We start from the raw sequence: 72,089 nt of genomic DNA, 5'->3' as shown, positions 1-72,089 counted from the left end.
GATCTGAAGCTAGGACCACCTCTCCTGAGGGGCAAATTCCTAAATAGTCATGACAACCTATCGGTCTGCCCTATCACAGAGGAGATGACTGAGGAAGAAGTGGGCACAGACTGTTGGGCAGACAACCAATAGAATCTGCCACAGCAACTAATTGACCGTGGGGCTGTGTGGTGTTGGGCGGGGGCAGTGGGAGGTGAAGAATGGGCATAAGGTTTCCAATCTGGGGGCCTGGACGGCTTGTTACAACATTCACAGTTGGGTACTTCCTTTGAGAGAGACAGTTATGAGCTCACTTCTAGACATCTTGAGTTTGAGGTACTGGTGTGCATAAGATGATTAGAACTGCCAGCCTGGGAACAGGACATGGAGATGGCTGTGACTGTGTGTCATCTACACACTGATGGTCCTTGAAGTCCCCAGGATGTGACTGCCCAAGAGAACATATCTGAAGAGAGGAAGCACAAGAATTGTACCTTGGGAAAGCTCATATTTAGAGCATGGAGATGGAAGAATCAACAAAGGAGACAAAGCATTAGTGGTTAGAAATTGGTAGAAAGGGGAGGTGTTGCAAGGAGAGGGGAGGAACTAGAACCATTCTGTGTGACAGAAATTAACAAGAACGTTCCAAGATTGAGTAGCCTGCAGAGAAAACCGTCAGGAAGGTGCAAAGAAAGGCCGTGGATTTGGGAGGCTACCGGTCCTTGGTAACCTACAAGGGAGCAGCTTCTGTGGCATGGTGGTCATAGAAAAGCGTGATGGATTAAAGAGACAGTGACAGGTATGAAAGCAGAATCAGGGAATATCTTTCAGAAATTCTTGCATAAAAGGATAGGAAAGATGGAGGACTCACTACAGCGTGGAAGGACTGATAGGTTTTGTGTTTTGTTGGCATAGGAGAGATTATACATTTTTATGAGCTGAAGAAAAAAGAAAGAAGTTGAAGAATCAGTGGATAATCCAAAAATACCAGGCATGATCCCTTCTCGAGTTCTTGCCTGGCTCGTCCCGCTGCCTAGAATTCCTCTTCCAAAGATCCACACATCTTGCCTACTTCAAGCCTTTGTCTAAATGTCCCCAGTTGGTGAAGCCTACCCTGGCCACCCTATTTAATGGGCCACTAATTTGGAAGCCTCCTGCACACCAATCCCCCTTAACCTGCCCTATTTTTCTAAAGCATCTTATCACTTGTTGTTATGCTCCATAATAGATTTACCAATTTATAATATTTATTGTTTCTATCTCCCCCCAGCTGGAATGTAAGCTCCATGAGGATAGGAATCTGTTTTATTTTATTTTATGTACATTTTTTTGAGATGTAGTCTTGCTCTTCTCACCCAGGCTGGAGTGCAATGGCATGATCTCGGCTCACTGCAACCTCTGCCTTCCAGGTTCAAGCGATTCTCCTGCCTCAGCCTCCCAAGTAGCTGGGATTACAGGCATGTGCCACCATGTCCGGCTAATTTTTGTATTTTTAGTAGAGATGGGGTTTCATCATGTTGGCCAGGCTGGTCTCAAACTGCTGACCTCAGGTGATCCACCTGCCTTCGGGTGAGCCACCACCTCCAGCCTAGGAATGTGTTTTATTCACTGGTGTATCTCAAGCACCTTGAACACTCTCTTGCACGTAGCAGAGTCTAAGTAAACGTCTTTTGAATGAATGAATGAACTCTACCATGTTTCACCTGCAACCCGGCACACTTTTTCTCCCTTGCCCTGTACTGTTTTGGCTTTTCTTCATATATGACATACCAATGTATTACATTTATTATGTTTTCTATCTACCACAGTAGCAATCAAGCCCCACAGGAACAATGATTTTGATATGTTCTGTTACTGATATACCCCAAGCACCTAGAATTGTGCATGACACATAGTCAGTGCTTAGGAAACACTTGTGGAATAAATGAATCAGTGAAGATTCAGAGATTGAAGGAAATGAGATTAACAGTCTATGTTTGCCTGGGAGAGGGTAAGAGATGCATGTCCTCTGAGACCGGAGAAGAAAAGTACGCAGATAACATATCATCAAACCACTGAGCAGGCGTACAGAATCAGGAGCCAGGGGGTACACAATCAGGCATTTGTTCAAATCTGTCTCTGCCACTTACTAGCTGTGCGATTTGGGGGCAAGTTACCTCCCTTCTCTGCTTTCACTTCCTTCTTTGTAAGATAGGAATAATAGTATCTGACTCAGAGTTGGTGGTGAGGATTAAACGAATTAATACATTTAAAATATTTTAAAGAAGCTGGATACCATGGCTCATGCCTGTAATCCCAGCACTTTGGGAAGCCAAAGTGGGAGGATCACTTGAGGCCAGGAGTTTGAGACTAGCCTGAACAACATAGTGAGACCTCATCTCTATAAGAAATGAAACATTAGCTGAGCATGGTGGCACAGGCCTGTAATCCCAGCTGCTTGGCAGGCTGAGGTGGGAGGGTCACTTGAGCCCAGGAGTTCAGAGGCTGCTGTGAGCTGTGATGGTGCCATTGGACTCTAGCCTATGTGATAGAGCAAGACCCTGTCTCAAAATTAATAAGTAAATTGGGCTGGGCGCAGTGGCTCATGCCTGTAAGCCAGCACTTTGGGAGGTTGAGGTGGGCGGATCACCTGAGGTCGGGAGTTTGAGACCAGCCTGGCCAACATGGTGAAACCTGGTCTCTACTAAAAATACAAAAATTAGCCAGGCGTGGTGGCGCATGCCTGTAATCCCAGCTACTCAGAGGCTGAGGAACGAAAATCGTTTGAACCCAGGAAGTGGAGGTTGCAGTGAGCCGAGATCATGCCATTGCACTCCAGCCTGGGTGACAGAGCAAGACTCCGTCTCAAAAACAATAATAATAAATAATAAAATATTTTAAACAGTGCCTGGTACATAGTAAGCACTATAAAAATTAGGTGGCGGTGGTGATAGCAAAGTGAAAAAAAAAAAAAAGGAACAGGGGAATTAAATATGCTAATAACCATGGGGCTTAACCTGGAAGGGAAGGCGGGAGGACAATATGGAACCAACTTAGATTTAACGGTGAGTTGGGGTTTGGGGATGAAGTTGGGAGGGAAAGTCGACAACTGATTCTGGTTCTATTTGTGACTGTGGTTACATTTGGTGAGCCTGGCTAGTTAGAGCTGCAGGAACCCTGGGTTTCACTAACCTCCTACTCTGAAGAATAGATTAAAAAATGAAGATCAGAGTTTTAAAATACAGATATTTTTCTCTACAGACAAATTCCAATTCCTGAAAACTTGCATGAATAAAATAATAGAACTGATTTTTTTCCGCTTTGAGATCTTTTTGGTTTTCGTTTTAGTTTTGTAGGTATTTTGTAATTTTTTATGTTTCAATGTTTAGCGAAAGATCTAGGGGATTTGAGGCAGGAAACACAAAAGGCCAGGCTAATCACACAAACAGCGCCCACTACAATGGCTGCAATGGGCCACGCATCTCTGGAAAAGACAGTTCCCCAAAAGAGTGCCTGGGGAAGGCAGATAAAAGACCGAAGTTGGGTCATGTGACAGGTGTCACTTGAGTAACGATACTGGGGCCAGAGATGAAAGCCCACTCCTTCAGGTCACATGACCCAGCTTCATTACGCTCCCAGCAGGGGGTGAGAGAGTCTGGATGCCATTTTTACTTATTTATTTATTTGTGTTTTTTCCCCTTATTCTGTGATAATGAGAAAATGTTTAAACTCCCATCTCTGTGTTTAAACATTTCTTCCTGCTGACAGCAGCGGGATACCCCTTGATCAACTGTCAGATTGGAAAGTGCAATTTTTCTGGAAAGTAAACAGCATGTTAGCTGGTTGGAAATAATTTTCTGTTTATTGGTAGCTGTTACTCTAGGAGTGATGGAGCCCTGTGACAGCACTTGTCAAGTGAAGAATAAGAAACAAGTTTGGAAATACCTTTAAGACATAGTTCTGACAATAGGGCCTTACGAGTTTTTGATAGAAATGAACTCTAAAAAAGTTAAATTAAAATGGGCAAAAAAACTTTTCCAGTATTGCCGACTCTTGGAGATCTTTCTGGCAAAACTGACAGAGAATCAAAGGCAAACTCATGGAATGCTGGATGTGGATGGGTCCTTGGCAGGCACAAAACCCAACCCCTGTGTTTTACCACTGGGGGAACCTTGGACTCTTCACATAAATAAGAGGAAAGCTGCTGGGCACGGTGGCTCACACCTGTAATCCCAGCACTTTGGGAGGCCAAGGCGGGCAGATCACGAGGTCAGGAGATCAAGACCATCCTGGCTAACACGGTGAAACCCCATCTCTACTAAAAATACAAAAAAGTAGCCGGGTGTGGTGTCGGGTGCCTGTAGTCCCAGCTACTCGGGAGGCTGAGGCAGGAGAATGGCGTGAACCCGGGAGGCGGAGCTGGCAGTGAGAGGAGATCACGCCACTGCCCTCCAGCCTGGGTGACAGAATGAGACTCTGTCTAAAAGAAATAAAATAAAATAAAAAATAAAAATAAAATAAAATAAAAAGAGGAAAGCATAACAACTATCAATATAACAAAAGTTTTATTTTCTTTTATGTATGAAGATGAATGCAAAAAGCTGGTGGAAGCAGTTTAAACATTTTGACCTAAGTAGACTTAACAAGGTTTAATGGCACATATAGATATATACAGATGACCTTGAACAACACAGGGATTAGCGGTGCCAAACCCCCCACCCCCTACCCCCGCTCCCCATCCTGTGTGCAGTAGAAAATCCACATGGAACTTTTTATTTTATTTTATTTTTGAGGCAGGATCTAGCTCTGTCACCCAGGCTGGAGTGAAGTGGTACAATCACAGCTCATTGTAGCCTTAACCTCCTGGGCTTAAGCCATCCTCCCACCTCAGCCTCCCAAACAGTTAGGACTACAGGCACTTGCAACTACACCTGGCTAGTTTTTTTTATTTTTTTTTATTTTTATTTTTTTGAGACAGAGTCTCGCTCTGTTGCCCAGGCTGGAGTGCAATGGCCTGATCTTGGCTCACTGCAAGCTCCACCTCCCAGGTTCATGTCATTCTGCTGCCTCAGCCTCCCGAGTAGCTGGGACTACAGGCGCCCACCACCACGCCCGGCTAATTTTTTGTATTTTTAGTAGAGATGGGGTTTCACCATGTTAGCCAGGATGGTCTCGATCTCCTGACCTCATGATCTGCCCGCCTCGGCCTCCCAAAGTGTTGGGATTACAGGTGTGAGCCACTGCACTCGGCCAATTTTTTTAATTTTTTGAAGAGACAGAATCTTGCTATGTTGTCCAGGCTGGTCTTGAAGTGAGCCTGGTCTCAAGTGAGCCTCCCACCTTGGTCTCCCAAAGTGCTGGGATTTCAGGCGTCAGCCACCACACCTGGCCCATATATAACATTTGACTCTTCAAGAAAACTTATCTACTAATCATCTACTGTTGACCAGAAGCCTTACCAATAAGATAAACAACCAATTAACACATATTTTATGTATGTATTTTATACTGTATTCTTACAATAAAGTAAGCTAGAGAAAAGAAAATGTTATTAAGAAAATCATAAAGAAGAGAAAATGTATTTGCTGTTCATTAAATGGAAGTGGATCATGATGAAGCTCTTCAACTTTGTGTCTTCATGTTGAAAGGGCTGAGAAGGAAGAGGAAGGGTTGGTCTTACTGTCTCAGGGTGGAAGGGGCAGAAGAAAATCCACTTTATAAGTGGACCTATGCAGTTCAAACCCATGTTGTTCAAGGGTTAACGGTACACTTATATACAATCTTTTCTTTCCCAGTGGCTAAAAGAACACCATTAGTCTTTTGTTAATTAAACATGTCGTAAGAAAAAGGGGGGGGTGGTTCTCTTTCTCTTTCTTTCTTTTTTTTTTTTTTTTTTTTTTTTTTTTTTTTTTTTGAGATAGGGTCTCCTCTGTCACCCAGGCTGGAGTGGAGAGGCACGATAGTGGCTTACTGCAGTCTCAACCTCCCTAATAGCTGGGACTACAGGCTCACGCCACCACAGTCAGCTAATTTTTTTTTAAGTAGAGATGGGTTTCACCATGTTGCCCAGGCTGGTCTCTAACTCCTGGGCTCAAGCAATCTGGCTATCTCAGCCTCCCAAAGTAGTGGGATTACAGACATGAGCCACCACACACAGCCAAAGGTTTCTAATATAAGTAATATATATTCTCAAGCTACATATAGGTTCATATCTATCTTCAATTAGGGCAACTTTAAGGTCCTAATTTGTCCCAGAATTCACCTCACTTTTTCCTAATAGTTAGAAAAGTAATTCCAGCTGCTTGATGAGGCGCTTTCACCTAGATGTTTCTAACAAATATGTCAAATTCTGCATGTCCAAACTTCTTCCTACATCAAAAACAAAGCAAAAAAGGTCTTCTCCATTCTCGTTTTGGTTAATAGCATCACCATCCTCCCAATTGCCTGATTCCCCTCTCCCTGCCTTCTAAATACCTTTCAGTCCATTTTCTTCTCTCGCCAGTGCCAGGCTATGTGGTTCTCAAAGTGAGGTCCCTGTACCAGCAACATCAGCATCCCCTGGGAAGCGGTTAGAAATGCAAATTCTCGGGGCTCACCTCAGACCTACTGAATCAGGAACTGGGTGGGGTGGAGCCTGGTAAATCTGCATTCACTAAAGTGAGAACACTGTCCTAGCTGTATTCTGCCGTGTAGTCTCCTAACTGGCCTTCCAGCCACCAGTTTTTCCCTGGAGTATTCCTCATGTCAGTAGTTCTCAACCTTGGCTGCACATTGGAATCATCTTGAAAATACTGATGCCTGGGTCCCGCTCCCGGGAATTCCTGTTTCATTGCTCCGGTCTGCAACATAGGCACAGGACTTTTTTAAGCTCCCCATGTTATTCTAATGTGTAGCCAGGGCTGATAATCACTGCTCCACACTGAAGCCAAGGTTCTCTTGTTAAAAAACAAATCAGATGATGTCACTATACCCCCTAAAAAAATCTCTATCAGTCATAGGATAAATTCTGCACCAGCTCTTCAGCATGGCCCCAACTGAGTGCTCCGGCTGTGGCTCCATCAGCCTCCAGGCTCACTCGCTTCCTCTACACTCACCCATGTGGAATTTCTCATTATTCCCTGAATGCGGTATTCTGTTCACATCCCTAGCCTTTTGCACTTTCTGTTCCCTCTGCTTAGAATGCCCTCCTCCATCCTCTCTGCCTGGTGAATTCTTATCCTTCAACGCTCAACTGAAAGGTCCTCCAGCCCCAGGGTGAGTTGCTCTCTTCTCTGGGATCCCAGAGCACTCTGTTGCTATGTATATGATAGTATTGTTCCCATTTCATTGCAATTATTAGTTGACACTTCTTTCTTCTTCTTTTTTATTTTATTTTATTTTTGTTTGTTTGTTTTGTTTTTTTGAGATGGAATTTCACTCTTGTTGCCCAGGCTGGAGTGCAATGGCGTGATCTCAGCTCACTGCAACCTTCGCCTCCCAGGTTCAAGTGATTCTCCTGCCTCAGCCTCCCGAGTAGCTGGGATTACAGGCACCTGCCACCACGCCAGGCTAATTTTGTATTTTTAATAGAGACAGGTTTCTCCATGTTGGTCAGGCTGGTCTCAAACTCCCCACCTCAGGTGATTCGCCCACCTCAGCCTCCCAAAGTGCTGGGATTACAGGCATGAGCCACCATGCCTGGCCTTCTTTATCCTTTTTAAAAACTGACAGTGTTAGGAGATTAGAAGAATGCATAGCTTTTTAAATTTTATTCCCAATGTCTACTGTAAGTTGGATATTGAGAAGATGTTCAATCAATGTTGGTTAAGCGAATGAACTGGAAACACCACCACTTCCTGCCTTCCATTGAGATCAAATCATGGTGCCATTTTGCTTTTCTTTCCGGAATCGGTAAAGATCATATATCTCATATCATACACATATGACTTAGTAATCACACACCATAAACGTGATTGGGAGCCAACCAGATCAAGTCTGTCACTTGCTGGCCTTGAATTTCTAATCTTTAAAATAAGGTCAATAATGCCTATTTTGCAGAGTGAGTGTGAAAATTCATTGTATAACACCCAGCAGCATGCCTGACACAGATTAGGCACTAAATAAATTAAAATATTTATTATAATAATAAGTAAATAAAACTCACTGAAAAGAAAGTTAAACTGAGCAGCACTTCTGTTTATACATCTGTCTCTCTCTTCAGTCTGAGCTGCTGAAAGGCAGAAACTGTCTTATTTATCCGTGTGTTCCCTGGGGCGGGAAACACAGTAGGCATTCGTTAATTAATTCAGTCGCTCATTCACCAAGCATTTATTAAGCTAATGAATGAAATGAATAATATTTGGGTTGGAATGATGGCTTGCTGTTTGGGACACAGAGAGACTCACACATTTGTCTATCTCACAAAACAGAATCACAAGCTTGGCCGCTGGAAGGTGTCTCAGAAATCATTTTTAAAGGTTCTCATTTACAGTTGAGAAAAGGGAGGTAACTAATCAGGAAATCCATTTTAATTTCAATATTAAGGATAATATTTCTGGAGTGCGAATGAATGCTGACCAAGTAGGAAACCAAGTTCACATTTGTAAAAGTTCTTGGGTGGGTGATACTTAACTAGGACAGTGCTTGGTTTTTCATGGGGTGAGAAACTGGGCAGTTGAGAAGAATTTTAGCAAAAATAATTGGAGGCACCTTTGACTATTGTCAGTTCCATATTATATAGTTTCTCTGGTGGAAAATAAAGCACCTTCTACCCAACATGCAATTAAATTTATGTTGTTCTGTCCTTTTAAAGGGCAGGTAGAAGGCACAATTTAGGTCATTTGACAGGTGTCATTCCAAGCAACAACAAAGAACAGACAAAAATGTGTTTAGCAGATGTAGTCGTGTAAATAAGCCTCTTTTTAAAAATGAATCGCCACATGTCCCCAAGATTGGAATCACTCCTGGGAACATGGTGTGCAGTCTCCTCGATGCAGAAGAAAGAGGAACGAATGAATGAATGATCCAGACCAGCCAGAGACTAAACTGCAAACAATGTTAGGTTCCCCTGTGACCATTCAGACTTGATGTGACTCTGTGAGAAAGCACTGTTGCAGGCCGGGGATTGGCAGGCAGCCCCGGCTTCCAGCCCCAGATAACAAGCTGCTCTCCAAGAACACGTGCTAGGAAAAGTGCTTGATCAGAGTGTCAGCTTGTGAACTGAGTAGGAACACTAAGTGGTTTTGTCTGTCACCTCCTCCACCCCAGCTGGAATTTGGCCATAATCTGATGGAAACACTTTGCCCACTTTCAGGAGAATTTTCCACTATCACTAAGGCTGCTTTTTCATACTTCGGCTATCACCAAAGGCTTTCAGAACACTTGTACTACTATTGCCCAGGGGAGCTTATGTGTCTCAAGGGTAGGGGGTAGGGGACCAAAACCATTCTGAGCATGGAACGCTCAGTTGATTGAGGTTTCATGCATGTGAATTTCAGTCCCTGTTTCCTGAGGACTGGACTGTACTAAATGCTATCCTGGAATCATGTCTTCATTAGTCCCCTGGGCCACATGACAGGTGAGTAAGCTGGGCTTCAAACTCAAATCCAACCCTTGAGGTTTCATACCTGAAACCTCTACTCATGATGTCTTCATGTCACTGTGAAGAGGACTGACAGGGCTTCAGAAGCTGCTGTGTGGGAGAGGGTTAAAAGTGTCAGAGTGCCTGGGTTCAGATCCTGACTCCACAGCTTTGTATGAATGCCTTTGCGCAGGTTACTTAACTTCATGAAGCCTCGGCTTCCTCATCTGTAAGAACTGGTCCAGCAACAGTACCTGCCTGTAAGGGGGCTATCATGAGGCTTGAAAGGGTTTGACTCACGACAACTGTATAATAAATGATAGTTACTAGTATTGTCATACATGTCACAAATACAATCAACATTATGGATTTACTCCCATCTAGGTATGAATAGTCATGTGTTTGTATGTACACAATGTGACAGTGAAGAAACACAATAGCCAAAATTTATCGGGCACTTAGTACATGTCAGGTAGTAAAATAGGGGTTCTGCATATATAACCTCATGCTTTTCATATATATGACCTGATTTATTCCTCATAGCCATCTGTGAAGTAGTTATTATTATTATTATTATATATTTTTGAGATAGAGTCTTGCTCTGTCACCCAGGCTGCAGTGCAGTGGTACAATCTTGGCACACAACAACCTCCGCCTCTTGGGTTCAAGTGATTCTCATGCCTCAGCCTCCCTAGTAGCTGGGACTACAGGCGTGCGCCACCACACCCGGCTAATTTTTTGGTAGTTTTTAGTAGAGACAGGGTTTCACCATGTTGGCCAGGCTGGTCTTGAACTCCTGACCTCAGGTGATCTGCCCGCCTCAGCCTCCCAAAGTGTTGGGATTACAGGCGTGAGCCACCATGCCCAGCTAGTAGTTAATATTATAATCCTCCCTTTCAGATGAAGAAAATTAAGCTTGCCAGGCACAGTAGCTCACGCCTGTAATCCCAGCACTTTGGGAGGCTGAGGCGGGAGGATCACTTAAGGTCAGCAGTTCAAGACCATCCCGGCCAACATGGTGAAACTCCATCTCTACTAAAAATACAAAAATTAGCTGGGCATGGTGGCATGCACTTGTATTAGCTGGGCATCAGGAGGCTGATGCAGAAGAATCGCTTGAACCCCAGGAGGTGGAGGTTGCAGTGAACTGTGATAGTGCCATTGCACTCCAGCCTGGGTGACAGAGTGAGATTCCATCTCAAAAAAAAAAAAAAAAAAAAAAAAAAGGAGAGAAAAAGAAAAGAAAAGGAAGCTTACACAAGTTAAGTGACCTGCTTGGAGTCACACAGTTGATATTATATGTGGTGATGCCGAACTTAGATTCCAGAACTGCCTTGAGAGCCTATGCTTCTAATCACTATTCTACAGTGCCTCTCTGAGGCAATAGACTTAAAAAAGTAGATTCCAAAAATTGCTACTTTCAAATGTGTTGTCTTTTAAAGAAATCTCTTTGAAAAGTGCCAGCTTACCCTATCAATACTGCCATTGTTCAGACTCTTTGGCCTTCAGAACCATACACAATCCTCATGAGAAAATTAGTCTCAATTTTATCATCCTCATCTTTTAATCTAAAATGGTATTACTTAACTTGATCATGCACCTTATTCCCCAGACTTTGATCTAAATGAATTTTAGCTGTTAAAAATCAAATCCACCTTTAAAGGATAAATATTTGTCCTCATCAAGATACTCCATTCACTTCAGTGTCGAAAAAGAAACGATCTAGAGTGTTTTTAACAGCATCTTTGGAATAAGTAATTCATCTTCCAGGGAGATTGCTTTGAAGGAGAGCCTCATGTGGGATGCATAAGCTCTGGTATGTTTATTTAAAACATACCTTAAATTTCCTTACACATATTCACAAGTAACTTGCCTGGAAGCCCCAGACACTCAGCTCTACTAAGGCAGGAGAAATTGTTGAAGTCATCAATTCCTTTTGAATTGTGTGTTCCTAGACTTTTAAACTTTTATTCAGTGAATTGTAAACATGAGTAAAAGGTTTTGTTGCGGAAAAGGATCCTGCCTAAACAGAGACACTCACACACATGCACCTCAACCCACCTCTCCATTCTGCAGTGTGAAGCCTTAAGCCATTGCTGGCTTAGGGCTAGAGAGAGCACTTGGGCTCTGAAGAGACAAATCAGAATAGGCAGCTTTTTTGATAGGAAGTCAGCAACTTCCATTCTTGCAACTATCCTGAGCTTAACTTAAATGCCTTCCAGTTGCTAAAAACTTGCAACTGCATCTGAGCCCAGACGGTCTTTTAACAAAAGTCGTCCATTTTTATGTGACCTGCCATTTGGTAATCAATACACACAAGATCACCCTTCCATAACCTTTTTCAGTCCCCAACACTTGATGAGTCGGGGTAGCTAACCCAGCCCAAAGACACTGTAGCTGGGCTTCGTCATTACAGTAGACCCTACTTAAACCCCTTCTTGCTGATTTACTTACAGCACAGCTCTTCTACTTTTTGCAGTAACATGACTTTGGTTTAAGCTCTTGTCACTTTCAGTTTTGCCTAGGCTGCCTCCCACTTCCTCCCAAATCACCCCCCACCCCCATCATGCTGTGCTCTCCAGATGTTCACAATCCTGAAATATCCCATATGACAAAATATATACATGCTGTAATTATCCAAGTAAGTCCATCTTTGCTTACTTTGGTCTGGTTCCCACTTGTCTTATCGGTTAAATAGCAAAACTTTGATTAGTGTGGTAGGCAGAACACTGCCCCCCAACCAAAGATGCCCACATCCTTAATCCCAGGAACCTATACCCATGCTATGTTACATGGCAAGGGGGAATTAAAGTTGCAAATGGAATTTAGGTAACTAATTAGCTGACCTGAGAATAGGGAACATATCCTGGATTATCTAGGTGGGCCCAATGTTATCACAGGGTCCTGAAAGTGTATAAACCAAAAAGTATCTGAGACAAGCCTCAATCAATTTAGAAAGTTTATTTTGCCAGCCGGGCACGTTGGCTCACTCCTGTAATCCCAGCAGTTTGGGAGGCTGAGGAAGGGGGATCACAAGGTCAAGAGATCAAGACCATCTTGGCCAACATGGTGAAACCCCGTTTCTACTAAAAATACAAAAATTAGCTGGGCGTGGTGGCGCATGCCTGTAGTCCCAGCTACTCGGGAGGCTGAGGCAGGAGAATGGCTTGAATCTGGGAGATGGAGGTTGCAGTGAGCCAAGATTGTACCACTGCACTCCAGTCCGTGCCACTGCACTCCAGCCTGGTGACAGAGCAAAGCTCCGTCTCAAAAAAAAAAAAAAAAAGAAAGTTTATTTTGCCAAGGTTAAGGATGCACCTGTGACAAAGCTTCAGGAGGTCCTGACGACGTGTGCCCAAGGTGGTCGGAGTACAGCTTGCTTTTATACATTTTAAGGAGACATAATACATCAATCAATACATGTGAGATCTATATGGGCTCCATCTGGAAGGGCGGGACAACACAAAGGTGGGGAGCGCTTCCCGGTCACAGGTAAATTTAATCATATTCTGATTGGCAATTGGTTGAAAGAGCTGTTATCTGTAGAAAAGAATGTCTGAATTACCATGGGGGTTGCGGAGACCTAGGTTTTATCATGCAGATAAAGCCTCCGAGTAGCAGGCTTTAGAGAGAAAAGTAAATTTCTTATCAGACTTAAGGTCTGTGTTGATGTTAATGCTGGAGGGGTCTAATGAGGCATGTCCAACTCCTACTTCCCTTCATGGCCTGAACTAGTCCTTCAGGTTAGATTTTTAGGGTACCCTGGCTGAGAAGGGGGTCCATTCACATGGTTGTGGGCAGGGCCTTTGAATTTTATTTTTGGTTTACAAGCGTAAGAGGGAGGCGGAAGAGAAAGTCAGAGTGATGTGATGGAGAACTGGTCCTGCTGTTGCTGGCTTGGAAGATGGAAGAAGGCCATCAGTCAAGGAACGCAGACAGCCTCAAAAAGCTGGAAGGGGCCAGGAAACAGACTCCCTGCTACAACTTTCAAAATGGAGCACAGCCCTGCCGAAATCTTGATTTTAGCCCAGTGAGTACCATTTTAGATTTATGAACTAGAGAATTATAAGAAATTTGTGCTGTTTTAAGCCACTGAATTTATGATAACATGTTATTGCAACAATAGGAATCCAATTCAATCAGCTGAAGCCTAAATAACCAGAAGACACAATCACTTCACATTTTTGGCATATCACTTTTGAGAGAAATATTCAAATCTCAAGAGAAACTTAAATCAATAGTTTACTTTTAAGCAAGACCCTAGATTGAATTCCCTTGAAATAGACCCTGACAGGATTGGGGGCCACAGGTTTATTGGGGAGCTCTCTTTGGTGCAAAAAGCTGGATCTGGCTGAGACACTGGCCTGCAATGCAACTGCATCTGAGGCCTTAGGCAATCCTACAGGCAACTCTGGAACTGGGATGGCCCTTCAAAATAGCCCCAGACTGAGGCAAAGGGGCTGAAGCTCTGTATCCACATCATCTGGTTTGAGCGAAAGAATAGCCTTGGGTGAGGCGGTTCCTGGTGGCTCAGAGCAATGCTCAGGCAATAAGATACTGTGAGCCACCCACCCTTGATATTTCTACCTACCGCTGCTGGGGGATGGATGGGTTGGCGCTGAGGAGAGGATCTGGGCAGGCACTAGGATATTCCCTACAAGCAATCTATATTTCTATGGGCATGTCCTGAGATCAATACCTATTCCATCTTGTCTTGCTATGACACAAGAAGAGCTATTATTAATTTAGTGCTTCCTACATAACAGATACTATTTGAAGGATTTTACACTCAGCCTCTTCCTAACCTAGCAAAGTAACTATAATTATTTCCACTCTACAGATGAGGACACTAAGGCTCAGAAGTTTAGACTGGCAGAGTGCTTTGTCCCAGGCCACCCAGCTAGTGAAGTGGCACAGCCAGGTTTTGACATCAAAGCCGGCCCATTTCATCCCCAGTCTTCCGCAGAGCACACAGAGCACACCCCTAGGAAGAGAGTCAGCATTCACAGACATCAACCTGACACCACAAAAATTCTTGGTCCTCAAAGATAAGATTGTATTTGGTAAACTCTGATTCCTAAATAGGAAACAGAGCCTGAGAAAGATTGATAAGATATTAAACAAGGCTGAAAATGAAAAAAAACTTCTGGTGGCCCAGAAGGGTTGAGTTGATCAAAGTTTGTACTACATACTATAAATCAAAGTTAATTACATTTTTACTCCACGTTGCACATGGTGAATTTTATCATAATTTTTACTTGTGCCTCGGTGTTCTCTTTCCGAGTGGAAGCTCCTGGGGGAAAAGGGCCAAGAGGTTCTAAGTTTCCTTGTATGGCCCCTAGCACCACATCAACACAGGACAGCACATCATAAATACCATTTGATGATTTTCATCCTGCGCATTCACAGCCCCAGACCCCGTGTAAAAGCCTACAAAGCAATATCATTCACTGAAGCGCTACTCTCCTTGCGGGTTGGGTCCAGACAATATGGTGCTCTGGAAAACACTGTAAAAGCTCCCTCTTTAATAAGGATCCTGGTGTCCTGTGATGGATGCTATAAAACCTCAGACCGGCTGGTGTGTTCATAGCCATGTAAGCCCATTAACAGTGTCTGGTCCTGTGGTAACATACTTCATATTCACAGTGCAAAGACAAAGCATTTATTATAAATAATGCTAGGTGACCCTGGAGTAAACACAGCTGTGCCCTCATGGTGTCTTGTCAGTGGTGCTCCCTCAGTAGATTAAAGAAATCCATGTTTTATGGAGCCATCACTTATTCTGTGTATACACAGAGGACTGGTTTGCTATCAACCTGCAGCTCACTGCGTACAAGGTTTCAGGCCCAGGAATTGCATGAAGCTGAGATGCTTCACTAAAATGCTTATTCTTGCACGTTCTAATATTTGCAAAAGGGGATGAGAGTTGGTTTCTATTTGTTCTTAAATGATTTACATGACATTTGGGGCTCTATACAACTTGTGGCTGCCTTTCAGATTTCTTACAGTCTCCTCTCTGCGCTCTGAGCACCCTCCCCTGAAGCTGAGGCTAGGGGAATGAGCATGACTGTCATCCACTAGCTGTGGGACATGGGGCTATTCCTTTAACTCTTTGAGTCTTAGTTTTCTCTCCGTTCTTTTTTTGATTTTTTGTTTGTTTGTTTGTTTTTTTGAGACGTAGTCTCGCTCTGTCACCCAAGCTGGAGTGCGATGGCACAATCTCAGCTCACTGCAACCTCCAGCTCCCAGGTTTAAGCAATTCTCCTGCCTCAGCCTCTCAAGTAGCTGGAATTACAGGCACACACCATTACACCAGGCTAATTTTTATATTTTTAGTAGAGACTGGGTTCCGCCATGATAGCCAGGCTGGTCTTGAACTCCTAACCTCAAGTGATCCACCTGCCTTGGCTTCCCAAAGTACTGGGATTACAGGTGTCAGCCACCACAGCCGGCCACTCACTCTCAGCACCTCCTCGGCCTCCGAGCCCACTCTGGCAGCGCTTGAGGCGTCCTTCAGCCCGCCACGGCACTGTGGGAGCCCCTCTCTGGGCTGGCTGAGGCCGGAGCCACCTCCCTCTGCTTGCGGGGAGGTGTGGAGGGAGAGGCGCGGGTGGGAACTGGGGCTGCGCTTGCGGGCCAGTGTGAGTTCTAGCAGGCACCGGCGTGGGTCGGTAGCCCGCACATGGAGCAACCAGCCAGCGCCACCGGCCCAGGGCAGTAAGGGGCTTAGCACCCAGGCCATCAGCTGAGGACGTTGCGCCAGGTCCCCCAGCAGTGCTGGCCTGCTGGCCCCCTGGCGCCACACTCAAATTCTCCCCGGGCCTTATCTGCCTCCCCACGGGGCAGGGCTCCAGACCTGCAGCCCGCCATATCTGAGTTCCTCCCCCTGCCGTGGGCTCCTGCGTGGCCTGAGCCTCCCCGACGGGCCCCGCCCCCTGCTCCGTGGCGCGGGTCCCGTGGACAGCCCAAGGGCTGAGGAGTGCACACGTGGCTCAGGACTGGCGGGCAGCTCGGCCTGCAGCCCCAGTGCAGGACCCACTGAGTGAAGCCAGCCGGGCTCCTGAACTGGATGGGGACTTGGAGAACTTTTATATCTAGCCGGATGATCGTGTGTGCACCAATCAGCACTCTGTGTCTAGCTCAGGGTTTGTGAATGCACCAATCAGCACTCTGTATCTAGCTAACCTAGTGGGGATTTGGAAAACTTTTCCATCTAGCACTCTGTGCCTAGGAGGATTGTATGTGCATCAATCAGTACTCCGTGTCTAGCTCAGGGTTTGTAAATACACCAATCAGCACTCTGTGTCTAGCTCAGAGTTTGTGAATATACCAATTGGTACTCTGTATCTAGCTAATTCTGTAGCTAACTAGCACTCTGTGAGGCTGTGTCTAGTTTAAGGATGGTAAACGCACCAATCAGCACTCTGTCAAAACGGACCAATCAGCTCTCTGTAAAATAGACCAATCAGCTCTCTGTAAAATGGACCAATCAGCAGGATATGGGTGGGGCCAGATAAGGGAATAAAAGCAGGTTGCCACGCTAGCCAGCGCCATCCCACTGGAGTCCACTTTGTTTTTTTACTGTTTGCGTTAGATCTTGTTGCTGCTCAGTTTTTGGGTCCGCGTTACTTTTTTGAGCCGTAACATTTGCGCAAAGGTCTACAGCTTCACTCCTGATAGCGAGATCATAAACCCACCGGAAAAAAGCTCCAGACAACCTTTCACGTCTGAAGGAACAAACTCTGGACACACCATCTTTAAGAACTGTAACACTCACTGTGAGGGTCTGTGGCTTTATTCATGAAGTCAGTGAGACCAAGAACCCGCCGATTCCGGACACAGTAGTACAGAGTAAGATCCCTTAAGCTGCTGGAAAAAAAATAGAGTATATATGCATTTTGTGTTTACATAACATTATTATATAGACATATTAATACGATTTTTGTTAAATATGGACATGTAAAATCATGCACAGAATATGTATTATACAGTTGACCCTTGAACAGCAGGTTTGAACTTAAAGGGTCTACTTACACGTGGATTTTTTTTCAACCAACCAGATGGAAAATTATTCACGGGTTGCAAAACCTATCTATAGAGTAAAGGGGCAACTTTTCATAGGCACAGATTGTGCAGGGCCGACTGGAGGGTTTGAGTATGCATGGATTTGGATATACGGGAGGCGGAGTGGGGGTCCTGGGACCAGATGACTCTATATGCACATGTAGGTGTGTGTATATGTATATAAAAGGCTTGCATTATTTTAACTGTATACGATTGGTACAGCAGCATACACATAATTTGTAAGTAAAAACGATACATATATTGGGGTGAGCCACTAGGACCAGTGGACGACATAGCCCAAACTAACACTGCCGTTTGGAGTGGTGAACGAACGCCATATGGTGGTTTTTTCACAAGATTTCCGTCACCTCTCCAACCACTTTCTCTTCATTGGTCAGAATTAGACCTAGAGAGACTGTTCCTTTCATTGTTTTCTCTGCCTTCTACAGACTGAGATACTTGAGAATCTTCCTCAACAATGAAGAGAGTGATGCTGAGGAGGGATTTCTGCCTCAGTGATTAGGGAGGAGACTCTCCTAATTAGGTGGGTGGACCTGTAATCCACACAATGATTAGATTTTTGAAGAAAAACCTATCACTGGAATGAAACCAAATTCTTGAAGTTTCTCTTTATACACAAACTTAGTTGCCTCTCCTCCATTCCGAAAGAAAATACACATTTTTTCTTTAATAAGATATATATACACACGTGTATGTATATGTATGTGTATATATGTGTGTATATATCTTACTAAAATAATGTTTTATTGTCACAAATTCAGGGACACTAAGTATTTGACTTATGTTTTGGGGGCCCACTGTGTGTCAGACATGTTGCTAGGCCCTGGGAATTCATAAATCTCCATGACATCACCTCTGCCCTTGAGGCACTCACGTGGAGTGAAGGAGATGGGCAAGTCAACAAATATCTTAGTTCATTTTCTGTTGCTTATAGCAGAATACCTGAAACTGGGTAATTTATAAAGATAAGGAATTTATTCTTACCATTAGGGAGGCTGAGAAGTCCAAGGTTGAGCAGCTGCATCTGGTGAGGACCTTCTCGCTGGTAAAGGCTCTGCAGAGCATAGAGGTGGTACAGGGTATTACACAGCAAGGGAGGCTGAGCGTGCTAGCTCAGGTCTCTCTTCCTCTTCTTATAAAGCCACCAGTTCCCTCTCATGATAACCCATTAATCTATTAATCCATGAATGGATGAACTCATTCATGGGAGCCAAGCTGTCATGATCCAATCACTTCTTGAAGGCCCCACCCCTCAGTACTGCTACATTGGTGATTAAGTTTCAACATGAGTTTTGGAAGGGACATTCAAACCACAGCAACAAAGAATCACAAAGTGTATGTCAAGCAGTGAATTACATATAGAGTTATGGGCACAAGTAGCCTGCCTGGGAAACCAGACAAGGCTTCCCAGAGGGGCACTCCCTTCCAAAAAAGTGAGTTGAATTTGCCAGGTAAGGAAACACAGAGTGGATAGGAGCAGGGCATTGCAGACAGGGGGATCCTCATTTATGAAGGTTCGGAGGATGGAAGAGACAAGATGACAGCAGGGGTGCATGATTCCACGGGGCAAGAGAATACATGGTGTTAGGGGAAGTGTCAGGATGTGACCTAGTAAGTTAGGTAGGGAAGCTTGTTGAGAGTCGTATATGTTCTGACTTTATCCTATACACAAAGGAGAGGGATGGAAGGCTTATAAGGAGGAGATAGGCATGACCGTGTGGTAGGCTACCCCACTGCGGATTAAACAGATATTTTCCCCTTTTATCATCAGCAACAAAGGTGTCAGAAAAACCGTATTGGATTTATGAAGGTAGTTTCCGTGTGTGTGTAACCCAGGGGTTATTGTGTCCTCCCTAAGAAACAAGGGATAAGAGGCAGCATAGAAGCCTCCCTTTGAAAAGGCCCAAATGCCCTGGAACGACTGAAGATAGCTTGCATTGAACAGCTAGAAAGAGGGCAAGGGGCCTATGGAAAGGGGTGCACAGAGGCAGAGGAAACCCTTTGTGTATTGGAAAGGTAGCCCTGCTGCCAAGGGGAAGAGAAGAGGGATCGATCTCAGTGGTCAGAGACTAGTGAAAGAACAAATCTAGGAGACCTACAGGCAAGGAGGAATTGGCTGTGTGTGAGAAGTGAAAGAAGAATTCTTGCAAAAGGCCTCATTCAGGTGTCTGTGGAAGTCACCAGAACTGAAAACATTTTCAGATGAGCTTTCAAGGCCAGCAGCTACTCAGTTTCAGGAACAACTCCTTATCATCAAGGCCAAGAAACAGAATTGACCTGGGCTGAGCTTGTCCTTTAAGATTATTGCAAGCCATCTGGGTGTGGTGGCTCACGCCTGTAATCCCAGCACTCTGGGAGGCTGAGGTGGGTGGATCACCTGAGGTCAGGAGCTCAAGACCAGCCTGGCCAACATGGCGAAACCCCATCTCTACTAAAAATAGAAAAATTCGCCGGGCTTGGTGGTGCACGCCTGTAATCCCAGCTACTCAGGAGGCTGATGCAGGAGAATTGCTCCAACCCAGGAGGCAGAGGTTGCAGTGAGCCAAGATCATGTCACTGCATTCCAGCGTGAGCAACAAAGTGAGACTCCATCTCAAGAAAAAAAGATTATTGCAAGCCACTTCTCAAGACATGTAACAGGGAGAGTGCAGACATTAGTGGCTACAGGATGTGGTATTTGTAGAGGTGAAGATATTGGGGGTCACATTTTTCAGACCTTAAATAATCAGATCAGTGTTTAGTACTGTTAATTACCAAGTCATAGAACACTTTGTGAGATGTTACTCTATTATCACTACTAAGCACACACACCGACACACACACACACACATACACAAAACTACCTTCAACTTGCCACATTGAGATTTCTCCAAAACTGGAGTCTATTTATTTTATTTAAAAATTTTTTTTAAATAACAACTTTTTAAAAACAGCCTTAAGGTATAATTCACATACCACACAAGTCATTCATTTAAAGTGTGCAATTCAATGGCTTTTAGCATATAGGTTGAGTTGTGCAACCAGCACCACGATCCATTTTAGAACATTTTCTTTCAGTTTTTTTGAGAGACAGGGTCTCCTTTTTTTTTTTTTTTTTTTTTTTTTTTTTTTTTTTTTTTTTGAGACGGAGTTTCACTCTTGTTGTCCAGGCTGGAGTGCAGTGGCGTGATCTGGGCTAACTGCGACCTCCGCCTCCTGGGTTCAGGCGACTCTCCTGCCTCAGTCTCCCAAGTAGCTGGGATTATAGGCCCGTGTCACCATGCCCAGCTAATTTTTGTATTTTTAGTAGAGATGGGGTTCCCCATGTTGGACAGGCTGGTCTCAAACTCCTGACCTCAGGTGATCCACCTGCCTCGACCCGCCAGAGTGCTAGGATTACAGGCATGAGCCACTGCACCCGACCTCAGGGTCTCCCTTTCTTGTCCAGCTGGTCTCGAACTCCTGGGCTCAAGCTATCTTCCTGCCTCAGCCTCCTGGGTAACTGGGACTACAGGCACACACCATTACACCCAATCTTAGAACATAGTCATCATTCCAAAAGGAAACATCATAGCCCTTAACCATCACCCCTCAAATCTCCATCCTATTCATTTCTAGGCCACCATGAATCTACTTTTTGTCTTTATAGATTTGCCTATTCTGTACATTTTATATAAATGAAATCCTACAATTTGTTGTCACTTGTGTCTGGCCTCTGTCATTTAGCATAATGTTTTCAAGGGTCATCCATGTTGTAGCACCTATCTGTAAGTACTCCATTCCTTTTTATGGCTGAATAATATTCCATTGTAGGATATAACATTTTTATTTATCCATTCATCAGTTGACATTTGGGTTGTTCTACTTTTGCCCACTGTGAACATTCATGTACAAGGTTTTGTGTGGATATATGATTTATTTCTCTTGGGTATATACCTAAGTGGGACTGCTGGATCATATGTATACACATGGTTAACATTTTAGGGAACTGCCAGATGTTTTTCCAAAACAGTGCACCATTTTACATTCCCACCTGCAGGGTATGAGAAGAACCTCATTTTAATGTCAAATTCACATTAATTCCTAGGGGAATTCCCCTTTGGATAGACGGGCTGGCTCTTGCCCCTTACTCCTGAGGGAAGAACTGGGACGTGGTCATAGTGCTGGCTTTTGCTTTCAGCCTTGCTTGGAACTTGTTTCAGAATATCTAGGCCATCCCCTTTGTTTCAGGCAGCCTCGACATCTGGGACATTGGAATGCAAGACTTATTTTCCTGTTTCTTACAAGTATTTTAAGGAGAGAAATACTCTGAGATCCTTGAAACAGAATAGCCCAATTTTATGAGGTCTTGGTGGTGGTTGCCAAAACAAAATGAATAGCTGTAATACTTAAAATTGTTGAACGTTAACCCTGGAAGTGATAGTGAAGAGATCGTCTAGTCCAGGCATGGTAAATAAGCAGCAGCTTGCAAGGACGTCTGATGGGTTGTAGGTGCTTGGGAGTATGGAGCTCTGTCCAGGCTCAGGAAAAGGACAATGATTGGTTAGCAGTGTCTACCATGGTGGCAGGAGGACATCAGTGGTAGCCCATATGCTACCTATTTGCTGTCTCTGATTGAGGCCACCCGTAGGACTCCCCAGGAAACAGGTGAGGAAGTATCCACGGCTGCACAGCTGGCTAATGACAGAGTTAGAACAAGAATCAGTACAATGTTTTTTCCTCTGCACCATACGACCCTCGGCTCTGAAAAGTGCTTCCTAAAGGGAGCTGCCTGGGGACAGGAATAGGGTAACCCAGTCAGAAGTTCCATTTCTATCCTTCTGTGTTCAGACTGTTCTCATCGGTGCCTATGGGACTTAGTCCATCAGGGTAACTAGTTAATGATTATAAAAGCTTGGTAAAGGCTAACTAATAAAGAGGGGCCGTTCCCACCTGCCGAACCCCTATACCTCCAGCATTCGTGTGGAACGCCCTTTGAAGTCCACAAACCTGATGCATTTGTACACAGGGAGGCGTGAAGGGGATGGGTTTGGACCAAGGAAAAAAGGTGAAGCCCCTTCTGATCTGAAAGGGAATGATCTGGCGTATGAATTCTCCACTTGAACAAAGGGAAAAGGAGTTCCATATTCTGCCCTTAGATCAATCAAACCCCATCTTTCCAGAAGTAGAAAGGACCAACGTCATTCTGGAGGAGGGGAAATGATCTTTCTGCAGGGGAGAAATGAATCTTGACTATGAAAGATAGCCATGTTTTGATGGTTACCCCACATTATGAATATATGTAATACCACTGAATGGTACACTTAAAGGTAGTTTAAATGGTAAATTTTATGCCAGGTGCATTTTATCCCAATTAAGAAATTGAGAGAAAATAACAAGTTTTGAAATCCTTAAATCTATCTGAATTTCATTAAGATGTAAAATATGGCCTGAGTTTCTCCTTTTCCATTAGTGAATGAAACTACATAACATCAAAAAGTTTACATAAAACTCAGAGACCTCTTGTAACAAATTCCTTTTCTCTTTTTAAATGTTATTGTATAAAAATTTTATTATTATTATTATCATGTTGTTGTTGATGATGTTTTGAGAGAGTCTCACTCTGTCGCCCAGGCTGGCATACAGTGACACAATCTTGGCTCACTGCAACCTCTGCCTTCTGGGCTCAAGCGATTCTCCTGCCTCAGCCCCCCCAGCAGCTGGGATTACAGGCACCCACCCCTGCGCCTGGCTAATTTTTGCAGTTTTAGTAGAAACGAGGTTTTGCCATGTTGACCAGGCTGGTCTCGAACTCTTGGCCCCAAGTGATCTGCCTTCTTCAGCCTCTCAAAGTGCTGGGATTACAGGCATGAGCCACCATGCCCAAAACTTTGTTTAAATATAAAAAATGAAGCCAGGTGTGATGGCTTACGCCTATAATCCCAGCACTTTGGGAGGCTGAGGGGGGCGGATCACCTGAGCTCAGGAGTTTATAACCAGCCTGGCCAACATGGTGAAACTTCATCTCTACTAAAAATACAAAAATTAGCTGGGCATTGTGGCAGTTGCCTATAATCCCAGCTACTCGGGAGGCTGAGGCAGGAGAATCGCTTGAACCCAGGGTTGGAGGTTGCAGTGAGCTGAAATTGTGCCACTTAACTGCAGTGTGGGAGAGAGATCAAAACTCTGTCTCAAAAAAATAAATAAAAATTACAAATGATCTCCCTTTTCCTTCTGTCCCTCTATCTTCTTTTTGTTTTTTCCTTCCCATGATCACTTGAGCACCTACCATATTCCCCGCATTATGCTACAGTTCCCATGAGCAAGCCACAGTCCCTGCCCCTGAAGACTCACAATCCAGTAGAGCCTGTGCTATTCCCTATCCAGGGGACAGCCTCAAATTGTACCACAGCCTGGAGTAGGAGGCAGAAACCAATTGCCTCCGGAGGAAAGGGGAAAGGAAAGGTCAGGGATGGCTCCATAAAGACAAGTTACTGGGCAGAGAATTAGGAGAAAAGCATTCCAGGGTCAGCATGCACAGAGGTATGGAAGGTTCCAGAACTGCAAAAAGTTGAAGATCTAAAGTATTAGGTAGATGTGGAGGAGGGACATTGGAGAAGCGTAGTGATCTCTCTTCCCAGACTCCTGGAGGGAGCCTGGCACCAGACCCCTCCTGTGAAGAAGGCTCCTGTTTTTTTCAAAACTAAACCAGGAATGCAGGCCAGGGTATGCGTGTGCGTGTGTATGCATGCATGCATGCGCGCCTGAGACAGAGCTACAGGAATTGGTGATGAATACATTTGTTAAAAATTTGAATTCGTGTCTAACTGTTCCTTTAGATCTCCTGTTGCATAAGATATCGTTTATTTCATTTGACAAGCTCATGACATCAACCTCAAAGGTGAGGACTGCCTCTGTCAGCTAGAGATTTGTTTAAACCTTTTGTGAATGTCATCATTATATTTTTCAGACTGCACCATCTCTTGGATGACAATGAGATGTATAAATTTTCCCTCAACTGTGCCCCATCACTGTCCCCTCTGCCTGTCCTAAACCCACTTCCCTCTCAGTTCAGTGAGTGTCCCCTGGCTCTGGTGAGCAGGACTGGGGAACCCACCAATGAAACAAGTGCCGAGCCTGAGCAGGCTGGAGCAAGGAAATGTCTTTGAGACACTGAATGTTATGAGTGTTCAGCATGGGTTTCTAATGTTATCCATCTCTCTCCTTTCTGTGTGTGTTTGTGTTTTGTTTTGAGATACAAATTGATGTACCATAAAATTTACCATGTAAGAGTATATAATTTAATGGTTTTCAGTATGTTCACAGAGTTGTACAACCATCTTGAAACCAACCATGGTTTCTTTTTGGGGTGATGAAAATATTCTAAATTGATTCTATTTTAGAATGTTTTCATCACCCAAAAAAGAATCACGTATCCATTAGCAGTAACTCCTTAGTCTCCCCAGCTCCCTGACCCCTGACCCTAGGCAGCCACTAATCTACTTTCTGTCTCTATAGTTTTGCCTGTTGTGGACATTTCTTATAAATAGAATGATATGATAATATTATATGATATATGTTATATATCATATATATTTATGTATCTTCACTATATCATATAGTATATATCATATATGATATATAATGTGGTTATAAAATAATATGATTATATTATATAGGATTTTGTGGTTGGCTTCTTTCACTTAACATTATTTTCAAGATTCATCTATGTTGCAGCATTGATCAGTATTTCGTTCCTTTTCATGGCTAAATAATATTCCACTGTGTGGCTATACCACATTTTGTTTTTCTGTTTATCGTTTGATGGATATTTGTGTTGTGTTCACTTTCTGGCTATTATGAGTAATGCTGCTGTGAACATTTGTGTACGAGTTTTTCTGGGACCTTATGTTTTCATTTATCTTGGTTACAGATGGAGGAGTGGAATTGCTGGCTCGAATGGTAACTCTACGTTTGACATTGTGAAGAACTGCCAAACATTTTGTTTATACTTTAAAAATCTGAATTAAAAGGTAATTTTAAAACTTCAAAATATATGGCTTCCTTCTAACAGTTGTAAAGCAAAAATACAATTTGAAGCCCCCTGCTCCCCTCCACAACCACTGGAATAAAGTTCCTCCTCAGCTAGGGCACTCTAAAATCTAACCTGAAGGACTGGTTCAGGCCATGACCAGAAGTGGGGATTGGACATGCCTCATTAGACCCCTTCAGCATGAATGTCAACAGAGACCTGAAATTTGATAAGAACATTTACTTTTCTCTCTGAAGCCTGCTACTTGATGGCTTCACCTGCATGATAAAACCTAGGACTCCATAACCACTTATCATAACTCAGACATTCCTTTCTACTGATAATAACTCTTTCAACCAATTGCCAATCAGAATATGTTTAAATCTACTACGACCTGGAAACCCCCACCTTACATGTATTGACTGATGTATTATGTCTCCCCAAAATGTATCAAAGCAAGCTGTACCCTGACCACCTTGGGCACATGTTGTCAGGACCTCCTGAGTCTGTGTCATGGTGTGTCCTTAACCTTGGCAAAATAAATTTTTAAATGGATTGAGACCTCTCTCAGATCCTTTTTTGTTTACACAGTTGTACACAGCAGTCTGTGCTCCTCTGTGATTATGTGTGTATTATATGGTCAGGGCATCATAGTTTCATCCCTGCGGCTTGCGGCTGGAGCATCCTGGGCTCTGGCTGGCCTAAGCCTGCAGGGGCCGCCATCCGCCTCCCAGGAGAATCCCAGGTTAGCATCTCAGACTCATGGAGGAAGTTTCCTTCCTGTCTGGCCTAAAATCTTGGCTTTGCTCAATGCTCACATCCCGTAGGTCCTGCCCACCCTCTTCCCCTTATGCATTGACCAATGACTACAGGGTCGTGAAGGGTAAAGGCCTGGATAGTTCTGAGGGTGCTGAGTTCCCACAGCAATACAGAGAAGAAAAGACCAAGTGAGACGTTCATCATGACCAGAAGACCTAGGCAATACTATCGTGACGGATCGGGTCTCAATAGCCCAGACTGGGGAAGGCAGTGGGATGAGGAAGGGTGTCTTTGAGCCAGGCAGCAGGGGTGTGGAGGGGGAGAGCCTGGCCTGCCCAGCAAATTGCCCACCTACTGTGTACCAGCTGCTCTCTGTCCAGCTCCTTATTTACCCCCACCTCTACAGAGCAGGAAGCCAAGAGCTCAGAAACCCTTGCTGAGTGCCCCACAGCAGCAGAAGGTAAACCTGAGCTGCAGACCACATAGGCCAAGTCCCCCGGTCAGCCTCAGACCCCGGCCAGCAGCCCTAGGATCTGGAGCCTGGATACTGGCACAGGAGCAGGGGACTGGCTCCATTTGCTTTTGCCCGGGCATCCATTCCACATCATTCAGTCGCCTTCAAACAGCAGCACCTGGCTCTGCCCAGCAGAGCGGCTGTCACTGCTATTTTAGAGGCAATCATATATTTTTAATAACCAGCAAAATCTCCCTGTGAGAAGGGAGGGAGAGTTGAAATTACAGCCAAGCAATTTGCATTGCGAATCAAGTTATCCTCCCTCCTGCCCTCCAAGAATATGCAGAAATAAATGCCTCCTAATGAACCCTGGGGGGCTAAGGCTTTGATATGAATTCTGCTGTAGGCGTAAAGAGTTCTAGCCAGACTGAGACCCAGCATGAAGTTGAAGCGGGAGGGCCAGGGCCGGTCCCTTCAGCACAAGGGAGAAAGGAAATTGGATTATCTTGCTAGCAGTTGGGGTTTTTCTATCACTTAGAACCACAGATGAGAGCTCCCCTCCTTCAGATGGGGGGAATTAGATTTAGCCCTATTTAACCAGCGGGTTCCTCACCCCACTCCATCCTCTCCATCCTGACTCATAAGTCCTCCAGCCCCATCCAGACTCCCTGGGTCTACCAGGAGCATCAAAGCCTTTGTCTTTTCCAGGACTTAAGAAGACCTATGAAAGATGGATGGATGGATGGATGGATGGATGGATGGATGGATGGATGGATGGATGGATGGAGACAGACGGACAGACAACCTTTCTATCTGAAGTCAGGTAACCTTTCCTTCTGGCTGCCACTGGCAAAACACCGGCTTCTCTGTCCTCCTCCATGGCCTCCAAGGTCTGTGTTTACTCAGTACAGGAAGGTGTGCGTGTTGCAAGCACGCCTTTGTAGGAATGAGCCATATGGGGGCTGGCCTGTCAGCCAAGTGGCTGGGTAGAGTGCGTCTATGGATCTGAGGGTATGTGCATGTGATATTTATGTGGACTTGAGAGCATGTGGTAATAATGGTTCATGGGGACTTGTGAAAGAGGGGGTGGGAAGCCTGTTCACTGCCTGCCTTGGGCAATGCATAGAAATGGGCACGAGCCCAGCGTGGACAAAGGGAATTTGCAGGAGATCTCCAGCTCCCTGTTGCTCTCACCTTTCCTCAGAACTACAGACACATCCTACTGATCAAGATTTCTCCTCCTTCTCTGCTGGTCCTGCTTGAAAGGGGCCTGGAAGCTCAGCAAACCTCTTGGCGTGAAATGAGATCTTGCGTGCAGAGACAGGGTCTCTCAGTGATTGAGCAAGTGGGGTGTCCATCAGACAATTCCATTTCAAAGCCCAGATCCACCAGTTGGGATAAGTAAAACGGGTTCCTCTATCCTTCTACTTCCTCATTTATAAAATGGGGATAGTAAAAAAGAAATCCTATTGGGTTGTGGTAAATACTTATTAATAAATGTGAGTCACTTTTGGAGTGAGTGGATTAGTAACTGCTCAACACTTTAGGATCCCATTATTGCAACTGGCATTGGAGTAAGATGATTTAGCCTTTTGAAGGCTTTCTGAGGGACAGTGGGTGGAGGCCTGTGGGTTAGGGCCATCCCCAAGGGAATCATTGAATCTATGGTACAAGGAAGGTCTCTGCTGATAAGGGTGCTTTCAGTATTTCTTTGTCGGTGATGGCACAGTATACATAAGTTTGAGGAAATTGTCTACATTAAGATGCCCCTGGGAAATAAAAAGAGAGAAAGGGGAAACTATTATGGATTAAAACAAAAAGACACATAAGAGTCATATTAGTCAAATGCAATTGGGAACACTGATTGGATCTTGATTTAAATGAATAAAATATAAAAATATATTTGTGGGACAATCAAGAAAATCTGGACATTGAGTAGATACTATATCATGTTAAAGAATTATTGCTGGCCAGGCATAGTAGCTCACGCCTGTAATTCCAGCAGTTTGGGAAGCCAATGCGGGTGGATCACTTGAGGTCAGGAGTTTGAGACCAGCCTGGCCAACGTGATGAAACTCTATCTCTATAAAAAATTTAAATAAATAAAAAATAAGTAAAAAATTAAAAAGGAAAGAACTATTGTTAATGTTTTTAGATGTGACAGTGGTATTGTGGTTATGTTAAAAGACAAGATGATCTTTATCTCTTAGAAAATATACTGAAATAGCCGGGCTTGGTGGCTCCAGGGCTTGGAGGCTCACGCCTGTAATACCAGCACTTTGGGAGGCCGAGGCAGGCAGATCACGAAGTCAGGAGATCGAGACCATCCTGGCTAACACGGTGAAACCTTGTCTCTACTAAAAATATAAAAAATTAGCTGGGCGTGGTGGCAGGTGCCTGTAGTCCCAGCTACTCGGGAGGCTGAGGAGAATGGCGTGAAGCCGCGAGGCGGAGGTTGTGGTGAGCGAGACTCCGTCTCAAAAAAAAAGAAAAAAAGAAAAGAAAATATACTGAAATAGTCGTGAATAAAAGAATACAATATTTTGGGTTTAATTTAAAAGAATCTAGCTAGTGGTTTGGAAGGAGGGAGAAGCAGATGAAACACAAGATTGGCAAAGGGATGGTTCAAGAGGTTTCATTGTATTGTTTTCTCTAATTTTGTGTATTTGGCCATTTCCATAATTAAAATATTGAAAAGAAAAAAAAAAAAAAAAGAAGCCCCCTCTGGATCTGCCCCTTGGAGGGTGGCTTCTGCCCTCTTACAATGTCACCAGAGCAGCATGATTCACTTAGGCCCTTGGACCCACAGGGAGGGCCAAGGCTCAGCGGTGCTTTCTAAGCCCTATAAATCAACAAGCACAGCTGAAGCCATTTAGTAGGAAGCTTGTTAATAAGAAAAATATGGTTTAAATGGGTCATTTTATTGGAGAGAGGGAGCAGAAGATGATGGAGAACAGGGCCCCCCTGGCAAGGAGGAGGTTTGTAAGTAGTGCCAAGCTCTCCTTCACAGGCAAGTGTTGGATTGCGTTAACTCTATCATGCCTCAAACCTTTTCCAGGAGGATGGGGAACCCAAGATGGGAGCAACAGGAGGGGGGATGGGCCCAGAGAATGTGCAGAGGAGAGCGCCCCTTGGGTTATCCACCCACCAGAGATGTGTGGGTCCCTCAAGGGGCAGCTGGGAATTTTCAGATTCTAGGAAGACCACAACTGGGCTGGAGCATGGACTCTCATGTGCGACCCAGGGCCCAGAACTGAAGGGAGAAAGTCAGCTTGAAGTTTTCAAGAAGGGTAATGAGCCAAAGAGATAAGAAAGACCTCTAGAGAGGAGGGACTTCAAAGGAAAAGAACCTAAAAGGGAGCCTGAGGAATCAATAATGCAGTCAAACCAAGGTAAGGACAACTGTGCTTGAAATGCACTGGAAAGTGTTTTTTATGGTAGTTGCCTTGGAGGATCATGAGACTTAGCTTCCTTAGCCCAAGGACTAAGAAGGTCCAAGCACCTGAGTTTAGAGCTTGGGTAATGACAGACTAAGGCAATGAAGCTGAACTGATCTGATTTTTCATTGACGAGGACCACTGCATGGGTCACAGGAAGAACACTGAACTTGTAGTCAAAAGACCCAAGTTCCAGTAGGCTTTGCCATTTCCTAATGAGGAAACTGAGCAATCAATCCCTTGAACTTTCATCCTGCGTTTCCCCATTGACTTATAGGATGAATGATACCTGTTTCATAGGCTTCCTGTCAGAGCCATATTTGTGCAATAAAAAGTGCCTAGGATTTGCAGTCAAGGTGCCATGGAGTCTTAGGCATGAACCGAACCATCACCCTGTGATTTCAAGCCATCAGTCAATGCCTCTGAGCCTCTGTTCCTCATCTGAAAAACAAGAGAGGAATACCAGCCTACATGAAGAAGTAGAGAGAAAATGTAAGTAATCAGCTTAGCATAGTACCTGGCACATGGTAAATACCCAATAATTGTAGGAATTAGTATTAGTGATATAAAATATAAGAATAAGGAGTGCTTGCTTCAGCAGCACTTATGCTAAAAACAATTGGAATGGTACAGAGAAGATTCACATGACCCCCGTGTGAGAATGACATGCAAATTCATGAAGCATTTCATTTTTTTTAAAGAAAGAACATTAAATGAGGTTAAATGTGGGAAGTCACTAAGAATGGCACAGAGAAAGTACCGTGGGTGAGGGAAGGAAGTTCAGATAGTCCCAGACTTCTGGTTAAAATGGTGCCTTCCTCAACTTAGCATTTACCATTTGTACTTTTTCTCTTTTCACTTTGAGGACAGGGACTGCCTAGTTTTAACACAGGCACTCCTCTGCTTTGACATGCAATAGACATGGAAGTGTCTAGTAGATCAATAAAGACTGTAGATTGACTAAGATCTTTCTCCACAGGAGCAAATGTACAGAAACTACGTTATGGGCATGATCCAAGACTTAGGAGAAGAGAAAGGGGATTAGAAGTTGGGAAAATAAAGGCAGAATATGGTTGATTGTTTTCTTTTACTTTTTTTTTTTTTTTTTTTGAGACAGAGTTTCACTGTGTCACCCACACTAGAGTGCAGTGACACGATCTTGGCTCACTGCAACCTCCACCTCCTGGGCTTAAGTGATTCTCCAGCCTCAGCCTCCCAAGTAGCTGGGACTACAGGTGAGCACCACCATGCCCGTCTAATTTTTTGTATTTTTGCCGAGACAGGGTTTCACTATGTCGCCCAGGCTTGTCTCGAACTCCTGGGCTCAAGTGATCTGCCTGCCTCCGTCTCCCCAAAGTGCTGAGATTACAGGTGTGAGCCACCATGCCCAGCCTGGTTGTTTTTGTTTTTTGTTTTCATCTTGTGTTTAACTGGGTAGCTTCAGAAAAGTTTTTAACATGAACAGTGATTTGTAGATCAAGAATCTTAGCACAGAAGAAAATTTAAAAAAAAAAAAAGGAGAGAGCTTTTTGCATTGTTAATACATGGATCTTTAAATATGGGCATGCAGACAGTCTTCCTTCCCAGGGTTTGTACCTTGTGGTTGCTGAGGAGACAATTATGACATTACCTTTGCTAAATTAAACCTCATCCACTTCACCCACATTTGTTCTCAGTTCCTGCCACACAGAAAACCCCTCCCTCCCCTGGCCCAGCCTGCACCCTGGCTGGTCCCCTCCCACAGAGCAGGAGGTGACCCCAGCTGGGTCTTGGGATGTTTTCCTTCCCGTCTGCCCCGTTGGTCCCCGTATGGTAGACGCCCGGGGTGTGAATCTGCACACCTACAAAGTTGGCCTTCTGGTTTGGGAGGCCTCAAGAGGAAACCAATGGTCCCTCCATTTCCTGTGGATGAAGGATTATGTGATTGAAACAAATCACCCCTCATTCTTCTTCCCAAGTCACACATGCCCAGTGGCTGAGATTTAAATGAGCATGAGACATCAAATCAAGGCGGGGCTGAGACTCCAGAGTTTAAAGAGACGCGTGTGGACTTCCAGGATGCTTGTTCATCTCCTTCCAGCCCCATCCCCTTCTCCAGTGAAGGGAGGGGGCCAGTACCATCTCCTTGTGCAGAAAGGGTGAATTCTACCACCCCCACCTGCTCTTGTTCCTGTACATTTTCTTCTACTTTCTTCTCTCTTGCAGGCTGATGAAAAGCTCTTTTGAGTTTCAAAGGGCTTGTGTCACACAAGCTTGGTCTTGCCGGCTGGTGCCAGGCAGAGAATATACATGGAATTAACATGGCACTGTCTACAGCCATACCACCCTGAACACACCCAATCTCGTCTGAATTAACATGGCACCACAGGCCAGGGTGCCCGGAAGGGCCTGGAGGGAGGGCTTTTGACATGGAGATGAGTGCCACTTGGCTCCTTCTGTAACTAATCACCACTGTTGTTGAAATATTACTATTTCTGTTACAACCACTAATGCCTTAAATGAGTAACAGGCACTTTGGGGTAACATCAAATACAGGATGGTCATTTCTCATTTGGGATCTCCCAAGCCTCCCAGTGAAGAGCCAGGGAACCCCAGTTTGATTGCTGTTGAGTGAGTTGGAGCAGTGCCAGGAACCACTTGACTCCTGTTTAAACCAGCGCTTCCCTGATGATGGTTTTGGAGTATCGAACCTGGAAGGAGATCTATAGGGAAGTGAATGCAAAGGAGTCCTAGAGTCACCCAGCCTGAGTCCTAGTTTCAGCCCTCACTAGCTATGTGTCCTCGGACCATTACTTGCCCTCTCTGAGCTCCTTTTCTCAAAGAAATGAATATACTACTAATATCACTAATACTATTGGGGTTGTCATGAGAGCTCAAGGTAACAGAGACGGGCAGTTAGCACAGTGCTGGCACCCAGCAGGGGCTCCAGAATGCAAGCTGTTATTACGGTTTTGTTGATCTTGGTGTCTGACACCCTTCATAGACTCCCCCACTCCACACACACACCACACACAGACACACCCATGTCCTTAGCAAAATAACTAGCTTATGATTTACACCTCTCTCCACTGGCACTGGGTCCTAGGAAACCCATAACAATGACAATGACCAACACTGTGCATTTCCCTTCCTGTTTTATAAAGCACATTCAACACCCACACTCTGCTATTTAACACAGACCCACCTTGAGGGGTATATTGTGCATCCTTAAATTCTTTTTTACAGAAGAGAAAGTTAAGAGGTTAAGCAAGGTACCTGGAGTCACATAATTCACAAATGGCAAATCTGGGGCCAAAACTTGATACCTTTTTTCCACTCCAAACTGCCTGTTGGCCCAGCATTCCCCAAAAACATCCCCCAAGGGCCTATTTGCTAGGGAATTAACTTACTTATTGGTGAGAATGTAGAGACAGCTGTCAGAGGTTCACCCATTGCAGGTAAAGTATTTGTATTTTGATGGCCGTCTTCTATTTGCTAGGCCTTGATCCAAAGGATTCACTATAATGGGCATTTTCGAGTCTTGTGCAGGAAATTACATTAACCCAGTGGGTGACTGTGTTTTTCCTTCTATGTATAAAATTTGTCATACACATTGAGGCTATGGCCACAGGAAATAAAGGGGAGACATCACAAAATTGTAAAGTGGTCAGCAATCTTTAACTCAGTAGGGTGTAGCCCAGCCACTGGACTATTGCCTCCTAGACTTAACCCCCTTGTCTCACCCAGCTGGACTCAGCCACTGCACTCTGGGCCAAGTGAGGAACCAGTTTAACCTTCTGGGCTGAGCTGAGGGAAGAGTGAGCTTTTCAATGACATCCATATCTCCTTTGATCTTAAGAACATCCTATGAGGTTGTGTGCAGTAGGTACAATTTTCCCTTACATCAAGGAGGAGGTTACAAAGGCTTAAATGAGGTGTCCAAGATCCCAGGCCAGCATGCAGTGGTGTCCAGACCAATCTCATCCTTTCCAAGTGGTGCCTCTTCTACCCCTTCCTGCACACTTCCTGGGTAGTAAATGAGAAAACCACAAGTTTATCCTCCCAGGAGGCTGGCCAAGCCTTGTCTCTACAGATGGAACAGTGAATCAGGGAGACTGGTAGAACCCACAGAGACCACCCTGTTCACCACCACATTGCATTTAGCTGCAGACTCTGGAACTCCACTATGATGTGGGTTTGGAGAGGGCCCAGAGACAAACCTCTCCCAAAATGGAGCTAAGTAGGGAGAAGAGGAGGTCAGGGGTTGACCTTTTTATATTCTCTAAGAATGTGAAGGATTAATTGTGGCTGCCATTTTTCCCTAGGACAAGGCAACAGATTATGGGTTTAAATCATAGCAACAAGATTCAGAATAGACATTAGAAGGAGGTTTCTGGTCATAAAGCCCACAAAAAGCTGAAGTAGATTTACAGGAGAGGAGAGGAAGCTACTTCTTTGGAGATTTATAGGAAAAAGGTTAGCTGTTGAGTAAGATAGCAAAACTCATCATGGAGAAGAGGATATTCAAGTCTAGGATTACTAGATTTCTCTTTGAGTCTTGAGGCTAAAAACTGCCAGATGATACCATATAAATAGAAGGTGTAACTACACTTATTTTTAATTGAATAATCACTGTTTCTAATTTGGGATTATTTCAACAATGCATCTTCTTGTATTTTTATTTTGACTCTCTAGGCGAAACTTGAAGTTTCCTGGTAATTTATCATTTTAACCGCAGTTTTCCTGAGGCAGTAAGTTTATATGGGAAAATAGTTCACTCTGAATCTTCAAAATTTTTTTCTATGGTATAATTTGCCATCACACTAAACACACGTGTCATTATCTCATAAGCTCATAATTGCTGACTCCTCTAACCCTGACATCTCCAGAACAGGTAGTTCTCCAAAAGAACACATCATTGCAATGCCAATACAAAATGCAGGCGCCCCTGTATGTCAGAGTGAGAAGTCAACATTGTTTTGAAAAGGAACTGCCACCCAGGGATAGAGGAATCAAGACTGCTGTGCGACTCCAGTCCCTGATGCTTTCTCCTTGGATTGGAAAGTCCTGTCCATAGATGCAGATGAGGGTGCCGACTTGTTCCCAGAGGGCACATGCGCCACAGCCTTTCTGGCAGGTAAGTGGTTGATGCAGATCCAGACACACCCCTGCCCTCTCTCCCTTGTGTTTATGAGATGCCTCCCAGAGGACTGAGTGGAGTCTGAGAGGCTAAATCATCAGCCGGCAGGGCTAAACCTGTGGCTAATTTATTCTGAGCTAGCTAGACAGCATGAAACTAACTGAATCATCCATCGTGACTACATTACAGAATAGGATGGCACTTTCCAACATTCCTCACACCATGGCACACAGAGAAAATAATAATACAACATAAGATACCCCAGGACAAACAAATGAAGTTGTTTGCAACTAACCAGGTGACTCCAGCCACTTCAGGCCTTGCCTGGACAGCCAGTGGCTGAAGGGCTAATATTTTGTGCCATTTATTGGGAGGTCTAGTGTAGAGCAAAATGGTTAGGGCAGAGTAGTGCCAGGTGGGAGAGGGCTCTGAAGATAGATGGCTTGGATTTGAGTCCTGGCTCTGTCACTTATGACCTTGGATGAGATCCTTAATCTCTCCTTGCCTCAGTTTCTTCCAGATGTAATGGGCTTAGTAACAGGACCTACTTCAAGGGCCTGTTCTGAGGATTAAGTGAGTTAATCCATGTCAAGTGCTCAGAAGAGTGTCTGGCACAGAACAAACACTGAGTAAATGCTAACTGCTGCTGTTACTGCTATACCGGCTCCAGAGACCCAGGGCTGGCTTCCCAGCAGGGAAGCACAGGCACAAATGGAATAACGCTCCAAATGCAATTAGAAGTCGTAGTCAGATGATTCATTGCTTTCCCCAAATCTGTGCCTCTTCCGTTCTCTTCTCTCACCCCCTTTCTTTCCTCCCTTCCCTAATGTGGCTGTGGATGCCTCAGAAGCAATAGTAAAAGAGGAAAGAGAGTTGACCTGGGAGTGGGAATGCACATCCCAATTCTAGTTCTTTCACTCTCTAGTGGGCTGCTGCTGGGTAAGTCACCTCCCTCTCTGCCCCTCCAGCTCCTCATGGGTTCAGTGGTTGACCAGATGACTGCAAAGGTCTTTTTCTGCTTTGATGTGTCATGGTTGGTACAGAATTGTATGCTATGGAGTGCATGTGTGCCTGTGTGTGTGTGTGCACGCGTGTGTGTAAGGGGGGTATAGGGAGGGCTATGTCTGGTGCCTGAAACTGCAGCATGATGTCCGGGATGATTAATACAAAACAAGTTAATGTTTTCTATGCATCAAAACCCTCCAACACATCCCCACCTGCACTCAGAACACACCTTCAATTTGCCAACGTTGCCCTCCAATTGCTGCATTCTAAATTGGAGCCTTTTCTACCTAAAGAATAAATCCATAAGTATGTCTCCTAGGTAACATCTTGTTAACCCCATTACTCAAAGCTCTTGAAAACAATAAAACTGCATTTCTTTATTAAAATACGAATTCAGACATTTCACTTAGGCATCTCACCCAATTAGCCTGAATTAGTAAAGTATGTACACATTTCTGTACACATGAGGACATTGGATAAACATATACGGACTTATATTTATCTGTAGAAAATACATGTTTTAAAAAGCCATTTCCCAGCATCTGCAGTTATTCTTTCCTAATTCGATTTTATATAGAGGTAGTTATAACATGTTCATCCTTCCTGTTATTAAAAATTAATACTTTAGCCCAAATAGTCATGAATAACAGCCAGAGCAACATCTCAATTTCATCCTGATCCTGACAAGAACTACCTCCCACCTTCCCGGTGTGAGAATTTTCTCCCCTTTTCTTTCTCCCCTACCCTCTAGAAAGGATGCTCCTCTGAAGCCATTTCTCACACTCCCCAGAAGCCAGCTGTCCTGCTCTTGCAGAGTCATGCAAAAATGTCCTGGCACAGCGAGGAAGAGGCTCAGGCAGAGCTGGGTAGCCTGAAGGATTTGGTAGAACAAAGCCCCACCAAGCAGGACCCTGCAGTTTCATTTTGTTTTCACTGACATAATGCCCTTCCTCTGTGAAGCCCAGTTCAGGCTTGTGTGAGACAGACTTTCCTGGGGTTTGGATACCTACCACAGGCTCAAGTGACTGCTGGGCTGTCCAATGGCTGGGGCAATGTTTTTGAAGCTTTAGAGAGAGCTCTGACCTGCTTCCTAGGAATGGATGGGCTGACAGCCTGGAGCAGAGCCAGGTCCAACAACTGGGCATCCTCACAGCCTTCATATGTCAGGCTGTGGGGGGGCCAGGGCTGGCAGCAATAGCTGTCATGGGCCTGCATCCTGGAGGAAGAGAGGGAGGGCAAGATAAATGTGGCCAGGACTTTGATTGCCTGCCGCCTTTGACAAATGACAACGGTTAGGAGAAAGAGTTCACCAGGAAAAACAAAATGCAACTCACAGGGCAGCCCTGGAGCCCTTTGAGGAGAAGTACATTTTGTCTCCCCTGGTGGCACAGCCATTGTCTGAGGCAGAGAGAAGCAGGCCCCTGAGTATGGCGTGGCCAAACCAAGTTTTTCCCTATGACTTGGTTCCTGTGGTAGGCTGAATAAAGGCCCCCAAAGATACCCAGGTCCTAATCCCTGGAACGTGTGAATGTTACTGTTGGCAGCAGCAAATCCAAACAGGTCTCAATTCTGTTCTGTTCAGGTTCTCTTAGCGACCTCAAATCTTGCCTTCTCGGAGGAAAAAATTCAACAGAGAGGGCATAAGGGAAAGTAAAAGACAGAGGCAAGTTTTCAAGCAAGAGTGAAAGTTTATTAAAAAGTTTTAGAGTAGGAATGAAATGAAGTAAAGTATACTTGGAAGAGGGCCAAGCAGGCAACTTGAGAGATTCAACTGCACTGTTTGACCTGTGACTTGGGGCTTTATACATTGGCATGTGTATTAGTCTGTTTTCACACTGCTGATAAAGACATATCTAAGACTGGATAATTTATAAAGAAAATGAGGTTTAATGGACTCACAGTTCTGTGTGGCTGGGGAGACCTCACATTCATGGCAGAAGGTGAAAGACACGCCTTACATGGTGGCAGGCAAGACAGAATGAGAGCCAAGTGAAAGGGGAAACCCCTTATAAAACCATCCGCTCTCATGAGACTTATTCACCACCATGAGAATAGTATGGGGGAAACTGCCCCCATGATTCAATTATCTCCCACCAAGTCCCTCCCACAACACATGGGAATTATGGGAGCTACAATTCAAGATGAGATTTGGGTGGGGACAAGGCCAAACCATAATAGCATACTTCCAGGGTCTGCGCTCCTTCTCCCCTGTTTCTTCCCTTGGGGTGGGCTGTCCGCATGTGCAGTGTCTGGCCAGCACTTGGGAAGGGCTGCATGCACAGTGTGTTTACTGAAGTTGTATGCATGCTCACTTGAGGCATTCTTCCCTTACCAGTCAGGTGTAGAGGAAGGTCATATACCAGTTAAACTCCGCCATTTTGCCTCTTAGTGCACATGCTCGAGCCCACTCGCCCAGCTCCTGAGATCTTGCTGCTAATCACCAGCTTCAGGTGTTTTCTTTCAAATGGAAAATCGCCTTTTCTTGGTGCTGGCTGTGACTAATTGTTATTTTAGAGAGACAGTTTAACAACTGCCTGACCTAATGGTTACCTGACATTCCTGGTTGGGGTGGGGGCCCTATCCTTTCCTGCTCATGCCTGCCTACCTACCTACTGTAACATTATCTCATCTTGCAAAAGGGACTTGATAGAGATGATTAAGATTATCCTGAACTTGTCTGAGTGGGCCTTGTATGTAATCACAAGTGTCCTTATAAGAGGAAAACAAAGGGAGATGTGGCTATAGAAGTGATGGCTATAGGAGGCCTGAAGCAGAGCTTGGAGTCATGGGCTTTAAAAAAGGAGGAAGAGGCCACAAGCCAAGGAATACAGGCAACCACTGGAAACTGAAAAAGGCAAGGAAAATGGCTTCTCCCCTAACACCTCCAGAAGGAACCAGCTCTGCTGACACCTTGACTTTAGCACACTGAAACTAATTTCAGACTTCCTGTCTCCAGAATTGTGACAGTATAAGTTTGTATTGCTGCAAGTCACTAAATTTGTGGTCATTTGTTATAGCAGTCACAGAAAATTCAGATGGTTTCCAAGTGCAGGAGATGCCCTAGTTGCAGGACTGCCCTTTATGGCAGAGAAACTCCTGAGAGACAAAAGGGAGCACCAGTGCACCTCGGGGCAGTTATTCCCACAGATTATGCATCTCCAGCCAATGCTAGGAGTGGCAAGGGCCAGGATGAGGGAAAGGAATAGACATTTATTGAGCATCTGTTATGTCCTGATATATCACTGTTCATATATTCTAATGTAACCCTTGCAGCAACCTTGTAAGGCAGATGCTAGTATTGTTTTCTGATGAAGATGGTGAGCTCAGAGACTTCTGATCACCTGCCCAAGGTCGCACAGTTGGTCAGCAGCTGTTCCTCTAGGAAAGTTTACTTGGGGCTTCCCTTCATTCCCTGCTCTATATATCCCTTCCTTATGGATTCCCCAAAGTGAGAGATTGGGTGAGGCAGTTTTTATGGCTCCAGTTCCAAGGAGTTCATTTATTCATTGTCCTTTTCATTCATTCACTAAATATTTAGCCAGTACTTCCCATGTGTTAGGTCCTATGCTATGGGAATCAGGGCTCATCCTGTCTCAGATCACTTACAAACCAGGAACAGACTTTTACAAAACAAATTATGCTGGCATTTCCCCCTAAAAGTCCACCACCCACTTCGGGCAAGGACGTTGGCACAGAGGGTCATGCACAGTCCACAATGAGAATTCCTTTATTTTATCAAGGAGAAGCTAACATTTGGCCTTGTTGGTAACTTGTCAGAACAGAAGAGGGACTGGCATCCTTCACGAGGAGGTAATGCCACTAGTTTTCCTGAAGGTGTGCATAAATTTCATCAGGCCCCAATGCTCTCTCGCGCTACTCCCTGCACATCAAGAGTGAGCAGGGGTTAATGATTGGCCAGTTTACAGGTGCAGGCTGTACCTGTGCAGTACTGTGGCCTGTACAGTACTACTGCTAATCTTGATCCAGGGTTTAGCTTGGACTTTGCTTCCATAACTTCAGGCTCTGTAGGGGCAAGAACAAGGCCTAAGGCTTGTGACTACATCAGCTGCTCTGTATCTAGGGTATAACAGGAAGGCATTGTGGAGTTTCACCTGGGTGCTCCTCTCTTTATGTCCCCTCCCAGCAACAATACTGACTTTGTGTCCCATTTGGTCTTCTACTGTTGGTTTCTTCCGATCGAATGCTTTCAGTTGCAAATAATGAAAAATTCAATCCAAACTGATCACATAAGCAAGGTATTTTATCGGCTTCATTTAATCTAAAAGTCTAGAGTAGGGCTGACTTCTAAGAAGAGCTGTTCTAGTAGTGCAAATGATGTGAACAGACTGGGGTTTTTTTTTTTCCTCTACATTTCCCAGCTTCCTTTCCTCATCAGGCGTCGCCCACATGAGGCTCTCTTCCTTTGGGCAAGATGGTTGCCAGCAGTACCCCAAACAGTCTTGTTGGCCCTGATGGGCAGATGAAGGTGATGGTTCCAACTGGGAGCCAATCAAGAAGGCCAGGAGGAGAGTGATGCACTGATTGGTTTAGAGTAGATCACGCGCTCCCTCCCTAACACGGGGGAGGGGGGAGCACCTAGCGCAGCTGAAAATGGGAGGGAGGATGACTTCCTGGAGGAAGTTGGGGGTATTGTTAAGAAGGGGAAGAGGAGAATGGATAGATATTGGAGAGCCAATCAATAAATGTCTATAAAACTTATAGGGTTTTGTTGTTGTTTTGATCTTAAACGAACAAATTCTCTACCCTTCTTAATACTTCCTGGGAGTGAATAATCTTGCAAGGGCTTGTTTAATTGGGTACTTATGATATGACACTCTCCTTAACACTCCCATGAACACATTTCTTCTTCATTAGGGTTTCAGGAGTTTGAAATGCCAAGCTCTTCCTGGTGTTTTCTGTCTGCGCTTCCCCTAAAAGAACCAGGGCTGCAATATTGCCCTTGATTAATCACAGCCCAATTATCTACGTGGATTATCAGGACTCCTCCTTTCTGTTCTCACATCCTGCCTGCCTTTTAGCCACCCCCTGCTCATTAAGAACCTGCCTGCCTTTTAGCCACCCCCTGCTCGTTAAGAAGACTGTCTAAAAGGATGGGGTTTAAAAAAAAAAAGGAAGTAGAACTCCAAATCAGTTGGTTGGTAAGTTCAGCTCCTTACCAACCCTGGTAAAATTTTGGAGAAGACTTTGAAAGGAATAATTGCTTGAAATTATCTTGAATTTCCAGCATACATGATGACTTTATTGACTCCTTCCCACGTCCTGTCCACCCCCACCCCAAGTCCCAGCCTCCTTAGAGATATTGAAAACAGCTGAATCCAGAAACGGCACATTCCTTAGACACCCAGACATTTCAATGGTTCCATTCTTATTCTCTCATTTCCTAGGTATCTCAAGTAACTTTTTATTTTTAAATCAAGCCAATTGTTTTTGAGAACTGTTGAAAGGATAATGACCCAACCCCACTCCCCAAGTTGAGAACTCAGATCCCACCTCTCAGTTTCCTAGGAAATGAGTCAGAGAAGCACAAAAGCCCTCGCTAAATCAGGTAAACAAAGTGAAGGGTGTGGAGGCAGACTGGGGGGACCAGGCATCCCTTCCAGCATGTCGAAGTACTTACATCACCTTCCCCGAGCATTGATCACTATTTCCACCCACATTGAACTGGATTCACCCTAACTCTGGTGTAGGCTAGACAGGAATTGGTAATGATCTTCTAGGTTTTCAGTCTCCTTAGCAGAATTTGAACAAAAGGAAAAAGATATCTTTTCCATTTTATAAAGGTCAATTTTTTCCCCAACATCTAAAAAAAAAAAAAAAAACTGATTTTTCTCTGGGATTTGCCTTTCTCCTGACCGCAGCTGGTGGAACAGAGACTGCCAGCTCGGCCACTAGATAAGAGTAGTTGGGCAGTTATTAGAGAGCTCCAGCTCCTGCATGCCATCGTGTGACAGCGGCCCAGAAGCTTTAGGTTCGGTAATGAACGAATGGAAGTGTTTTCAAATCCAAGCCACCGGCCCCACATTCAGCCTGTAAGTCTTGGTAGAAAGTAGGGGGCTGGCATTTCCTTTTACTGGCAACACAGCTTGGCCTAGGTGGCCTGCATGTTCACACAGAGTTACAGTAAGCATTGACAACCTCTCCCAGCTATGTTTAAAAGGGGCATAAGCAACCCATCCCCTCGGCAATGTTTGTGATGACTGTTCTCATGGCAGCAAAATGCATGCTGGACTCAGAAACTTTCTATAATCCTTATTTGTAAATAAGAATAATAGTTGTTGCTGTTATTCTTATGATCCCAGTTTTACATGGGAAACTGAAGCCTAGAAAAGACTAGTACCTGTAGCTTTCCCAAGGTCATACCACTAATAAGGACACAGCCAGATTTCAACCAGGACCTGCCTGACTCTGTGCATTATCTAACCATTAAGTTTTACTGCCTCTCCACTCCCTTTCCCCGGAAGACCCCAGAAGGGCAGTCAGGCCTGCCTTTTCAAAGCCTTGGAGAAAGGCCAAGCTTCCTTCCCGGATCTTGGAGCCTCCTCCTCTTTAGGATGATGTGGTTCTCTGAGCCCTGAAAGTTTCACCCAGGACCTCTAGGTGAGAAGCGACTCCCCACCACCAGCAGGTTCACAGATAGCACGATGCCCAGAAGGGGAGCAAACCCTTCCATCAGCCGGGGCTCAGGAACCTGAGGATTAATTGCCCTGCAAGCGGCTTGTTAGAGGCTGTGTTGGCAGATGAGGAGAGCAGCAATAGAATCAGCCAATTAAGCAGCCAATGGTGCTGAACTAAATGTGACCTCGTACTTAATTGTGGATGTTGTTTCTCGGCAGTTTCTCACCAGTCTGGGTTTGGGGGAAAGAAAGGGAAGGATGAGGGGAGGGTGAGTGGTGACAGGAGGGTCCTATTTGTAGGGACACAAAACTCTCATTTCTTTCTTTCTTAAGGGGACAGTAGCATCAGGGATTCAGTGATTTCCAGCACAAGAAAGTTGAGGAAGGGTGGCCTGTCTCTGCTGTATCCCTGGGGCAGCAGGCAAGCAGAAGGCCTAGGCTTAGATGACAAAGCGACAAGGCCTTGTCAGTTGAATGAAACATTTCCAAACAGGCTGGAGACTTAGACTCAGGGTCACATCTCTAATAGGGAGGAGAAGACACTGATAGAGGCAGGAGCCTGTGCTGCGCTTCACAGAGAGCTCACACCATTTGGAAACCTCATTCTTCTCTACTCATACCCTAGCCTGGTGATTAGGGAGACCCTCGGTCCTCTCCATACCTTGTCAGTAACATGCCTAGAGCACCAGGTTCAGGAACTTGTGGGCCTAGAGAATAGGGGGGTGGGTGGCTCAGACGGAGAGGGAGATACTGATGTCTCCACATCTAGTAGGACCTGCCGATCCAGCTGCTTCCCCACTGCCTTTGTGACAGCTTCAGGAGTGTGCTGCTTGGATCTCCCCTCAAGAGATGACTTGCCACTCCGCTGCAAGGAGTGCAGTGGGCTGACAGCCTCCAGCTGGTAGAGCCTTTGGGACTCACCCCGGCTCTGAGGTTACCTCTTCTTGGTGAGCTCTAGCGAATGACTGAGTATGGTGGAGTGTGGGGCTTGGAGTCTCTGCCAGCGTGGCACTCCCAGTGAGGTTGGCTGAGAGAGACTTCGTCAGATGTGCATTGCATTCTGAGACTCTCCCTACCCAATTTGGCTTCCTTGCCCTTTCATCTTTCACAGGCATTATCCTCCAACAAATCTCTTGCTGCGCTCTTGACTCTGTTGCAGCATCTTCTTCCCAGCAATGGGCTTTGGACACACTCCCCCAGTATGTGGCATCTTGGCATTCACAGAAACAGCAGCAGCAGGTAATAAAACCTAGGAAGGTCCCTCTCACCTTTCTTCCACCCTTCTCCCCTGAAGCGGGTCAAAAGACACTCAGAGAGGGGCCCCCCACCCCGTACCTGGAGGAGAGGAACATCCTTATGTCTGAAAACACAGGGACACAGAGAAAAATATGAACAAACAGGCCTTGCTCAGTTCACCCTCCCTAGTTTATTGCCATTAGATCATGCCCTTTGTCTAATCGTACTTCTCCATGACTACCCATCTCTTCATCACGCTGAGCATAAAAATACACATTTGCCTGTTTCTTTGGGTCTTCATTTCCTTATGAAGACTCTTGTGTCATGTAAAACGTAAATAAGTTTCTATACTTTTGTTATATTTCTTTTGTTATAGGGTCCTCCGCCATGAACTTAGCAATGTTTGAGGAAAGCAAGCTTTTCTTCCCTTACAACAGAAGACACAGCCTTCTAGTGAGGATATGTCCCAAACCCAAAGGGCTGTTTCTTTCCTACTTCTTCCCAGCCCTATTCAGATTCTCCAACAGACGTCCTCTCCCTGCCTACTCCTGTCCATGTCCCAGGGAGCAGATGATGTGGCCTGCAGCTCTGCCAACCAGTGCCTACCATCTAGGTCTTCTTCCAAATCCCAGACTAGCGGAAAACCAGATAGGTTGCTAAAAGTTGGGTTCTAGTCAACAAGGGGGAAAATGTCACAGGCTGGCAAAAGCATTTTTATCTCTTAAAGGTGAGACTGTGAGTTTGCAGAGTCATCTGACAAAGCACAGACATTGGCTGAGTGCCTCCACAATGATGAAGATGCCACAGGTAAGGAGTGCCTGTCTTTGGAACAGACAGTCCTTTAGGGATGGCATCAGGTGCTGAAGATGCGTGAAGAATATAAAGCACCAGAGGTACAGCAAGGCACTAAGGAACCCACAGGAGCAAGAGACCAACTCAGCTTGTGAGAGCCCTAGGAGGACTTCCTGGTGCAGGCAGCATGAGGGTTCTGTCTGAAGTTACAGGAAGGGTGGGGTGTTATAAATGGAGAGAGGGGCAGAGATTCTGAGTCAGGAGAGTGCAGGAGGATTCAGGCCACGGTGACTGGCCCAGAATGAATGGGGTACTTGGTGTTTTGAAGACAAAGTTAGAATGATAGGGTATCTTTAAATAATGGAGGACCTTGAATGCCTAGGATATTTGAATTTTATTCTGTTTGTCCTGGGGATTCATGAAGAGATGTCAGAAGAGGGGCAATGTGATCAGATTAGTGTTTTAGAAATATAGGTTCTTGACAGGACAAAGGGGTAGAGATTAAAGATGGGTAGAACAGTTAAAGGCTGTTCCATCAATGAAAGCAAGGATGGTGATGGCCTGACTAGGTCAGAGAAATGGCCATGGTAAAGAGGAAAAAGATTGGAAATGTATTACAGAGGAGAATAACCAACAGGATTGGATATAGGGCAAGCTGAGGAAGAGAAGGTGCCAGAGTCGTGCGTCTGAATAAGCTACTAAGTGACCTCAGAACAGGATTGAGGGCAAGTGGAAGAGTGTGGGTCAGGATACGTGGAGGCTGAGATGAAAGCAGCTGAACATGGAGTTCTGGAGTCTTGGAGAAGGATCAGATTAAAGATACAATTCTGGAATCATAGTTATCTTCACACCTCTGGTTCAGGTGCTGAAAAGGAGAGAGAGAAAGAGAAAAAAGAAGAGAATCCAAGACGAAACCTTGGGACGGCCTCCATTTAGAAGCATGAGTCCAGAAATGATTGAGATGACATCATCACAGTGCATTGGGGCCAAGCTCTGGAAGAAGTCCCGAGTAGAAGGGCATGGTCAACAATATCAGATGCTAGAGAACGTCATGAAGGATGTGGCCCATTGGGAGACTGCCAGGTGGAGAACACTGGGGTGGGGTTGGCTTTAGAAAGTGTGGCTGCAGCAGAGAGCTGCAAGAAGAAGACAATTTTGCTGGGTTGAGTCATGAGCTGAAGGCAGGGAAATGAGGTAGAGTGCTGATCCCTCCTTCAGGAAGTTTGTTGAAGAACAAAAGGAGAGAAGTCTTAAGTTTATGTAACATGTTCCAAAGAGTTCTTTATCTAAGAGCATACATTTTTAAAACCTTTTATTCAAAAACAATTTCAAGCATGCCGAAAAGTTGTGAGATTATAAATCATACGTAGAAAACCCATCCACCAGGCATGGTGGCTCACACATGTAATCCCAGCACTTTGGGAGACTGAGGTGGGTGGATCACTTGAGGTCAGGAGTTCGAGACCAGCCTGGCCAACATGGTGAAACCCCGTCTCTCAAAAATATAAAAAATTAGCCAGGTGTGGTGGTGCACGCCTGTAATCCCAGCTACTCGGGAGGCTGAGGCAGAAGAATCACTTGAACCTGGGAGGCAGAGCTTGCAGTGAGCCGAGATCATGCCACTGCACTCCAGCCTGGGCGACAGAGTGAGAATCCATCTCAAAAAAAAAAAGGAAAAAAAAGAAAACCCATCTACTTTTTACCTAGATTCATATTTTGCCCATTTGTTTCATCATTTGCTTTCTCATTTTCTCTCTTCTGTCTCTCTATATACACACACATAAATATATACAAATTATATAATTTTACATATCCATGCACATATATGTCAAATGTTTCTCTGAACCATTTAAGTATAGTTGATCCTTGAATAATGCAGAAGTTAGAGGCATCAACCCCCTATGCAGTCAGAACTTCTCGTGTAACTTTTGACTCCCCAGAAACTTAACTACTTATAGCCTGCTGTTGACCACAACTTTACCAATAACATAAATGATCAATTAACACATAATATGGAGTAAGCTAGAGAAAAGAAAATGTTATTGAGAAAATCATAACAAAAAGAAAATATATTTACTATTTATTAAGTGGAAGTGGATCATCAGAAAATCTTTATCCTTGTCATGTTTACACTGAGTAGGCTGAGGAGGAGGAGGAAAAGGAAGAACTGGTCTTGCTGTCTCAGGGGTGGCAGAGGTGGAGGAGGTGGAAGGAGGTGAGAGAGTTGGGCACACTTGGTGTAACTAAAATCCATGCACCCAGTGCAGTTCAAATCTGTGCCATCAAGGGTCAACTATACGTATTTCATGGCCCTTTAACCCCTAAAACCATCAGTATGTATTTACTAAGGATAAGAGTACTCTCTTACGTATCCATAGTATATTGTCAATTTTATTAAAGTTAACATTGATACAATCTTTTTTTCAATTGACCCAATAATATCCTTTATAGTATAGGGGAGGAAAAGTACTCTTTTTCTTACCCATCACAAGGTTCGTGGCTGAAGCCCTTATAACAGAAGATATTAATAACAAGAGAAAAACATACAAATTTATTTAATATATTTTATGTAACATGAAAGCCTTCAGAAGTGAGGACCCCAAGAAACAAGGAAATGTGTGTATTTATACCTAGGTTTGATGAAGAGGTGGAGAGTTGTGGAGAAGTATGGTTGAACGAGGGGATGTGATCTAGTGGTAATAAACTGGGAGGAAACTTAGCAAGGCCTACTTGTTCAGATTCTTCTCTTGTGTCCCTGGATCTTCAGAAACGAGGGCATTTCTTTCTTCCAGGTATAGGGTGGGCAACTTTCAAATGAAGGTCTCTTGACCTACCTCAGAGAAAGACCAGGGAAATTTTTTATGGCCTGTTTCAGGGGAGAAGGGCAGGAAAAGGTCAGAAAGACCTTCCTGCTTCTGCCGTTTTCTCCAATGCCAAGATTTTGGGGTAGTGGGTCCTGAACCCTATCAATAGCATTTCCCCCACAAACTGGGGTGAATGTGTAAGCTTGTCTTTCTGCCTGGGTTCACAGCAGCTGTAGCCCCTTGAGGGGGCAGGATCTTTTCCACTAGCAGCCACTTAATGCATATATCAGTTGCTAATGGCCCTGGTTCCTGACAACAAGTGCTGGATATGGGTCTACCTAGAAGGTGAGTAGAGGTCAAAGTGCAGAATTGGGCCAGGTGCACTGACTCACACCTGTAATCCCAGCATTTTGAGAGACAGAAGCAGGAGGATCGCTTGAGGCCAAGAGTTCAAGACCAACTTAGCAACATAGACCCCATTTCTAGAAAAAATTAAAAAATTAGTTGGGCATGGTGATACGTGCATGTGATCCCCGCCACTCAAGAGTATCACTTAAGCCCAGGAGTTCAAAGCTGAAATGAGCTAAGATCACATCACTATACTCCACCCTGGGTGACACAGCATGACCCTGTCTCTAAAAAAAAAAAAAAAAAAAAAAAAAAAAAAAAAAAAAAGCAGAATTTTGAATAGGTAAGTTAGGCTGACCTCCATGTCTACTAAATTCACACCATATTTATTGGAAGAATTCCTTCTTATTTCCATTGTCAGTTTTAGAAAAGAAAAGAACTGCCAGACGCAGTGGCTCACACCTGTAATCCCAGCACTTTGGGAGGCTGAGGTGGGTGGATCATGAGGTCAGGAGATCGAGACCATCCTGGCTAACATGGTGAAACCCCGTCTCTACTAAAAACACAAAAAAATTAGCCAGCCGTGGTGGCGGGCACCTGTAGTCCCAGCTACTCGGGAGGCTGAGGCAGGAGAATGGCGTGAACCCAGGAGGTAGAGCTTGCAGTGAGCCAAGATCCCGCCACTTTTACAGCTTGTTCAGCAGACTAATCAACACATTACATTGCTCCTGTATTCTCTTTAGGCAAGGATGCATTTCTGAGCCTGTGTTAATATATCCACGTCAATTAAAATGGATCCAGCCGGGCGCGGTGGCTCACACCTGTAATCCCAGCACTTTGGGAGGACAAGGCAGGCGGATCTTGAGGTCAAGAGATGGAGACCATCCTGGCCAACATGGTGAAACTTCGTCTCGGTAAACATACAAAAATTAGCTAAAATTAGCTAGGCATGGTGGCAGGCGCCTGTAGTCCCAGCTACTCAGGAGGCTGAGGCAGGAGAATCACTTGAATCCAGGAGGCAGAGGTCGCAGTGAGCCGAGATCGTGCCACTGCACTCCAGCCTGGCGACAGAGCGAGATTCCATCTCAAAAAAAAAGAAAAGAACGGAAAAGAAAAAGAAAAAGAAAGAAGGGAAGGGAGGGGAGGGGAGAGAAGGGAAAATTGATCCTCCAGGCTATAATCTCAGCAATTTGGGACATTAAGGCAAGTGATCACTTGAGCCCAGGAGTTCAAGACCAGCCTGGGCAACACGGCAAAATCCCGTCTCTACAAAAAATACAAAAATTAGCAGAGTGTGGTGGCACGTGCCTGTAGTCCTGGCTACTCCGGAGGCTGAGAAGGTGGGAGGATCACCTGAGCCCTAGAGGTCCAGATGGCAGTGAGCTGTAATCATGTCACTGCACTCCAGCCTAGGGATGGAGTGAGACCCTGTCTCAAAAAAAAAAAAAAAAAAAAAAGAAAGAAAAGAAAATGGATCCTCCTTGGAATATAAACCCATGTTAAGGTCATTATTATTTGCTGAAGCCTTTCTAGGATGATGGTGTATTTACCCTCATTGGCAGTCTCTGGCCTATGAGAGATGCATAAAATTTCATCCTTCTTAAGGCTGTTTACTTTCTGAATTGGGCATTTCTAACTCTTAATATACCTACTACTTTATCAATTATAAATATAAAACTATCTGAAAGGAGACACAAACAGGGGTGTTTCTGACCTGAATACATTTAGTAGGATTATTTGGCAACACGGAAGTCTGTTCTCCTGAACATCTTTCTGAATTTTGGCAATCCCAGTATCTCACACTGGTATTCTTCTTTTTACCAGATGAAAATGATACATATATCTCATTGTATTTCCTATCTTGCCTTGGCTACCAGAAAGCTCAAAGCTAAATTTAGTACTCTATTACAACAAATATATTACCATAGATTTTTCTTCTATTTATATCTCCATTTACTATATGTATATATTTGATTTTTCTATTTATATTTCCATTTATTTTATCTTGATGTGTCTCTGGGTATAGCTGTCTACATATGGATTTCTTATGTATGTGTCTTTAATATTAAACCTCCTAAAATTATTTTTGGAAGTTAATAGGGTAGCTGCCTCATAAATAAGAAGTTCCTCAAGAGACACTTGTTCATTCAGCTGCTAATTTACCCAATAAATAGCTAGACCAATATGTACCACATATAAAAGCTAGACCAATATGTTTTCTCTTGTAACTGTTAACTACCTTTCCTAGTCCCAACTATAAATGGCCTTGCCACAGAAGATAATTTGGTTTGGGGAGGAGCTCTTAGTTAAAATAGAAACATCTCTCTTTGGACTGTGTCCCAAGTCTTTGTGTTTGTTTAATTTCTTCTGCAGGCTTCAAGTCTGATGCTGACAGAAGCCAAAGGGAATGCTGGTCCAAAGAGGCACACCCTTCCCAAGCTGACTTTTGTAGAGAGAAGGAAAGAAAACCCTGACCTTGGGGAGGTAGGTGCTCCCCCAAGCCATGCCAGAGAAAGGACAGTAGGTCGGAGGGCAGCAGTTTCCTCAAAGATGATCTTTCTCTCTTTTTATTGAGACAGAGTCTTGCTGTGTCACCCAGGCTGAAGTGCAGTGGCGCGATCTCGGCTCTTTACAACCTCGACCTCCCAGGCTCAAGCAATCCTCCCACATCAGCCACCCGAGTAGCTGGACTACAGGCGTGCACCACCATGCCCGGCTAATTTTTGTATTTTTGTAGACATGGGGTTTTGCCATGTTGCCCAGGCTAGTCTTGAACTGCTGAGCTCAAGTGATCCGCCTGCTTCAGCCTCCCAAAGTGCTGGGGTTACAGGCATGAGCCACCATACCTGGCATGGAATCAAATTTTAAAGCTAGAAATGGTCTTCAGAGATTGTCCAGTCCCACCCCTCACTTTACAGCTGTGGAAGCTGAGGTCCAGAGGTCACAGAGCAGGTTAATGGCAGGATGGGTCCCCACCCAGGTCTTCCCGTGGCTGGAGAAATATCCTTCCCTTTCCACTTCATCTTCACATGTTCGAGACTAGAGGTGTCCTGAGTTCAGGGACCACCAACTCTGAATTATCAGTTCTCTGGAACCCAGCAAAGTGCCTGGCATACAGTAGGCCCCTCATAAATGCATTTTTTTTTTTTTGAGATGGAGTCTCGCTGTCGCCCAGGCTGGAGTGCAGTGGCACAATCTTGGCTCACTGCAACCTTGGCCTCCCAAGTTGAAGCGATTCTTGTGCCTCAGTCTCCCTGAGTAGCTGGGATTACAGGCACCCGCCACCACACCCAGCTAATTTTTTGTATTTTAGTAGAGACGGGTTTTCACCATGTTGGCCAGGCTGGTGTCGAACTCCTGGCCTCAAGTGATCCACCCGCCTCGGCCTCCCAAAGAGTTGGGATTACAGGTGTGACCCACTGCGCCCAGCCTCATAAATGCATTTTGAATGAATGAGCCATCTGAATTCTCACCTTCTTCCTGGAAGTTTGAAGATCAATGTTTTTGAAATTCTTTGAAAGAGACTTATAAGATTCTTAATGTGCACACTCTTTATCATCTCTGGCACAGGCAAGAAAATGCGCTGACAGTTCTGGTGAGCAAGTCTTCCCTGAACTTCTCAGGGGCTGAGACCAATATTATACCTTACTGGGACTCGGGTGTTCTGCATCCTGTGGCTCACATGGGACAGGGGCTGCCTGAAAGGTGTATGCTGGCTACTGAGTTAGCATAGCAGAGTGTTAGGAAATACAAACTTTGAAGTCAGGCTTCTGAGGTACAAGGGCCACCTCTGTCACTTACTAGCTGTGTAATCATGGACAAGTTACTTACCCTCTCTAAGCCCCAGTTTCCTCCTCTGTAAAATGGGGATAATTTTAGATAAATACCTACCTTATAGATAGATAGATATACGTGGGTATGTGCATGTGTGCAAGTGCTTGGAACAGTACCTGGCGCCTGGATGGTCTGTGCAAGTGCTGCCTATTATCATTTTTGTTCTTCGTAGTGGAGAAAGGGAAAAATGACCCCACCTACAGATCTCTTCCGTCAGTTCTCTGGTGTCTCTTAGAAGCACACAGAAAGTTTTGGGATCATGGCTTGTAACTACAAGTGGCAGCTCTCTCATATGGAGCCAATGTAGACTTGACTCCAGAACCAACCATCAGACGATCTTCACTGCTTTTGGGTGTTGTCTCCATCACAGAGGAAATGGCTTCAAAGTTCCTCACAGACCTGTCTGTCTTTTGTTCTTGGTCCCACTCTTGAGGCCTGAGCCAATAGTCAATGCGGAGTCCACACTGTGAAAGAGGAAGGTCGGCCAGGTGCGGTGGCTCACACCTGTAATCCCAGCACTTTCGGAGGCTGAGGCGGGCAGATCACCTGAAGTCAGCCTGGCCAACATGGTGAAACCCTGTCTCCACTAAAAATACAAAATTAGCCAGGTGTGGTGGTATACACTTGTAATCCCAGCTACTCTGCAGGCTGAGGCAGGAGAATTGCTTGAACTTGGGAGGCAGAGGTTGCAGTGAGCCAAGATCGTGCCACTGCACTCTAGATTTTTGGGGTTTTTGTTTGTTTGTTTTTATTTTTTTGTTTTGTTTTGAGACAGGATCTCACTCTGTTGCCCAGGCTGGAATGTAGTGGCACCATCATGGCTCACTGCAGCCTCAAACTGCAAGCCTTGAACCAATTTAAGTGAATCCTCCTGCCTCAACCTCTTGAGTAGCTAGGACTACATGCACACATCATAGCATGCCTGGCTTTTTTTTTTTTTTTTTTTTTTTTTTTAATTTTTGTAAAGATATGGTCTCACAATGTTGCCCAAGCTGGTCTCAAACTCCTAGGGTCAAGTCATCCTCCCACCTCAGCCTCCCAAAGTGCAAGATTACAGGTGTGAGTCACCATGCCCACCCCACTCTGGCATGTTGACTCTTTTGAGTTAAAGGTATTTGAAAAAAAAAAAGCAGGTGCAAAAAGGTCACTCTGACCTTCCATCTGTTTCTTAAAAGCAGAAGAGGCTATTTCCATGTGAAAGATGCCCTCCCTATACTAGAAGGAAAGCAACGTTTTTATCAAGAATGGATGGTTGAGACTGAGAGAATTCTATACAGACCTTATTGAAATAACTCTTATCTTTATGCCTCCCCACATAATTTAGTTGCTTTTTCACAACTTACTGTTCTTCGTCCCGTTCAGTATATAAGTAATTGACTCCAACTACTTCTGTGAGTCTTCATTTCCTTATGAGAGTTCCATGCCACATAAAACTTTTGTTAAATAATGAATTCTATTCTCTTCTCTTCTCTTCTCTTCTCTTCTCTTTTCTTTTCTTTGATGGAGTCTTGCTCTGTCACCCAGGCTGGAGTGCAGTGGTGCAATCTTGACTCACTGCAGCCTCTGCCTCCCGGGTTCCAGCAATTCTCCTGCCTCAGCCTCCTGGGTAGCTGAGATTACAGGCGTGCACCACCATGCCTAACTAATTTTTGTATTTTTAGTAGAGACGGGGTTTCACCATGTTCGCCAGACTGGTCTTGAACTCCTGACCTCAGGTGATACGCCCGCCTTGGCCCCCCAAAGTGCTGGGATTACAGGCGTGAACCACTGCACCTGGCCAAAGAATGCTTTTCTCTTGTTGATCTGTCTTGCCAATTTCATTCTCAGTCCTACCCAAAACAAAACAAAATTCTAAGAGTGTAGGGGTAAAATTTTTGTCTCTCCACACAGTATCAAAGAAAAGAAAGGGCACCTGAGGTTTTCTAGAGGCAGGTACGCAAGGGAGTCTTTTGGGAGCCATGTGGAAGCATTATCTCAGAGTATTCAATGGTAGGATAGCCCTTTGCAGTTTCCCACTTTCAGAACACAAAAGTGTGGGGAATGAGGATTTCTTAATTGTTGCCATTTCCCAAAAACACAGGGCTTAAAGTTCATATTGTCATAAGGGCACATACCTCCATGGTCACAAATGTTTAACAACGGGTATCTAAAGCCCCAAAGTAAACATGAAAAATCTCCCCAAAGTATTCAAGTAATTTTACCTGAAATTGTGGGGGCAGAATAATTATTTTACATAATACAAAACGAAAGAAAGTATGATTTTGAAGCTAAAATATTCAAAGCAATTTTTAGAACCCTTGTGCTAAATTTCTAGCCCCTTACCTCAACCATTTGGGGTACCTGTGTACCCCTAAAATTTGAGAAGCACTGGTCACTTATGCCATTAATGAATTCTCATAACTCTATGATATACATGTTTTTAATCAAAGCTTCATGGAGACAATGTCATCTTTCATGTCATGCTTTGTTTCTTCATGTACCTCCATAACTGCCTTTTTCCTAAGCTCGGAATTTTGTTTGAATGGCAAACTTTCTGTTTTGGAATATTACAGAAACATTGCAGAGCTAATACAGAGAGTTCCTCCCTACCCTTCACTTGTACTCCCAGGTTCCGCTAATGTTAACATCTTACATAACCACAGCACATTTGTCAAAACTAATAACATTAACTTTGGCCTTTACTATTAACTCCGCCCGCCGGGTTCACGCCATTCTCCTACCTCAGCCTCCCGAATAACTGGACTACAGGTGCCTGCCACCACACCCGGCTAATTTTTTTTTTTGTATTTTTAGTAGAGATGGGGTTTCACCGTGTTGGCCAGGACGGTCTCGATCTCCTGACCTCGTGATCCGCCCGCCTCGGCCTCCCAAAATGCTGGGATTACAGGCGTGAGCCACCGCGCCAGGCCTAAACTACAGGCTTAAATTCCACCAGTTTTTCCACAAACATCCTTTTACTGTTCCAGAATCCATTCCAGGATTCCAGGTGGCACTTAACATAAATGCCTTTTGCTTAACTGGAGGAACTTTTCATGAGTCCCACTAAGCGCCAGGCATTGCCCTACATCTTGAGGAGCTGATGAAACCAACAGTCCCGGATTTCTGAACGCACAAAGGGATCACATGGGGAAAGTGGCTCCTTGTCTGCTCCGTGCCACACAGGTGCGGGCAAGGCCTGCACACTGGCAGCAGTGGGGTTCCCAGCCCCTGCTCCCTAAGTCAAGGCAGCAATCTGAGCTCAGGACGTGACCCGTGTCGGTCTCCGCGCTGGGTACCCTTCCGGAACCGGCCCTGGAAGGTTAGCGCCTCTGAAATCAGATAAAGGACGGCAAGCCACAGCTGTGTTTGTTTTATAAATTAAAGGGCGAATCATTAAAATGATTGTTTTCCTGAAAATAAAGAGATTAAACAGTTCTCCCTTCTCCCCTGCTGCCTCCCTGCCTCTTTTTCCAATTTGTCCCAAAGGACTCCAGCTTCGTGTTAATGGCGAAGAATTATCTCTGTTTCAATCTTGGGGCCTGGGCTGGCTCCATAACAATTATAATCTCTTATCTGAAGCGGCCTGGAGGCAAGGAGCCAGTGGGGCTGAATTCTTTGCAGAATTAGCCGCCATTCAGATGGATAGGAGGAGAATAATTGAGCTGTTCCTCTCACATTGGGGGGGCCTTCAAGGTGATTCTCAACTTTCCTTGGGTACTTTTCCTATGGCCCTTTTCTGCAGAGGGCTTGGTGTCTGTTGGAATTTAAGATTTTAACACAGAGAGAAAGAAAAGAGGATAAAATGAGCACGTGAAAAGTGCATGAAAAGCACCTGGCATGCAGTAAGTACTCAATAAACATTAAAGAGGCCGATGAGAAACATTTGTACTTAAATTAGAAGACAGTGGGGAGCCGGAAGTGTTTCTCAGAAGGATGACAGGTTTGGAAGGAGTGGGAGTCTTTCAAGGAAATTATGAACTGGGGGGGCTTACATCACGAACACATCACATGACATAAGGCGGTGAAGACAGCGTATATCTAATAATTATGCGGTCACTTTACCTGCATGATGTCATTTCATCCCCACATAAAGCCTATCCGGTAGCCGCTATTTTATCCCCAATTTACAGATGGATAAACAGATGAAAAAAATATGTCCAGCTGGACATGGTGGCTCACACCTGTAATTCCAGAACTTTAGGACCCCGAGGCGGGTGGATCACGAGGTCAGGAGTTCAAGACCAGCGTGGCCAAGGTGGTGAAAACCCGTCTCTACTAAAAATACAAAAATTAGCCAGGTGCAGTGGCAGGTGCCTGTAAGCTCAGCTACTCAGGAGGCTGAGGCAGGAGAATCAGTTGAACCACGGTGGCAGAGGTTGTAGTGAGCTGAGATCACGCCATTGTACTCCAGCCTGGGTGATAGAGTGAGACCTCATCTCAAAAAAAAAAAAAAAAAAATCCAAGCCTGTTAAGCTAGTAGAAGCCGGGTGGGGCAGTTCCAGCACCTGCCCTACCTCCCAGAGAGACGAGGGGTCCTCCCTTCCCACCCGCCCCACAGGCAGCGCTGTCACAGCAGTGTCCACTTGCTCCTCGACTGGCTAGCACAGAGCCTAATATGTGAATACGCAGTGAAAGTGTGTGAAATATGTGAAGAGATGTGACTCCCAGTCATCCCTGACTAAGAGCTATTGACCAATCTCATGCTCCTGTTTCCTCTTCTGGCACAAAAGGGAAAGCCTGTGGCTTATTTTATCAAAACATTATGGAGTCGGATGTGGTGGCTCATGCTTGTAATCCCAGGACTTTGGGAGGCCAAGGTGAGAGGATTGCTTGAGCCCAGGAGTTCAAGACCAGTCTGGGCAACATGGCAAAACCCCGTCTCTACAAAAAACAAACAAACAAAAAAAGCAGGATGTGGTGGTGTACACTTGTGATCCTGGCTACTTGGGAGACTGAGGCAGGAGGATCACTTGAGCCCAGGAAGTGGAGGCTGCAGTGACCAGTGATTACACCACTGCACTCCAGCCTGGGTGCCAGAATGAGACTCTGTCTCTGCCATGTCCCCGCAGAAAAAGAAAACACATTATGGACAATTAGCAACAGGAACTCTAAAATGCTCAGATAATGCAAAAATACAGTCAATATAATTGTGTCAGTTCCCTGAGCTTTGTAATGAAAGGAGATCCTTAATTTTTTATTTTTTTTTTAATGGGAAAACAAAGAGCTTTCCCCTTCAAACCAGCATGGAGGTTGTACACCATGAGAAAATGCAGAGGCAGCTCAGGAGATGAAGGCTGAGGAGGAACTTTAGGCTTGGAGGTTTCTAGGGACAATCCATAAAGATAGTGGGCAAGGAAGTCACTCCTGTGCCTAGTGAGACTTTCAGAGGTAAAACTCACCCCTTTCCCAAAAAAGAAAAAAGTGACACAATTGGCCGGGCATGGTGGCTCATGCCAGTAATCCCAGCACATTGGGAGGCCAAGGTGGGTGGATTGCTTGAGCCCAGGAGTTCGAGACCAGCCTGGCCAACATGGCAAAACCTATCTCTACAAAAAATTAGCTGGGCACAGTGGCGCGTGCCTGTACTCCGAGCTATTCGGGAGGCTGAGGCAGGAGAATCACTTGAAACCAGGAGGCAGAGGTTGCAGTGAGCCGAAATCATGCCACTGCACTCCAGCCTGGGCAACAGAGTAAAACTGTGTCTCCAAAAAAAAAAAAAAGTAACAATTAAAACAACAGCAATAATAAACCTTGTAGCATAGCAGCAAACAACAGAAAATGAATTTCTCAATCTAAGAGTAAAAAAAAAAAAATGGATTCTCCCAGTGGGCATCTAAAGAGCCCCTGCAGGCCTCTGAATCCTTCACCAAGAAATCCCTAAGCGGAAATTAGACAATGAGGAAAACAACTAAGACCGCTTTGTATGGCTAAGCAGCATCAAAGACCTGCATTTTACAAGTATGGAATGGTCTCAAAGTGAAAAACCAAGCACTCCTCATAAAAGTCCAAAAAAAGCCTCCAGAAAAGCCCAGAGAAAGCTGAGGCTGAGGGGCCAGCCTTCCCTGGGGAGGAGGCAGCCACTGCTGGCAGCTGGGTGGGGAGCTGGTGGCGGAGCTGGCTGGGACGGAGACGGTTGGTTCTTCCTTTCCATCTGACATTTGATCCCCTCCCTGAGGCCTATGTTATTTAATGGTGCAGAACTTCCCTTTCCCCTAAAATTGAGATCCAGCTGGGCCATTTCTGGTTCCCACAGGTGTGTGCAGGCTCAAGCCACCCTGGCTACTGTGAAAGCTACAGGTGGGGGTCCTGACAGAGAGCAGGGTGGTGGCTACCTGGGTTAGGAGGCTGGGTGGGCAGCTGAGGGTGAGTGGTAAGTGCTCTACTGCACCCCATGAGACAGCCCCCTTAGGTTAACCTCACGCAGCAGCCCCCTGCACAAAATAAGATTGGTTTTAGCTGAGTACTTCACATTTGTTTGCTTCTCAGCTTGTTTCATCCTTTCGTAAAATGAAAAATATCATACATACAAAAAAGCAGAGAGGATAATACATTGAGCCCCTAAATACACCTCCCCCAGATTCAACAATTATCAGGATTGTACCACATTTGCTCAATCTATCCCTTTTTCCTTTTCTATCTTTGCTGAAATGTTTTATTGAAAGCAAATGCAAGATATGCTATCTCTACCCATATACTTCAATATGCATCTCCCCCAAAAATATGAACATTTTCTTACATGACCACAACACTATTATCATGCCCAACAGAATAAACAATAATTTCTTGGTGTTCTCTAATACTCAGTGTCTCCTTTTGCCTATAAGAAATGATGCCTTGAGATTAGAATCAGGGCTAAGGAAAAGCCTCCCCTCATACTGTTTAAGACTGGAGTGAACACTATAGCCCAAGTCCATTCTCCAAGCTTCAGTCCGGAATGTTTGCCTTGGTTTTGCAGGCGGACATTTCCCATAAACATCTACCTCTGTGTCTTGATGTGTAGTCTTCCATCTCCCAACCCCAAAGCAGCCTCTAAAACAAGAGTTTAGGCTTTTCAGCTACAGAGTGTCCTCAAAGTGTAGAGTGTATCAGAATCACCTGGAACTTGTTAAAATGCAGATTTCTGGGCTCCAGCCCAGAGTTTCCAGCTTAGTGAGTGTGGGGCAGGGCTGGGGATTTGCATATCTAACAAGTTCCCAGAGGATGAGGATTCTGCTAGTCCAAGGACTATACCTGGAGAGTCACAGAGCTATGACAAACCACACACATGGGTCTTTCTTTGATGAACTATGGCCTGCTCTGCTGAGGCTGCCTCACGACCTGGTTCCAGCAGTCCCTCATGCTCCAGGGCCATCCGTGTGCAGATAGAGATTGGGAAGGCTTTCGTTACCCTGGAGTTATTCTTGACGCTGACATACTTAGGCCTCGGTGTATCAGTTCCCACTAAGCAGGTTTCTGTTGCCTTGTTACCCAGCAACTAGCCCAACTTTGCTCTCCCATGCCTGGGCTCCTTGCCTGGTAACCCATTCCCTGAGGGACCAGTTCTCATCCTCCAATCTCAGCTTCCTCTGGTCAAGTCACCTTACACCAAATCCTTGGCTTGTCCTAGGGTTTGGCTGACTTTTTCCCCGCCTTACCAGGGCAAGTCCAGCAGTTGTGAGGAAACACCCTTTCCTATAGCATCTGCTCAGAGGAGCACCTTTTCCTCATTCACACAAAAGTGTGGTGCCAGGCCCTCATCTGATTCTCTGTCCATTTCTTGCTCCACCCTGATCCCGGATTGAGCCTGGACCATTCAGTCATGAGCCCCATCTGGCTCCCACCCCAACCCTGCTCATTCCCCCTCCCTCCCCACCTTTCCCACCCTTCCCAGAATCTGCAGTGCACGTGCTTCCCAGGGCTGCCCAGCCCTGCTCTGTCAAGACCCAGGCCTTAGCCAGAAGGGCTTCCTGAAAAGCCAAAGCCACATCCCCTCCCAGGCAGGTCTGATGGCTCTCTCTCCATCAGGAAGCTTGTCCCAGGACACAGCCTCGCCCTAGTGGCACTGGGTTTCCTTCTCACCCAGTTGCCCTGAAGGAAAGCTGGGCTGGGTTTTGCCCCGTTTCTCAGAGGGGTCACTCTTGGGGCTTGAACGTCTTTATACACTAAAGTCAGCCAGCCAGTGAGTCAGCTAAATTTGCAGGCCCTATTGGCCCTCAGAAGGGGCCCTGTGGGTAAAGACTAAAAATAGCAGGTGTGAGGGCCCCAGCTTTGGGGTGGGATGGGTGAGCGCATTCATCCATCCATCCAGGAAACACTCATTGAGCACCTAGGAGGGCAGGAACTGTTTTGGGCATGGCGTACCAACCAAATGACAAAATCCTTGTCTTTATAGAGGTTACATGTCAATGAAGGAGACAGATGATAACAAACAAATTTGTGAAAATACATAGAAGACTCGCATAATTCTATAGTAGGGTCCAAAAAACTCAATAGTATCAAGTGTGGGATCCTGTGAGATTGATGAAATATCAGGGTGAACATGCTGCAAAGGGCGGGAAGCAGCTGCCAATCATATTTCCTTTTTGCTGAAATTATTGTGGGGTGTGCTATTAAAGGGCACCACTACATATTAAGTCATATAAGAAGGAAATGCTAAGAAAATACATAAAGCAAGGCAGAAAGGCATGCGATGTTGGGGTGGGGTGAGTTGAAATTTTTAATTCTATTTATTTTATTTTATTTTATTTTATTTTATTGAGGCAGAGCCTCATTCTGTCACCCAGGCTGGAGTGCAGTAGCATGACCTTGGCTCACTGCAACCTCTACCTCCCAGGTTCAAGCAATTCTCGTGCCTCAGCCTCCTGAGTAACTGGGATCACAGGCGTGAACTACCATGTACCATGCCTAGATAATTTTTTGTATTTTTAGTAGAGATGGGGTCACCATGTCACCCAGGCTGGTCTCAAACTCCTGGGCTCAAGTGATCCACCCTCCTAGTCTTCCCAAAGTGCTGAGATTACAGGTGTGAGCCACTGCACCTGACTGAGTTGAAATTTTATATAGCTTGATTTATTTAATAAGAAGAATGCCTCACTAACAATGCAACCTGAAATGGAGGTTGCATCCCCCTACTGGCACGTACAGGACTGAGAAACCCAGAAACACAGAGGCATAGGAAGGTACAAAAAATAAAGGCAAGGATTGGGAATTACTAGAGAGACTGCAGGAAAGGGAGTTAAATGAAGGGACCAGAAGACCAGAAACAGATCCTCTAGCACTGGATGATGTATTTGCTGGCATCCCTTCAGAGAGACAAGGAAGGGGACATTCCAGGCAGGTGGAAGAAGATAGGAGATGACTCAGAGGTGAGAAAAAGCAAATAGTACTCCAAAGAGAAATTTCCTTGGCTGGATTGTTGACAAGCAAGAGTTAACATGGATCCAGGGTAAGAGGACTAGGAAATGCAACGTGTGAAAATCCAAGATCAGGAAGAATGATTTTATCTTGGGCAAAAGGCCCTTGGACGCCATCACAGGCTCAGAGATGCGGGTGGTACCCACAGATGCCTAACGAAAACTGGCAGGGGGGCTCACATGCTGTGGAGAAACGGTGGCCCAGAGCTGGCGGTGGAGACAGAGAGGCTGCCAAGGGCAGTAGCCAGGAACTGTGGGCTGTTCTGGCCCTTTTGTCTCTCCAAAGATGTGTGGGAGGCACAGAGGGCCAGAGGTTTCCCAACTCCTGAGCAGCTCCCCTGTTCCTGTTTATTCTTATTCCTTTAATGATATGATGAGCTCATGTTCTCGGAGGTGCCAGGAATGAATTAGCCATGCAGCTCACTTCAGCATTAGCAGAAACCACGGAGTGTCCTGCAGCAGGTAGGTCTCAGCTGCGTGTCTGGAGAGGGCAGGATGACAGTGCCACATGCATGTGGGTCCTGCCTTCCAGGAGCCAGCTGGTGACTCTGCCAGCAATGGTGGCCAAGCAGGAGGGAGGGGTGGCTGCTCAGACCACCAGGGAACAAAATGTCCCTCTCCTCTTTGGAGGAAAATAATCAAGTAGATTTATTTCCTCTTTCTTTTTTACTATTCTTGCTTGCTATGGCAGAGCCACAGACTTTCCAAGGAGAGATTTCTTGAAACCACTGTCTCCTTTCCTAGGTCTCAGCTCCCCAACCTGTAACTGCATGTGTGTAAATCCCTCCCCAACCCCACACTCATCCTCATTTCTAACCAGCTCTTCCTAAAATCCCACTCTTTCTTAGGGGGTCTCTTCCACAGAACCCTGGGGAAACTCACTCCATGGTCCATTTAAGTTTCATTTTCCTCTCACCTTAACCCAAACCTGTGCAGGCAAGTCAACATCCTGCCTCTTCCTGCCCCCCTTACTGAAGCCACACCGTCCCCTAGTGTCTTTCACACAACAGGGGAAGCAGTAGCGTGTCCATGCCATTTGGTCATGCCAGTCAAGTCCCTGCCATCTGGGCACACTGCCTTCTCCAGGTCTCTGCTGGCTTCTGGATCACGTTTCCCTGTCATCATCCTTGGTGACCTCAACCTTCATGTCAATGACCTGTCCAGCTCCCTGACCGCCCTCTTCTGTGCCCTCCTCCACATGGATGACCTTTGTCCCATAGGATAGCGAGCACAGCTGGACCGCATTACACGGTTCTGCCTCCCCTTCGAGACCTCAAGCGTGGTGCAGACCCTTCAACCTCAGCCTCCTACCCTGCCGACATCCCGCCTCCTCACTCCTCCTGAACCAGTTCTTTGTCACTGCTGAATCATCTCATTTCTTGACCCTTTGTAACACATACAATCTAATACCCCTCTTTGGTCTACATTTTTCAATATACATGTATACAGCTCTCCAGGCTCTACCATGCCTTTTCCCCTGGGTCTCCTTCCTCCCCAGCAATTAGCACTATGGAGCCAAAAGAAAGAAATACTTGCAAATTTACCTTCTCTTCTAAGATGCAATTACTTTTGTACCAAGCTAATATATGCATTAATATTATGCACTTACTATAGGCTAGATTCCTCTAAGCACTTTGTCTGGGTTGTCTCCTTTAATCTTCACAATAACCCATGGGTGGGTATGATCATCACTCCCATTTAATGTATAAGGAAACCCAAAGCACAGAAAAAAAAAAAAAAAAATGTACTTTGCCATGGTCATGCAGTTGGAGGCAAGATTCAAACCCAGAATCCACTATCTCTCACCTACCTTCCAAGTTACAGAGAACAGGTATTGGTCTACTACAGTTTTTATTTATTTATTTATTATTTATTTTTAGCTGCTCCTTGCAGAGCAGGACTAATTCTTAGGCAATGTGCCTGAAATTAGCCTATTAAGATTTTTTTTTTTTTTTTTTTTTTTTTTTTTTTGAGACAGAGTCTTGCTCTTGTCGCCCAGGGCTGGAGTGCAAGGGCACGATCTCGGCTCACCGCAACCTCTGCCTCCTGGGTTCAAGCAATTCTCCTACCTTAGCCTCCCGAGTAGCTGGGATTACAGGCACCTGCCACCATGCCCGGCTAATTTTTTTTTTTTTTTTTTTTTTTTTTGTATTTTTAGTAAAGACAGGGTTTCACCATGTTGGCCAGGCTGGTCTCGAACTCCTGACCTCAGATGATCCACCCACCTCAGCCTCCCAAAGTGCTGGGATTACAGCATGAGCCACCACACCCTGCCACCTACTAAGATTTTTAAAGAAGTGTGCCTGTGATTCATTCTAACCTTCATACAGTAGTGCTTCATATAGTAGAGAAACTTAATAAAGATACGTTGAAAGTATTTAATTTACAAAGTATTTAAATTACACCAATCTAATTTGTGTAGAAAATGTAAGACACTCAAGTTCATGAAGTGAGCTCCAAATGTGAAAACACTGAAAAGATGGATGCATGAATCAAAGGCACAAGCATGCATATTTAAAAAAAAAAAAAAACTGTTCTACTTGAATCATTACATTTAAAATGTTTCTAACACTATACTCTATGCTCATTCAGATGCAAATTTCCAATTGTTGATGTATTTACATCCATTTCTCAAAGAATCAACACTTGGATTACAGTCATGCAAATAGTGTCAGAAATTTCTTAAAGACTCAACTCAGATTTGTTTTTAAATTTATACTCTGTATGTGAAATTTTTCAAATTTAACTGACAAATAATTATGTATATTTATGGTATTCAACATGATGGTTTGGTCTATACATTGTAGAAACCTATACATCATACACATTGTAGAAAGATTCCATAAAGCTAATTAATATATCTATCACCTTACCAATTTGTCACTTTTTGGGGGCTGAGAATGTTAAAAATCTGTTCTTTTAGCAATTTTGAAATATACAACATGTTAACTGTGGTCATCATGTAATGCAATAGATCACTAAAGGCAATTCAGATTCTTAATGTGATCGCAGAAAATGTGATGTTTTCTGTATTTAAGAATAGATCCCAGAAACAAGATAACCATCAATAAAGAAACCTGCTGCTACCATAGCATGCAAATACAGGCTTTAGCAATGAGGCAAAGACTATCTGAGAGTTGTGTTGGCAGCTTAAATGTCCATGGTTTACCAGGCAGTCATCATTCTCATTTGCTACATGGAATACGCATCTCATGGCATAATGATACGTAGAAGCTGTGTCATCACACTGAAAAAGCCCCTCAACCACTGCCTGCAAAATCGGCTTTGAATTGGCAAAGTAGACATCCCTAAACCTCAGCCTTCTCTCTCAAGCTAATTCCTCCAACATCAAGCAATAACTATTAAAGAGCAGCTGCTCCAGGTGACAGGTGACCAGCATGGCTGATTCCTAGCACATCCCTCTGAATTGGTCAAAGGCAAAAATCAAAAACAAAACTAAACTAAAAACAAAACACACACACACACACAGAGAGAGAGAGAGAGACAGAGAGAGAGAGAAACCTTTCAAGGTACTCTAAGGATAAGGATAAACTCGAGAAATAAGGGGAGCGTGTTAAGAAGTAGCTTAGGTTCAGTTAATACACACAGTAAGCACAAGACACGTTATAGTGTCTGCATCAACAAAACGAAGGGAAAAAGCCACCTAAGCAGCAGATCATGGACCAAAACTCAAATTCCAGAGATTGTGGCAGTTGATTGGCAAAACCTGTCAGTTCCAGACTGGCTTAAATTATCGTTTAAGAACAGATGTCTTTTAGGAGTCAAGTATCTGAAGGCAATTAACTAATACTAACTCATTGGGCCACTCTAACTATGCCTGCTTGGCAATCAGTAAAAGTTCCCAAAAGGATGGTGGCAGAGTACAATGGAAAATAAGCTGGAAGCCAGAGAGGATGTGGGGAGACTGGCTTTCCCACCCATTGCCAGGGAATGTGGATGCCACAACATTTTTGGCAAGAGTCAGGCAGTACATATTAAAACTTAAAACTCACATGCCCTTGGTACCAGCAGTCCCACTCTGGGAAATCTATCCTAAAGAAATAAACGCATCCAAGTGCAATAATATGTTGCAAGGCTACTCGTTGCAATAATATGTTGCAAGGCTACTCGTTGCAGTGTTGTGTGCACAAGCAAAAAACTAGAAACAAACTGAAGGTCTCTCAGTATAGAAATAACTGAACGTGCAATGCACATCTGTTGACTATTCATTCAACATTATCTGTCCCCTTCTTCTTTGCAACAGAAGCTTGATTCTGTTTAGGTAACCATTCCCCAGGAAAGGAGACCTATAGTCCCCACTCCAGAGGAAAATCTGTATTAGTCTAAAATGAAGTAGATTTGAAATCTACTGGTTCCAACCTGGTCCCACCATGCCCTAGTTTTATAACCTGGGTGTCACTCCACCTGCCTGGGGCCCCAGTTTTCTCTTCTGCAAAATGCCCTTTCTTACACTTGCCCTGTCTAGATGATAAGGTTTTTATGTAAAAGCATTTTGTAAACTTGTAAGCATTTTGAAAACTTGTAAGCATTCTACCAATTTAAAGAAGGATGGGTTTTGGATCAGCCTCTATGTGTGGACGTTGTGTCTGCACTCACCTCCAGGACGCCATTCACACCGGCCTCCTCAGCACCACACTGTTCCTACACGAGCTAAGCGGCAGCCAGCCAGGACCCCAAGCTAGGTTGGCTTTCCAATGCTTTGTTTCCACCCAGGGCTCCAGCCAACACTTCGATTAACTTCTAACCGAAAAACGACGCCAGCTGTAGGACCCAGCTGCTCTTGCCTTCGATGGGATTTCTCTCAGGTTTTCTTTCTTGTGAATCATGACTAAGATGTCCCATCTGTATTCACCATCTTTCCAAGGAAAATGTGTAAGATTTGCTTCTTGGGTCCAGTCCTCTCCCCACTCACAATCACACATGCTGATTTAATCTCAGGGGACATAAACATTTGCTGGACTTTCTCCATTTATCCCCATCCGTCTGCGGCTATCTTCCCCACACACGCATGTCTGTGATGTTCTCCTTTTCTCGACACCCACTCCTTTACCCATGCTGCCCTGCGTTCCCTTTATTTCTCAAACACTCAGTTTTCCTAAAATGCAGTTTCCCATTCTCTGGACATAGGAAACTTCTTGCTTCTTCTCCAGTGGGGTAAGAATTAGTAAAATTTGCTTCCAAAGCTGCTGTTTCCTTTTTTTTTCCCCCCAGAGAGATGCCATTTTGGGTGTATGGTGTTTAAAGGCCCAGGGCTAGGTCCCTTGGGGATGAGCTGGAATAATAAGCTTGCTGAACCAGACCTAACCCATTTGGTTATAACAGAAAGTTGTTTTCTCCTGAGAGTGGCTTTGAGGCTGAGATGGAGGAACAATATATGGGGGAACAGGCGGAGGTGGGAAGGAATCACAAGGCGACCTGGAAGACACACAGGGGCTGGCTCAGGGTTAAAGGGAAGCTGGGTCCTGTAGCCGGGTGCTCCCGCGTTGCCATTTGGCATTGATGTCTGGGGCCTCTAGGACTTTTTCCTTTAAGTTCCCCTTGTCCCCTGCCTGGCTTCACGATCCCTCCACAGTCCAAGGCAGAGGACCACAAAGAGATGTCACAGAGAGCACCTGGGTTGCAGTCAGCACACTAGGGTTTGCATTTTGACCCTGCTCCTTCCTAGTGCTGTGATCTCCAGTAAGTCACCTCTCTGGGCCCTGGGGGCCTCGTCTATGAAGAGCAAACTGTAATACCCAGGAGGATCAAGGAAAACCAATGCATACTAAAGCTCCTGCTCGAGGCGTGGGCCTCTGCTGCACGAGGCCTATAAAGAAAGGGTTTGCAGTAGACTAAAAGAAGCTTATTCTGAACCTAGGGAGAAGATGAGTCTCATTAGGGGAAAAACAAAACCCTACATAATAGGTATTAGCTGCAACCCTACAGAGACAATAAGAATTAGGTGGGTGATATAACGCTATAAGTTTGCCCTAATTTTGCGCAAGTTCCAGTATAACCCTCTGAGGCTAGGTATTTTCTCCCTGGGTGGGGAGTTATTTCTTTAAAAGAAGAAAAGAGGCTAAGTGGGATGACTCAATCCCATAATCCCAGAACTTTGGGAGGCTGAGGTGGGCAGATCACTTGAGGTCGGGAGTTTGAGACCAGCCTGGCAAACATGGTGAAACCTCATCTCTACTAAAAAATACAAAGATTAGCCAGGCGTGGTGGCAGGCGCCTGTAATCCCAGCTACTCGGAAGGCTGAGGCAAGAGAACCACTTGAACCCAGGAGACAGAGGTTGCAGTGAGCCGAGATCATGCCACTGCACTCCAGCCTGGGCAACAGAGTGAGACACCATCTCAAAAAAAAGAAGAAGAAGAAAAGAAAAAGTGATTTGTCATTTTGTATGCATATAAGCAAGACATATAATTTGTCTCTGTCCACATTACAAACAGGGCCCAGTTTGATGCCAGTATCCTCAACAACTGCCCCTATGTTACCTGAGGATTTACATGGTGCTCCAGAAGGAAGATCTTGGCCTAATCCAGATTCTGACACTATCTGAGTGACCATAGACTGGCCACTTACCCTCCTCTCAGGGCCTTATTTATTCATTTGACACAAAATATTGGAATCAGGAGCTGTCTAAGGTTTCTTCCATCTCAGGCATTCAATGATTCTGGTCCTTGGTGGGAGGCCTGGACCTTATCTCCCGTGCAGAACTCCTCTCCCAGGTTGGGCCTTCCCCAAGGAGACTGACAGTTAACTGTGATAAGTTCTGAAGAACAAGAGTCCCACAGCTACCATCACCACAAGAAGAGGTCATCCAGGAACTCTGCTAATGGGTGGCAAGGCCAGTCTTGGTGGTGATGGGGAGGTGGAGACTGTCCCCTCCCCACCCAAATCCTGCCTAGTGGCCTTCTCCAGTGCACCACAAGAGGACTGAGTCTTGGTTGCTCCAGGCGGAAGAAGCTCCTCCCTGCACACCAGAGCTCCTCGTTGTCCACAGACACTTCTCCCCATAATGACTTTAGCGAATGTGCCCCAAGGGCAAGGTGATCATGTATTCCAGAGAGAAAGGAATACCCTCAACCACGCCTCCTGGGGGGTGGGGATGGCCAGGACCATTGTTGTGCTCCTGCTGGCTCCATTATAAACAGGGACAATGAGGTCAAGTTACACAGGAGTCCATATGTTCCACTGAAATTAGCCACAGGCCTTGATGCAGTCCAGTCTCAGAAAGAAAGTCACTCAGTCCAGTCTCAGAAAGTCACGGCCTGTGCCCATTGTGAACATTTGAGGCTAGCCAGGCCAGGAGTGGGAGCCAGTGGGGTGTGGGTCAGACCTTGACATCCTGCCTCTTTTAGAGCCACAAAGCTGCTAGCAGCAGAGCAGATACTGTTCGTGGCAAGAAAACAAGAGAAGCACAACGTTTTCATGGATCACAGGCGTGGGGGAGAAGACACTTCAATTCCGTTGTGTGCTGACAGCTCATCTAGCCTGTCCCACCACTCCTCAGCTGGTCCCACGACCTGGGCCTCTGTCCACGGCCCCCTTCCGTTCAATGGTCTGCATTGTGTAGGGAATCTCTTCCTTTTGTTTTTCCATCCATTTATACCTCGGCTCATTTGTTTTCCATTCTTGGGAGCAATTCATCTGCTCTTGGGCCCCACAATGTCTTTCTCCCCTTGACTCCTAGACAAGATGCTTGGACAGGTCCATTGTCTTAACAGTGGCCAACTCGCGGTATTTAATAAAAGTTGTGCTTTAAAAAGAAAAACCAATGGGGATTCCAGTTTTTATCCATGGTAACTTCTGAGAAATTTGGTAGTGGTGCTGCTCCTGTGTGGCTTGGCCTTTGTCCTTTTCGTTTGGATTTCAAGAAAGAGTTCCACAGGGATACCTGGGGAAACGTTCCATGATGCCAAGACAATGGGCAGAGTTCCTTCCCCTTCCTCTCTGCCATCCTGGCAGATTGTAAAATTATACTCTATTGCTAGAATGAAGGAGAAATTGTATGGAGAGTCCTTTCTATTGCCCTGTGGACTATAGCCCTTCATGGTTGTTCAAGAAAAATGGATTGGGGGGTGGAAAGAGAAAAAGACAGTGAGGTTCAGAGCAGTTTGGGCCCAGGCAGGTTCATATATGGAAGGGGCAGAGGCTTGCAATAGAAAGTGTTGCAAAGACCTGGCCTGGAAGTCCCAGAAAGGGTCTTAATTGTAAGTTATTTTGTCAATGCATCGCAGGCTTTTTTCTGGATGCACCGAGAAATTATTGTTGCTGGGATCATTAGGGGTGCAATTATCCTGGTTATTAATACACCACCAAACGTGGGAGGGGAGGGCGTGCTCAGCCCCATCCATGGGCTCCCAAGCTGCAGGTTTTAATTTCCCAACAGCACAGGAGGTCTCGTAGGGATCCCCAGAATTGTAAAGATAACTACTGGCATCTCTTGGCTCCAACAGAGACTCGCACAGTATTATAGACAGAAGAAATGCCATTGAAGAAGTGGCTGTAAGATTCTTCAGGGTTGGATCTCCTTGGATCTCTCACACTTTTACCCTAAGAAATGTGTCACGGGTAAAGTAAGTATTTCCAAACAAATCTTCAGGGTAGCATAAAAAGGGTCAGACTCTCCTCACTCCACACAAGCCATGGGTTTCACGATATCTATGTATCCATACGTGCACGTGCCATATGCACACACACACATCCCTTTGGACATGGTCACTGGGTGGAGAATGAATGACCTCTGCTCTAGCCTGAGCATCTGTAAGATGGTCAAGGGATGCTGCAGGCTCCACTGATCTACAGGGAGGCATCGCATCGAGCCAGACTGCACAAAAGCACCTCCTTAACATGGCGGACGCTCAGCACTCTTGGCAGAAACACTTGGCACTGGCAGGAAATCTCAGCAGGGCAGCTTGTTTCCGCTCATCAAACACCAGTAGCTTTCACCGAGAGCAGCAGCAAATGGAAGAAATGTGTCTGATCGCATCCGGGCTGTGTGTCAGCACTTTTCCGAGGCAGAGTTAGCTGGATTCTGGCTTTGAAGAAAAGGTTGTTACACTCTCTTTCTGCCCCGCAGTATCAGCCAAGAAGCAGTTGGCAGAGACTTACCTGACACCCAGCTGCCCTCCCAATGCCCCTGGGACAACCTGAGAGGGTCAGTTATTGAGAAACAGAAACTAATGATAGAGCTCACCCTTTCCCTGCTAAACACAGGGCTGCCAGCTACTCGGGAGAAAGGAATGCCCAGGAACAAAATACTTGGGCCTCTCTTGTGACCCCTCTGTGGCCACCCCAATAGCTTCCTGTTCATTCTGCTCTTGTTGGTCCCCCCAGTGGCTAGGCAGGGAGGGGAAGCGGTGTGTAGACCCCCATGCCTCAGTATGACTTGCACCTGCTCAGCAGCTCCAACAGCAAGACTGGTGAGGAGATGCAATCTGAATTATCAGTGGATCAGGTACTGGAGGATGCCCAGGCATCCCCCAGTAAGTAGCTGCTCTTATAACCAAGAAGCCACGCTTCACCCCCCTCACAAGAGAGACCCAGGGAGGAGAACAAAGATACCCTTGACCCCATTCCTTGCACCACAATCTCCTACCCAGACTAGAGAAGGAAGTGTCTATTTGCAAGGCAGGATTTGTGTGTTCCACACTTGGATTCACTCCTGAAGGCCCAACTCACCATCCAGAAATACAAAACGACTTATCTGAAGAGTATGAAGCCCCACACTCTTTCAGAGAGCTGCCTTGGAAGGTCAGAACTCTTTTTTAAAAGGTAATTTAAACAGGTCGCCAATAAGGGCAATCTTTGAAATATACTCCTATGCATCCTGAGGTCAAGAAGAGTGGCCACATGGGGTCAGTGGTTCACATCCGTAATCCCAGCACTTTGGGAGGCTGATGCAGGAGGATGGCTTGAGCCCAGGATGTTTGAGACCAGCCTGGGCAACATGGCAAGACTCTTGTTTCTACAAAAAAAAATCTTTAAATTAGCCAGGTGTGGTGGTACGCACCTGTTGTCCCAGCTACTCAGGAGGCTAAGGTGGGAGAATTCCTTGAACCGAGGAGGTTGAGGCTTCAACACTGCACTCCAGCCTGGGTGACAGAGAGAGACTCTGTCAAACAAACAAACAAACAAACAAAAGATGATGTACTATTTGAAAGTGTACTTTCCACTTTTTTATTTAGGTTAAGTACATACACATTAAAGTACACAAATTGGCCAGGCATGGTGGCTCATGCCTGTAATCCCACAGTGTGGGAGGCCAAGGTGGGTGGATCACCTGAGGTCAGGAGTTTGAGACCAGCTTGGCTAACATGGTGAAACCCTGTCTCTGCTAAAAAGTACAAAAATTAGTCGGAAGTGGCGGCGCGTACCTGTAGCCCCAGCTACTCCGGAGGCTAAGGCGGGAGAATTGCTTAAACCCAGGAGGTGGAGGCTGCAGTTAGCCAAGATCACACCATTGTACTCCAGTCTGGACGACAGAATGAGACTCCATCTCAAAAAAATAAAATAAAACAAAATAAAAATAAAGTATACGAATCTTCAGTAGACAAGTTGATGAATTTTTGCAGACGCATTCACACATGTACCCACCATCCAAATCAAGCTATATATTTCCAGCAGCCCAAGAGGTCCCTCATGCCTTTCCAAGTTGATACCAAGCAAGTTACTACCCTTCTGACTTCTGTCACC

The 72,089-nt window shown here is 45.1% G+C and overlaps 1 non-coding gene across 1 annotated transcript; it reads left to right on the top strand.

The window, feature by feature from the left end:
* The first annotated feature begins 30,827 nt into the window (after window positions 1-30,827).
* LOC126933232 (U6 spliceosomal RNA) lies at window positions 30,828-30,938 on the top strand. The gene has a single exon (XR_007718476.1). It is a non-coding gene; the product is annotated as a U6 spliceosomal RNA (small nuclear RNA).
* Window positions 30,939-72,089: the final 41,151 nt, after the last annotated feature.

This window comes from Macaca thibetana, chromosome 12 (genome assembly GCF_024542745.1).
Source record: "Macaca thibetana thibetana isolate TM-01 chromosome 12, ASM2454274v1, whole genome shotgun sequence".
Lineage (NCBI taxonomy): Eukaryota > Metazoa > Chordata > Mammalia > Primates > Cercopithecidae > Macaca > Macaca thibetana.
This window is presented reverse-complemented; position numbering and strand designations above follow the sequence as displayed.